Below are 72,089 nucleotides of genomic sequence, written 5' to 3' on the forward strand. Positions count from 1 at the left end.
GAATTCTTTTCATGCTTTCATGATCAAGATTCACGTGCACACCACATACCCCCTTGCTATGCTTCTTTGAGAAGTTAGCATTGTACCATCCACTCATTCGACAAAATAAATGCTCTACTATATGTGTTGGTCTCTCTCTCCAGTTTTTATTAAAAAAAAGAGAGAGGCATGGGCTATCGAGAAAAAAATATATGGACACATGAATGTCCAAGTATTGAAAAAAAAAGAAAAAATGTGTGGACACATGAAGGTCCATGAAAAAAACAAAAAAAAAGATAGCCATGCTCTCTAAAGAATTTATGTAGAGAGAGAGAGATCATACAAAAGGAGTTTCCATTCCATCCACCACAATCCATACACGTGCACATCTTGATCTGATTGTATGACTTGTTTTTCTCTTTGGATCCGGTTTTTGACTTTGCAATACGTGAAATACAAGTATGCCTTATCCTTCATACCCTACCTTGAGCTCCACATATAGCCATCACTATAAGTAGGATGAAGAAAAGGCAAGTCAAATGCCTTGGTAAGGACATATACACATTGAGCGAACTGAGATAATCAAATGAGGAGCTAAGCATGGTTTGTTTTGAAAACTTATTGAAAAACCCCAAGCTACTTGACGTGAGGAGTAGAAGTGATTTGATTCGTGACCATTCCATTCCTCAACTACCCAAGATCGCATGATAGACACTTCAAAGTATGGTTTGGAATATCTCTTATGCTCACTTCATACCTTTGGAAGTCATGTTCCACCTTAGTCAAGTGTCGCCACCTCATAGGTCCCCTAGGCCTGTTCTTGGAGGATTAGCTACTAAAGGATGCCGTGCTGCCCGTGGCTCCCTCCTATATATATGAGGGGAGGGGTTCCAAATGAGGACACCCCACCAAGTTGAGTTACAACATCCACCAAGTGCTCTCTCAAGGCTCCTCTTGCATTAGAGTTGTGTTAGATTAGGGAGAGGGTAGAGGTACTCAGGAGGGGCACCGGTATTCGGTGCTCTTCTCCATTTTGTACCTTTATGAGAGTGAGGGAGTAGTTCGGGAGAAGTGCCGGGGTGTCGGCATTCTGCTCCCAGCTTGTACCTCTACGGATGCTGCTACATTCTTCGGTATCTAGTAAGTATTCGTGGTTCCTATCTCTAGTATTTTACTTGGTATAGTAGATGCTAGTAGTGCTTGTAGTTGAGTGAGATCAGTTCTCTTACTCGCGGGTTCGTCGCTCTGTATTCATACAGAGTGCTGTAGTTTGCTACGGGTCGACATACGTAGTTAGACTGCAGTAGTAATCAATAACGTAGACGTGGTGTCTAGGCTAGGGGTTATCCTTCGTTTGCCTTATATCCCACGGTTTGTTAGAGGTAGGCCGTAGGTGGTGACAGCCCTATTGGTCCTTCGTAATCCTCTATGTTCGGATATAGCGTAGAGCTGTTGGCTGGAGTCGACTGACAGACCAGTTGTAAGCCGGTGCCCGAAGCGAGTATTGTGCCCAAGAGATCGACCTTTAACTCAGCAGTAGCGCTATCTTAGGAATCCTTTCTACCCATCTACCTATGTTGGTGTATCCTTAGACCGATTAGAATAGAAGAGAGTGCACACACGTTCCCTGTGGATTCGATAACCCTTGGAATACTCTGAGGTGAAAGCTACAACGGTATCTGTGCGCTTGCGGATTTATTCGTGATGCTAAAATACCCAACAATCAGATCAACATTGGCAGCAGCAGCAGGACTCTTCGGCTGATCCTCAGCCTGCTTGTCTGAAAAGTACAAAAGTATCAGCAAAAGCATGACAAAAAACCAGTCGATCACCTCTCATAGAAGCCACTCACCAGTGCCAGCAACAGGAGACTCCTTGCCCGCCTACCCAGTGGCCAGAATCTTGGCCATGTCAGCAGCAGAGTCGCCCAACCGGTCATCATCCTTCAACGGGCTGGGAGGCAACTGGGCAATGGTCTTAAGGGAGGAAAAGATACCCTTCTCCGACTCATCAACCCCAAGAGCATCTGGGTTGCTACAAAAGAGAGGAAGCACTCGATACTTCAACAAAAACAAAGAAAGCAAAGACGAGTGATCTATCAACAAAAAATCACACTCACAGGGAAGATTGCTTCAAGACGAATTTCTTCGGCTTGGTAAACTTCAGGACTCCACTGAGCCCCGAAGCACTCTGCCCCTTAGCAGAGCCACTACCGACGGACTCGGCCGGCGCAGCAGGGGTCGCGACGCCTGAGCTCCCCCGCCCGCCTCTTTGAAGGAGAAGGGGGCCTAGGAAGAAGAAAAACTTTCACAAAACAAACTTGAAACTCCAGAAAAAAGTGACAACTCGTACTCACCGATCACTGCTACCAGCGGAGGTAGCCCCCCGCTTCTGAGTCCTTGCTGACTCAACGGACGGCTCGTCCGCCGCCCTGTCCTGGACATACGACGCCGTCCGACTAGCCGATGGACCTGTGCACCAAAATCAACCATCATCAGTCGAAAATCCAACAGCCCAATCAAGCAAAAGAAGAAAACAAAGGCAGTCAAAGATTCACACTTGAGTCAGTATGCGCCAAAGGCACAACTTCTGGCAGTGAAGGCCCACTATGACAATTTTCGGGATTAATCTGCATGAAAGACACCAAATCAACTCGACTACTCGACAAAAGTACTCGATTTAAACTACGATCGACCACTCGAAGCAGTAACTCCCGAGGACGCCTGTCAGCTCTGAATGCCCCAGAAGACTGGGCCTCCAGTCTATGTTCTTCAAGAGCGCGGCCACCCGACCCTCCAACTCGTCCTCGGAGATCTTCTCCCGAGTATACCGGGTGGGATCCTCCTCACCCATATACTGATAGGCAAGATGAACCCTCCGTTGCAGAGGTTGAACCCTCCGAAGAGACCAATGAGCTACCACGGAAACACTAGTAATCTGGTGATTCGCCTTCAGCCTCTCGATCTCCCCAACAAGAAAATTGACCTGATCCACATTGCCGCCCCTGGAATTCCAACTCGGCTTCTTCACAGGGGGCTAGGTGTACGAAGAGAAAGAGAAGAAGAGAGATTCCTAATATAAAACCACACCCCCTTCCAGTCGATGACCTTGTCACTCAACTCGTAAGGGATATACTTGGGTTTCTTCCCCTGACGGAACTGTAACCCAGCACCCCCAACTACGTCATCCTTAGAGTCATTGGGATGAGGCCTCAGATGGAAGAAATATTGGAAAAGATCGAAGTGGGGCTCGATCCCCAAGAAAGCTTCACAAAGATCGAGATGTGAAGAATAGAATTAGGGGTCAAGTGATGCACTTGGACGCCCCAGTGATGAAGAAGGCCTCGGAAGAAATCAGAAACTGGAAAACTGAGGCCATGAAGAACATGAGGAAGAAAAATAACATATTTGTTTCCTTCCTCATGAGGAAAAGACTCCCCATCCGAATGGCTCCAATGGATCACGTTCTGGGGCTGAAGAAGATGACCCTCTACCAGATTCAACAGATGGGAGTCGGTACACTTACTCGACTTCCACCCTTGGACCTCCACATCGTCTCCGGCAGCGTCGCTCGCCTTCCCCTTCCAGCAGATCTCTTGGGAGCCCTGGGTACGATGAGAAGACGACTCTCTCTTGCTTCATGCTCGGGGGCTAGCGGTGGCTAGTTTCTCGTAGCACTCGGAGGCTAGATCAGATGAGTTAAGCGGCGGCGGAACGAACAAAGTCTGGAAGCATGCTAAACCTAGATTTACTTGAACAATTAAATAAGCAGAGAGAATGCTAGTATAGTAAATAACAGGAAGCTTAAAAGTCGTGAACCAAGTTCTCAGAGTTACTTCAACCACCAATCTCGGGATTCGCTCCAAAGGAAACGAAATCAACTCAGAAACGGAAATCTCCATACAAAGATTACATTCCAAACAGAAGAAAATACAAGGATCTGAGCAACTTCACCACTCGAAACTAGTCGATCCAAGCTACAAAGAAGACAGCCCGAGGGCTGATACAGAGATACAAATCATGTTACTCCCCAAAGGGAGTAATCCAGGAACATTCAAGGAGGAAAAGGCTTGTTGGCAAGAGGAGATGCATGATCAGGAACATCGCAGATCCTCTTCTTGCATCTGCTCTTCTCCCTGATATATTTTGCAACAAAAACAATGCCATCTCTCTAGAAGCCATTGAGGGGGAAACCACTAAAACTTCCACCCAGAAAATGGCTCCAATAGACTGCAAAGGTTTCTGATACGGCTTCCACCATCAGCCCACCAGGTGCAAGATGACCAAGATGGCTGTGATGTGAGAAGCAAAGGTGGTGGCCACGAAGGTAGCAAGTGTTTTTGCTGCTCGCAAACACTCTTCTAGCATCTACAAGGATGAATCGAGTACTCTCATCAGGAGGTCGAGTACTCTCTAGCGAAGAACTCCACTTGGAACCCATGGCTACAACTGCAGGATTGAAGAATCAAGTGCCACAGACCCTACTTAAATAAAAGAAGCAGTGGAGCCGCAGCTCGACCCGTGACACCCAAGGACAAAGAAGGTCACGAGCGAAACAAAAAAGATTCTACAACAGTACTCGCCACGTGAACCCACGGGAACAAAGTACGCTGCGGAGTCACCTTTTCAGAAGATTCGCTGCAGTACTGCTGATTTCAGAAAGATCACAGAGGACATGACACGATCTCCTGGACCCTCAACCCCAAATCACATATTTGAATTCAAGGCTCGGGGGCTGCGGGATACATGTCATAAATGGCAACTTTTTTCGAAAAGATTTCAAGCTCCAAACAAAAATTCGAAGGACCTACAAGACTGAGTTAATCCTCAGCCTAATTTATCAAATCAATCTAAGGCTTGAGGGCTACTCCATATGGAGCGCGAGTATGTCGCGCACCATATATCAAGACAGATTCGGGGCTTGAGCACCTCATAGCCTCGACGCAGCCGAAGAAGCACTCGGAAGACCACTCAAAGCACTCGATGGACTTCAAGGATGGACAACCTGCTCCAGAAGCATCCGAAGCTATCGTTGCACAGACAGAAGTCCAGAAGCTCTCAAAGCACCTGACGAACGTCTTCAGAAGCACTCGACACCTGCAGGACTCAACTACGAAGAGCTCGGGGGCTTGTCAGACCCGGGACTGCGGGACTGCTCACAGGCGTAGAATATTCTAGAGTAGGGACTGCAAGACTCAACTACGAAGAAGCACATGGATATGCCCTACCTCTTTTACCTACCCGAATAGGAGTAGAACTAGTCGACATACTCGAGAACCAGCTGTTGACACCGTTTTTTGACACGTGTCAAGGAAGGTGATTTTAGTGAAGGAAACATGGCCGATTTGGAAGAAACCAAAAGATGCACAGTGTTGGAATCGGCCGATGAAATCCGCCCGATGGACCAGAGGAATATGCTTCGGAGATGCTGATTTACTCGCTCTGGTGCTCGGCCGATGGAGAGTTGTCAATGAAATCAAGGGAGGAGAAGAGGATCCGGACTCTACGAGAATCTTGAGGATTCGGTTGTAATATTTAAGGTAGTTTATCTTTAGTAAGTCTTTTCTTTTAGGTCAAGTAATATTTGCCGTAATCAGCTAAGACTTGATAGCGCTAGGCTATAAATATCAGTTGTAAGGGACCGGAAAAACTTGATACACATCCAATACAACAAAACTTTACAATTCCGTTGCACTTTTTTGGCAACTTCGCCTTTTCTTTTCCTTTTCGACGAGTTCTTTCAAGTTGATCAAGGACGTCTCACATTCGAGTGACTTGGTTTGCTGGTGAGTTTTCATTTTACCGAGTATATTTGAGCTTTAGCTACCGGGCGCATTGCTGTGGCTTTGTTCAAATCTATTCAAAAGTTATCGAGTTGATCTAGGCTTTGACTTCCGGGCGTATCGCTATCGTCTCGTCTAGATTTATTCACAATTTATCGATATCGGCTAGATTTGTAGGTTTTCCTAAGCTTTTTGACCATTATCAGATCTATTCGCTAAAAACATATTAGATCGGCTTTAGGTTTTGCAGTAACACTTTTGTTATTTCTAGAGCCGGTTCAGATTTATTTTTAGTTTACATTATCTAAGTTGCACATTCATAGCTTAAATTTTTTTATACAAGCACGATCGGCTATTCCAAAGCCGGTTTTGTCGTTTAGTGCATCGGCTGATCCGGCCGACGCGCTCGTTTATTTATGCGCTTGTATTTAATATCTTTTTATCGTCTACTATATCGGCAAAGCTTGCTGATACGCCTATCTAAGAGACATTCGGAATTCCAGCCGATACGCTCTCGAATTTGACTTTGTTTTCTCCCTTGTCAATTTCAGGTCAAATTGACTGGCATGCTTGGTTGACTTTCCGGAGCTTGGCGAACACTTGCCCTCGGATTCCAGTGTGTTGATTTTTGCGTCAACACATCTTTTCGCACGCCTGGTGGGACCAAAAGCTTCAACATGGTGGACATCACTGATAAATCCACGATCAGTGAAGAGAACCAGATTCCTATTTCTGAAGATAAGCTCAAAGAAGAACAAAAGAAGGAATATGAAGAGCGGGTGGAGAAGTTTAAACGTGAATGCCTCAAGTCGTACAATGTCACTAGATCTGGTGAGGTGATCAAGAAGTTTGATCTTCCATCCTTCCAGCCATTGACAGAGGCTCAACGTGAGAACAAGATGATAGATCCGATTGGCCAAGCTGTGGAGTAGGATTTCATCAAGAGTGCAACCGTTATGGGCAACACGGTGCACAACACAGTGGTCAAGACTTTCACTGAAGGTACGTTTCTAGGGTGCATGGGTCCTTGCTACATACAGCCAGATAAGATGCAATATATTCCCTTGAAAGTGTCTATGGCAGCAGCTCTATCGGCTCAAAATAGACAGGCAGGAACGAACAACAGTCGGGTGCCACCACAAAATACTACAGCATCTGCGGCTACAACAGCTCCTGTCTACACGACCGCTTCGCCTGTCCCTACAGCTATGCAGGGTGGATCTACATCTGGATTTCCCAAAGGATGGGATCCTTCGACTAGATATGGTATGCATCCAGATTTCTTTACCACACCAGTCAAATGATAGATTAATGCATCGGCTTCTCAGCCAATGACCTCTCAGCCTGATCCATCGGCTACCCAGCTGGTGGGTACTCAGCAGGATGCATCGGCATCGCCGCCGATGACCCCACAACAGTGTCTTGCTATCCTGATTCAGCCCCAGTCTCCGACAGAAGTGTTGATTTCGCAATCTCCTCATCAGAAGGGAGTCAATTGGGTTTTTCACAATCAGGCAACTGGACAGATACGGTGTGTAAGTATACCGTACATGGAATCTAATGATCAACAGTCGGCTAGTCCATCAGTTCCACAGCCGACGATGACTCAGCAGACACCCAATCAGATGTCCCAGCAAGTACAACAGATGCAATCGGCTGGTCAGCCGATGCTGCATACGCCGCAACAGCTTGCGATGATGACGAATACAGCAAGCATGGGCTCTCCTCAGCAGGTGCCAGCAGTTGATCAGCAAGTTGATTGGAATGCAAAGATAGCTGAAGTGATGAGGGAGCAATTTGGCTTAAGGCCGAAGCAGCAATCTGTCATGTACAAGACTCCCTACCCTCCGATTTATAATCAGATTCCTCTCCCACACAAGTACAAGATGCCCGACTTCACAAAGTTCTCGGGGTAGGAAGAAGTATCTACAATGGACCATGTTAACAAGTTCCTTCTATAGTTGGGAGAAGTGGGCAATCATGATGCACTCAGAGTCCGTTTGTTCTCATTGTCTTTGTCTGGATCGGCCTTTGCTTGGTTCACCACTTTGCCAGCAAACTTCATATTATATCAGGGCTGATTTAGAAAGACAGTTTCATCAGTTCTTCTTCTCTGAAGTTACTGAATTAAAGTTGACTGATTTGACCGGTTTGAGACAGAGGAACGATGAATCGGTTGCTGATTTCATCCAAAGGTTCAGAGATGTCAAGAACCGATGCTACAATCTGGTTTTGTCCGATCAGCAATTGGCCGATGCAGCATTTAATGGGCTTTTGCTGCACATTAAAGACAAGTATGCGTCGCAAGAATTTGAAAGCATTAGCCAGATCGCAAGTCGGATGATAGGAGAGACTCGATCCTACGAGTCCAAGAAGCCTTTTCAGAAGAAGATAAACTATGTGGAATATTCTACTAATGATGATTCTGAAGAGGAGCAAGAAACGGTCGCATCGGCTGAGTGGATTCAAAATAGCAAAAAGCTGGTGACGTGTCCGTTTGGGAAGAATGAGCCTGAGTCATTTGGGTTTGACATCACCAAGGCAGACAAGATCTTCCACTTTTTATTGTCGGAAGGGTTGATCAAGCTGAAGCCGTATCACAAGATCCCGTCGGAGGATGTGCTCAAGCATATGAAGTATTGCAAGTGGCACAATGCCATGTCGCATAATACAAATGAATGCAAGGTATTTCGACAGCAAATTCAGATGGGTTTCGATCAAGGGAAGCTGAAATTTGAAATTCCCAAAAAGACGATGAAGATCGATGGGCATCCTTTCACTACGAACATGGCTGATGTGGCCAGAGACGAAGGTCCTTCTCAAGCCAAGATTCTAACGTTATCATCGGCCAAGAGATCTAGGGCTGTTGATCCCAAAGCACAGATAGCAGCCGATGAGGTCAAAGGAAAGGGTCCTTTGGGTGAAGCTGAACGTTCATCGGCGCCACATAGACATGTCACGTCTCAGATACTGTTGAACAAATTTCAGCGTGATCGTGAAAGGCGGCAGCGCAAAGAAGAGGAAGAGCATCGTGAGAAGGATCATTGGAGGTGTTCTTTCTTTGTCTACTGCTGGGAAGAAGGGTTGACATTGCCATCGGCATATGATTGTCCCGAGTGCAATGGTCAAGGCAGCCGATCGTATAAGAGGCCACATCATGTTGATGAACCCTATCGACGTGGGCGCACTCCCGTGCATGATCGGCTAGGAAAAAAGGTATTGGTGCATGATCGACCGGGAGACAGGACCATGCTACGTGATCCTGCTGGAAGAAGAGTGCCCGCACACGATCGGCTAGAACAGATGGCCAATGACAGAGTGTAGGACGATCTGCCGATGTGGAGAGATCCAGAGCGTGAGTCTGATCGTACAGGTCAATCTCGGTGGTGTCCAGGGGGTTTGACCAGATCTCAGAAACGACGTATTCAGAGGTTACGCCAACTCGACATCATAGAGGAAGAGCAAGAACAGACTCTAAACAAGAGAGGAGTCAAATCACAAGTCTGGCGTGTTAAAGCTAAGGCCGATGATGAATCGGCCAGTAACAGTTCCATACCGATCCAAGCAGTCGGTTCTTTAGAAGGTTCCTAATGGATGAGATCTTAGAAGAAGAAGGGAAATTGGGGCATGGGTTTACGTCGGCCGATTTATTAGAAGAAATCGATATTGGAGATGGTGATAGGCCAAGGCCGACGTTTATTAGTGCCAACTTGGATCCCAAATACAAGCAAGAGCTGAAGAGTTTATTAAAGAAATACAAAGATTGCTTTGCTTGGAAGTACTATGAGATGCCTGGCTTGGATAGGTCTATTGTGGAACATCGTTTGCCTATAAAACCGGGATAGCGGCCATATCAGCAAGGAGCAAGACGATGCAATCCTAAGATTTTGCTAGATATAAAGGCCGAGATTACGCGGTTAATTGAAGCTAATTTTATTTGGCAATGTCGTTATGCCGAATGGATTTCTAATATGGTTCCTGTTTACAAGAAAAATGGCAAATTGCGAGTGTGCATTGATTTCAGGTATCTTAGCAAGGCTACGCCGATGGATGGTTACACTATGCCGATAGCCGATATGTTGGTAGATGCCGCTGCTGGATACAAGGTGATCAGTTTTATGGATAGCAATGCCAGATATAATCAAATTTTTATGGCAGAGGAAGATATCCACAAGACTGCGTTCAGATGTCCAGGGCATCTTGGTTTATTTGAGTGGGTAGTCATGACCTTCGGACTGAAAAATGCCGGTGCGACGTATCAAAGAGCCATGAATTATATTTTTCATGAACTCATCGGCAAAATTGTGGAAATATATATTGATGATGTGGTTGTGAAGTCAAAGGGGCACCAATAGCATTTGGCCGATTTACGTAGAGCTTTGGAATGCACGAGAAGGCATGGCTTGAAGATGAATCCAAACAAATGTGCTTTTGGTGTATCGGCTGCCAATTCTTGGGTTTCATGGTGCATGAGCGAGGGATTGAAATTAGTCAGAAGACTATATCAGCTATTAACAAAGTCGAAGCCCCTACGACGAAAGTTGAACTTCAGTCATTGATCGGCAAGATTAATTTTATTCGAAGATTTATATCTAATCTGTCTGGAAAAATTCAGCTGTTCAGTTCTTTACTGAAGTTGAAGGCCGATAAAGAGTTTGTATGGGGAGAGGAACATCAGAAGGCACTTGATGAAATCAAACATTATTTGGTAAATCCTCCAATGTTGGTTCCTCCTCAAAAGCACAAGCCGTTTAAATTATATTTATCGGCTGATGAACGCGCTATTGGATCAGCCCTTATTCAAGAATTCGAGGGAAAAGAAAGAGCTATATATTTTGTGAGCAGAAGGTTGCTGGATGCTGAAACCAGGTATTCTCCCGTCGAGAGATTATGTCTTTGCTTATATTTTTCCTGTACTAAGCTTAGACATTATTTATTATCGGCTGAGTGTGTTGTCGTGAGCAAGGATGATGTCGTTAAATACATGCCCTCGCTGCCGATTTTAAATGGGAGAATAGGAAAATGGATCCTGGCGTTGTCAGAATTTGATTTGAGATACTAATCGGCTAAAGCAGTTAAGGGTCAGGCCGTAGCCGATTTTGTTGTGCAACATTGTGGGCCAGAGCTAAGCATGGTAAATCATGTTCCCTGGACTTTATTCTTTGATGGATCTTCATGCGGGAATGGTTCTGAAATTGGTGTGGTGCTGATTTCCCCTCGGGGGGCAAATTTTGAGTTTTCATCTCCGATTGAGGCATCCGCAACAAATAATCAAGCTGAATATCGTGCTATTCTCAAGGGGATTCAGTTACTTCGAGAAATCAAAGACGATGCTGTTGAAATTTTTGGGGATTCTATGCTGGTAATTAATCAGTTAATTGGAGAATATGAATGCGAAGATGATATTTTGCGATTATATCATGAAGAATGTCTCCGATTGCTGAAGGAATTCAAAAAGGTGACCATTGCGCATGTTCCAAATTTTCATAACAGTGATGCAAATCGGCTGGCTCAGCATGCTTCAGGGTATTGGCAAATGGAAGGGGTGACGGCTTTAGAATTAACGGCCGACGACCGGAGGAAGGAGATCGTTAATTACTTGAGAGATCCCTCCAAGAGGGTAGAAATAAAGATCAGATTCCAGGCAGTCAAGTACGTGCTGTTGGAAGAAGATTTGTATTATCGGACGATTGATGGAGTTTTCCTCAAATGCATTGATAAAGAAGAAGCAAAGGTGTTAATGGGTGAAATTCCTGAAGGGGTATGTGGATCTCATCAATCGGCTTATAAGATGAAATGGGTGATTAGGAGAAATGGGTATTTTTGGCCAACAATGTTAGAAGACTGCTTCACATACTACAGAGGTTGCCAAGAATGCCAGAAGTTTGGGAATGTGCAAAGAGCTCCTGCGTCGTCCATGAATCCTATAATTAAGCCATGGTCATTCAGAGGATGGTGAATTGATTTGATCGGTCAGATATATCCACCGTCTAGCAAGAATCATAAGTTCATTTTGGTGGCCACTGATTATTGCACCAAATGGGTTGAAGCAATTCCTCTGAAAAATGTTATATCAAAAGAGATGATTGAATTTGTCAAGGAACATATTATCTATCGGTTTGGTATTCCACAGACCATTACGACCGATCAGGGTACTATATTTATATCGGATGAGTTTGAGGAATTTGCTACTGGGATGGGGATTAAATTGTTGAATTCTTTTCCATATTATGCTCAAGCTAATGGTCAAGCAGAAGCATCTAATAAAGGAGTCATTAAGTTAATCAAGAGAAAGATTGACGAATATCCTAGAAAGTGGCATACTGTGCTTAATGAAGCTTTGTGGGCATACAGAATGTCTTGTCATGGTGCTATATCACTTGGTATATGGACATGAAGCTGTTCTCCCATGGGAGTTGAAACTTGATTCACGACGTGTCACATTTCAGGAACAGTTGACGGCCGATGAGTATTCTGCTCTGATGAAAGATGAGTGGGAAGATTTGGCTGGCCATCGGCTGAAGGCGCTTGTAAATGTTGAAGCGAATAAAGTCAGAGTTGGCCGATGGTATAACAAAAAGGTGAAAGCCAAAACCTTTGATCAAGGAGAATTAGTTTGGAAATTAATTCTGCCGATAGGAACAAAAAGTTCGAAATTCGGCAAATGGTCACCAACATGGGAGGGGCCATTCAAAGTAAGCAGAGGCGTTCCTGGTAATGCTTACATTCTGGAAATGCTCGAAGGGGAAGAGTATTCTAGAGCTCTTAATGGAAAATATTTGAAAAAGTATTACCCTAGCGTTTGGGTAGATGCATAGCCGATTAATTGGGTTATCGGTTGAATTGTTATGGCCGATACGATATGTATCACCCTTAGTGCAAAAAATCTACACAATCCAGTCTGTTCAAATTCAGGTCAGAGTTGATTTTTTGCGCTGTTAATTGAGAGGTTGCGATGGAAGTCAACAGGAAGGAAAAATACTTCATTAATAATATTATTTACAAAAAGGCCGATCAGATGATCTGGCTAATACAGCAAAAGTTATTTCTAGGAAGATGCTACTCCTAGAAATCTAATCATCGGCAAAGACATTGCCGATGACCGCCTCTATGCTAACATCTTCGGAGATGGCGGCGGCTGCCATCTCCATGTCGTCGGCGAGCTCCTCGAAGACCCACCAATCCTCGCTGCCCAGCGGGAGGTGGACTGGTTCGACCTGCAGGAGGTCGTGGCTAGTCTGGAACTGGGCTGTGCCGAGGGCTACGGCGGCGCCGCGGCGGACCCCATGTCCGGCAACCTCCCGGACGCGGTTGGGGATGTCCTACAGGAGGGCGGCGACGGTGTCGCCGTGAGCGTTCACCGACACGGTTGCGGTGGCAGCTGCGGCGTGGAGGGCTTGGACCTGCGACTCCAGGACTGAAGCAAAGTATTAGAAAGGAGATCAAAAAAATAGAAGGGATGCTACTTTGGAAGCAGTAACTTACAGGCGACCCTAGAGTCGGCGGCGGTGAGTTGGGCCCGGACAATGGTCCGGTCGGCTTGTGCCGCCTCCAGCTCGGAGGCAAGGCGCTGAGACCTGATGGTCTCCTGGGAGTAGTTCCAGCGAGCTTCGTCCTTTCTCGGAGAAGCTGGCGGATGTACTCCACGGTGTCTTCATCGGCACCGGGAAAAGGACCTTCCGAATTGGAGGAGTCCGAAGAAGGGGGAGCGTCGTCGCTGTGCAAAGATTGGGAATCAGAACGAGCAAGAATGTAGTGATCGAAGGTGAAAGATGGAACTTACTCTAGGCGGCGGCGGATTGCCGGAGGAGCGTCAGAGGGGCCTTCGTCAGAGCGCTTGATGCCCGCCATTGCTATAGGAAAACCTAGGGTTTTTGGAACTACAGGAAGAAGAAAGGGGAAGGTGCTGTAGCTAATGGAGGCTTGTTGTCGAGACAAGGTCGAAAGGTGATATTTATGGGTAGGTGAAAAGACGGAAGGTGAATCGGCGCGTTGGGTCTACGCGGATTGAAGGCAAAGGGCCAGGGGCAAAGAAGAGTTTTACCCGGTTGTACGGAGTAAGCCGTGTGCATGAGGTACGAGGAATGGCTCTAAATGCTGGTTGGAGCAGAAGGACGATCGTGGATAGGAGTAGTTTCGGAACAAAATAAATTATTCCGAAACTGGGGGCATGTGTTGACACCGTTTTTTGACACGTGTCAAGGAAGGTGATTTTAGTGAAGGAAACATGGCCAATTTGGAAGAAACCAAAAGATGCACAATGTTGGAATCGGCCGATGAAATCTGTCCGATGGACTAGAGGAATATGCTTCGGAGATGCTGATTTACCCGCTCTGGTGCTCGGCCGATGGAGAGTTGCCGATGAAATCAAGGGAGGAGAAGAGGATCCGGACTCTACGAGGATCTTAAGGATTCGGTTGTAATATTTAAGGTAGTTTATCTTTAGTAAGTCTTTTCTTTTAGGTCAAGTAATGTTTGCCATAATCAGCTAAGACTTGATAGCGCTAGGCTATAAATATCAGTTGTAAGGGACCGGAAAAACTTGATACACATCCAATACAATAAAACTTTATAATTCTTTTGCACTTTTTCGGTGACTTCGCCTTTTCTTTTCCTTTTCGATGAGTTCTTTCAAGTTGATCAAGGACATCTCACATTTGAGCGAAATGGTTTGCTGGTGAGTTTTTGTTTAACCGAGTATATTTGAGCTTTAGCTACCGGGCGCATCGCTGTGGCTTCGTTCAAATCTATCAAAAGTTATCGAGTTGATCTAGGCTTTGACTTCCGGGCGTATCACTGTCGTCTCGTCTAGATTTATTCACAATTTATCGATATCGGCTAGATTTGTAGGTTTTCCTATACTTTTTGGCCATTAACAGATCTATTCGCTAAAAACATATTAGATCGGCTTTAGGTTTTGCAGTAACACTTTTGTTATTTCAAGAGCCGGTTCAGATTTGTTTTTAGTTTACATTATCTAAGTTGCACATTCGTAGCTTAGATTTTGTTATACACGCACGATCGACTATTCCAAAGCCAGTTTTGTCGTTTAGTGCATCGGCTGATCCGGCCGACGCGCTCGTTTATTTACGCGCTTGTATTTAATATCTTTTTGTCGTCTACTGTATCGGCAAAGCTTGCTGATACGCCTATCTGAGAGACATTCAGAATTCCAGCCGATACGCTCTCGAATTTGACTTTGTTTTCTTCCTTGTTAATTTCAGGTCAAATTGACTGGCACGCTTGGTTGACTTTCTGGAGCTTGGCGAATACTTGTCCTCGGATTCCAGTGTGTTGATTTTTGCGTCAACACCAGCCAAACTCTCTCGAACTGGGATCCTAACTGAACTCGACTAGGACTTTCCGTGTAATCCTGTTCCCTCAGATTATATAAGGGCGGACATGGACCCCTCCAAATCGTCGAACAACTCCTAAGGGAATACAAACCACCACACAGAATGTAGGGTATTGTGCTCCGGCGGCCTGAACCTATCCAAATCCTTGTGTTCCTTGCACCATCGCGTTCTGATCCCAGTGAGTCCCTACTCATAACCATTCTCCTCGAGATACCCCTCGGAGAATCCGATGGTACAACATCGACAGAGATCAAGCGGGATAATTTTGAGCTCTAACCTTGCACGACCCCCAAATCACCCAAACGCGTCGCCGCCCAAAATCGCCACCTCTGCGCCGCAACGAACGGCGACTGATCAAGGGGAAATACTAGGTTAACATCAACTGTGATGGGCAACGTTTAGAGGTGATGGACGTCGTTGTAGACTGTCACTTATGATAAAGAGCTCACGTCACCTTAAAATGGTTACAGGTGACAGGCAACATTCGTAGGTGACAGACGTCACAGTGGTCCATCACTTATGATAAACAGCTCACGTCACCATAAAATGATTATAGGTGACGGGCTCCACATACCGCCCGTCACCCATCTTTCTCTCTCGGGAATCGCAACCGCCGCCCGTTGCCCTCTCCTTTCGAATTCCGTCGGCCCTTTGTATTCCGGCCTCTCGCTATAAATACTGCCTCCCGGCCTCTTCTTCTTCTCCGCTCGCCACGGTTGCCATCGCCTCAGATCACACAACGCGCAGCCGCCGCCGCACGCCGCGATGTCGGGTTCGGGCTCTCCCTCCCGCCGCTCCCACCGCCGTCGCCACTTTATTCAAGCGGTTGACGCGTCGTCCTCGTCGCCGTCGCCATCTTCCTCCCCCTCCTCCCCTCGTTGCAGTCGCCTGCGTCCTCCATCACCTCCTGCGCCGGCCCCTGCTTTGGCTCCTGCTCTGGCCCCTGCTCCGGCTTTGGCTCCGGCCCCTGCTGCGGTGGAGGATGACTTCAATCCCCACCCCTTCGGCCCAGGCGACACCTGGGCAATCGGCGTCCAGAGGGACTCGTTCAACTCGATGAACGAGACCCTCCGCTGCCTTGGGAGACCTCCGGTGAACGCGCCACTCGTGCCGAGCGTCGCCGGATACGTCTACGCCATCTTCATGGTGGCGGAAGTTATGAGGGGGCTGCCATAACTATGTATATCGTAGTTTGTATGTAGCTCCCTTTATATATATATATATGAACTTCTGTCTGCTTGTTATCTCGCAACAATCTCGCAATTTCCACGCTTTTCTTATCTCGTGCTATTCTCAGCATTGTTATCTCGCAATTTTCATCATTTTATTAGAACTGCGGCGGCGATGTGTCCAACAAAAAATGGCTAAGTTCGTGGCCACTGGTAAAATGACGCATACACATAAGTGATGAACTATACGCGTAATGCATCACCTTTCAAGTAGCATAGGTTAATCGCATCACAAGACGCGGTGACAGGCTAAGTAAACGCCGTCACCTTCGCAGCTTCAGTCATGGCCCGTCACCTTTGAATGTAATCTTGGTGACGGGCGAAGAATGTGGACTGTCACCTCCAGTCTAGGTGATGGGTGTTGTTAAGATCCATCACCTATCCTTTCTCAAAGGTGATGGGCCATGTTTCTATCGAGGCCTCGCGAGGCCCAAACTGGTCCGAGGTGCCGCGCGGAGATAAAGCCCGTCACCTCTACTTGTGGGGTGACGGGCAACAATGGCAGGTCACCTTTGTTCGCGTCACTATAGGCCGTTTCTTACGTAGTGACGGAAGCTTCGCCGAGTGCCGAACAGAAGGCACTCGGCAAATATACTTGCTTTTCCGAGTGCCAGATCTGTGGCACTCAGCAAAGTAGGTGTGTTTGCCGAGTGCCCTCTGTATGGCACTCGGCGAAGGGGGTGACTTTGCCGAGTGCTTTTACCTTGGCACTCGGCAAAGCCGTTTCCTAGCAAACTGGAAATGGCCACTTTGCCGAGTGCCAAGGTAAATGCACATGGTAAAGTGGTTTTTTTTAATTTTCACTGTTATCTCGCATATATGAGCCCCCCTCTTTCAAACATCAAACATAGCATTATATATACATCACAGGCAATTAATATCACATATTCTCATAGCACATCCATCACAAACATTGCACATATATCACAAATATCACATAATGTTCAAATTTAGTCCACAAATCCGAGTTGAACATCTACAAGCAGTAGTCCAACATTGACAAGTCCAACATCGACAAGTCTAACAACCACAAATCTAACATCATATAGTCCATAGTCCAGCACACACAAGCCTAACAACCGAACAATACCTTAATCATCTCTAGTCAGATCCCCTAGCTGGCCACTGTGATGCCAGCGAGTGCTCATCCGGAGGCTCATTCGATGCCACTCCCGACTGATTCTGCAAAAAGGATGAGATACACGATTACATTCCCGAGTCAATATTTAATTTAGGCGGCGGTTGCAAGCAAATACATTCATACTCACGGGAGTTACTGTAGAAGAAATACAATCAATGTAAAGGGCAATTGTGGTGGAGGTGGAGCTGGCGGAGGCCACGATATTGTTGGCGGCAGTTGATAGTTTACAGATGCGCCTAGACCTTGAATGTAGGCGAACATGGTCTACATTTGTTGTTGCGAGGCCTCATCCCTCTGCTGCTCCTCTGCAATCCTCTGCCGCTCTGCATCCATCATCCTCTGCCGCGCCTCTGCAAACCTCTGCTCCTGCAACTTCCTCAGCTTCCGCTCCTGCTCCAACCTCTCCTTGAACTCTTGCCGCTTTCTCTCTTCTCTTCGTCTAGCTGGGCCTACAAGATTTCACCCCAATGTCACAATACAAAACAAAGGTACGTAAACAACAACAACCGATGGATGAAACAGAAATAACCTGGATTGCATGCATGCTGGCCACTAAAGTCTCGGGCGGTGGGTGTATGGGCGGGGTCGAGTCGGTGGTCCTTGCCCGAAGCTGGGAGAGAGTGGGCGTACTGGCCATGTCGACTAAGCTGTCACCGAGCCAGTACCGGTCGTGCTTCTTCCCTCCTCCCGCCCTCAAGATGGCTTCTCCAGAAAGGGGTGCGGTGGCCGGATTCCATGTGTCCCCGTGGAGCGCCCTTCCTATCTCCGTGTACCGAGTGATCCGGGTGTGGATGTTCGGGTTGCTGTAGGCCTCGGGCGGAGCTGCCGGGTTGAAGGAGATGTTGGACGTTGCCTTGCCCATGTGAGCCATAGCGCATGCCGTGAACTCATTGCAAGGCTGCCCTTCATGTGATGCCGACTGCAAAGAAAAAATAAGATGATTAGTAAGCAAGCAGAAATTAGCGTTAGACAGAATGAAAAAGTGAATTCACGCACCCAAACCTCCTCAAACTCGGGAAGGCTACGGCTGCCTTGATGGTTCGCTGCACCTGGCATCATCAAGCGGCGCTCCCAGCATAAGCTGTGCTACCGGACCCACTCCTCACTCATCCACTCCACGTGGCATGGTTTGCCGAGTGTATTCTTGGTGGCACTCGGCAAAGAGGACGTTTGCCGAGTGTCTTCTTGGTGGCACTGGGCAAAGAAGTGGTTTGCCGAATGTCCCCTTGCCTGCACTCGGCAAACGAGTATTTCACCGAGTGTTTCATATTTGTCGAGTGTCTTTCTTTATAAACTCGGCAAATAGGTTTTTTGCCGAGTGCTCGAAATTCTGCACTCGGCAAAGCTCCTGGCACTCGGCATACGTGGGGTTTAGTGTGTTCTAAAGTTTCTTCATAGATGTCAACACTTGAAAAACTAAACTTCTATATTAGTTAATAACTAGCTAAGATACTTCACTAATTTCCAGACATTCCTAGTTTTAATCCATACTCTACATATTAGCATATCATGTCTTGTTAGCTTAGTTCCGGTCCATGTCGCAGAGTCGTCGTGTATAGATTAGGAAATTCCAGTGGATTCTCATCAAAATCAAGTGTAATAAGGGCCCCATATAATAATAAGTCTGATGTCCTACTATAACAAATCGGCAAGAATTGCAGTAATTTTTTTTTGACGGAGCCCGTCAGCTAATTTTTCACTAGGACTAATTAGATGAGTAGAGTGGAGTACGTCGAACAAGTTCTGAAGCTCAGTCTTTGTGGTTGTCCCACGGATAAAAGAAACCTTTTTATTCATTCAGGCCATCCATTGGAAAAGTTAGTTGGCAGTCCACGTAATGAGGAGCGGAAGCGAGCGGATGGACTAATCCATCAAACAAGTCCGTCATTACATTTACATACGCAAGTATGAAAGTTGATCGAAAGTCGTTGATATACTAATTCCTATTACAAGAAGTACTTGATTTATTCAAGTTTACTGACATGAAAAGGCAGACTCATCCAAATGTACCAGCATTAACAGATCAATCAATGGAAACAACCAGATAGTCTTCTCGAGTTTTATGCATATTGTAGAATCAGGATGAGCTCCCGGGCTCTCAGGTGCTAATCACAAGAAGACGAGTGCGGACTGCACGACTGTGGACAGGGGTTGTTTGGATCTGCAATTAAGGTCAAAAATAACATTTGCGAATTTTAAAAAAAGAAAAACAAAATGTCATAGAGAAATCAAGATATATTCCAATGATGATGTAGCAGTTAACTGCAAGAAAAATTATTGATGCGATTGAAGTAAAAGAAACATGGTTCTTGTTTAAATAAATATTTTATTTTACCTGGAGCTAATTTGTGAAATCTCATATAGTGTTAAAGGCGAGGTGGATAATAAGAAGTTAGGGAAATTTTCAGTGTCATAAAAAAAATTCGAACCGAGATAGCTCAATTGGTTAGATCTTTTGCAGGGGAACTTGGTACCCAATGGTTTGGGTACTCGCATTTTTCTTGAATTTAAATTCAAGGAAAATGCGAGTACCCAATTGATAGAGGACGTTTTGAATAATTCATTTTTCGCGTCAAGGTAACACAGGATCAGGAGAGTATTATTCAGTACTTACCAGTGCTCGAGCAAGGCGGCCACCAGCCACCTGCAGTAGGGCTGCTCACAATAACCAATAAACTGACGACGATCAGGAGTCGAATCAGGCCAAAGCATGTCTTTGCTGACATTCTTGCCGTTCCGCGAGATGGAGAGGGCAGAAGTTAGCAAACAAAACGAGCACTTGGCATGCTAAACTAGTGCCCAAATTAAATGACAGCGCTCCACAGCACATCTATAGACGAAGGTCACTAATAGATAGAGAGGAGCTTTATATCGAACTGTGGACGGGGCTTTTAAAAACGGGATATGCGGAGGAAGCTGCCTCCGGCGGTCAGCACGGTCAAGTCTGTGTTATCTTCGATGATATAATGCCCGTTTACAGCAAATTAAAGGACAGTCAAATCAAAATGCCAGGTCCGCGTGGTCGCTGAACGACGGTTTTCCGACGGCCGGCATCAAGGCAACGATCAGCAGTCAAAGTCCACAGTATGTGTAGCTCTTGTCACCCGGTTCTTCCACCGCACAATTCACATGATTCGTTCACACGCTTTGAAAAAGCATTCCATCCACGTCATTATTCTCACAAGCACGACACAGACAACAATGTGAAGGTATATTGTTTTATTAATTACCCAAACTGTTCTTGAATTTCTTCGCAGATGTCAACCGTTGAATTATTAAAACTTGTATATTAGTTAATAACTTGCTAAGACGGTTCACTAACCACCAGATTTTCCTAATATTTTTAATCCATATTAGCATATCATGTCCTGTTATCTTAGTTCCAAGCTCGCAAGACGAGTGAGAAGGGCAATATTCTGTCTTCACCACGTGCGATGTGTGTGGACCAAGCCACATTTTTGTGGTTTGACTAGAACTTGGTAAAATTGGAGGGAAGGCACCGTTAGAAGGTGCCTTTTTCTGTAAGACTAACAAAAAATTATGGCTTCCCCAGCTGAAAGACACTCCAATTCAATGCCAATTTGTTGGCCCCTGTAATAATATTTTCTACAAATTGGTCACCAAACACTCATGGAAGACATTTGTACCATGCTTTGCCTTTTTTGTTATAACCTGGAGTGGCCGTTGTGTGCCGTTATGAATGGAGGCCGCTGTCAATATCGTGTGCCGTGCTTCCTCGAGTGAGCATCGTGCGCAGCTAGGAGCGGGCACTGCAGCCACCTTAGGTCACCCTCGCATGGCGCTAGGCTAGGAGCCGGATAAATGGCTGTCGGGTCGGCCTACGGCTTGTACAGTTCATTTTTTTCAATATACATACATATGTATGATTATATATACTTAATATTTTTAAAAAATAATAGGTATTCAATGGATACCCATGCATACCAAGTGGGCCCACTCCTGCCTAGGAGCATACCAGCAGTCTACTGGGGTTGGAGAAGATGGAGTGAGACTGTGAGACAGCCGCTTGGAGTCGATATGGTACAAGTAAAGCAGAGGCAAAGGTAGTGTAGTAAATTCAGTGGTTTTGTATTAAAAATACATATAATAATATATTTTTTCAAATGTGTTTGAGCATATATTTTATTAAGAGGAAAGCAATACAACCATTACAAATCATAACATGCGGAGACTATTAAGGCAGAAACAGAGCACCACCAAGCAAGTGGTAGACGACCCCAACATCAAAGGAAAACAGCAAGAACAGCAGGGGAGAAGACTCACCCGAACCCACAAACCTAGCTACAACCATATGACAGAATCTGCTAAAGGACACTACAACATTAAGGGTGCAAGGTCTACAACACAACATAGGTGGCAAAGCATGCAGCCAACCAACCAACCGACGGCAGCAAAACATCTTCCCAGAGCGATCCTCAACCAACATGAAGATGGCGTCAAAGCATCCACCAGAGTAGAACGGCGGCAAAGTATCCGCTGGTGAAGAGATGGGCGGCAAAGCATGTGCCGGCAGACGACCAACACAACCTAGTCGATGCAGATAAAACAATGCGAAGGCAGGCACAGAAGCAGAAACTCTTCAAGGATTCAAGGAGAGCAAACAACCACCACAACAGAGCTTCCAAGACGGCGCCTCAAGGGAGGAAGCGACGACATAGGCCCCGTCATCATCCGGCCAACATGGTCAAGGCTTTCATCCGGAAAGCTCACTGGAGAAGAGGGAAGATGGGACAAAGAATGATGCCTCCAAGAAAGTAATGCTCAAGGGCATCACTGTCCAGGGGCAGAACTCAAGCTTGCCATTGGGGTCCGACGACCCCGATGAATTTGGAAATTTTCAATAGAAAAACATTGTCCATTGGTGTTGATAACGTTAATGACCCCATCCTCGTTTACGCTAGACACCGGTGGTTCTAGGATTTGGCTTTGCCCACTGTGATTAGCCTGCAAGTGAACCCTAGGCGGCAGCGGCCATGGACCCTAGCCACCCGAGAGGGGTGGTGGCGGCGGTGTGGCCACGAGCCCACAACCCACAGCCACCCGGGGCACAACACCCTAGGGCGAGCGGTAGCGGCTGAGGAACGGCGAGCTTTGGAGTCCGGGGGAGGGGGGGGGAGAAAGATGGGAGAGGGCCACGGAGGGAGTTGAGCTGACTGCGGCTCTGTAGAGGTGCAGTGGCGGACGGTGGCGCAGAGTCGCTCCCGTGTCCCGAGAAGGGGGGTTGCTATAATAAGGTCATGTTTGGATCTTTACCCGTAAACCCCGTAAACGCAAAAAAACCGTCACATCGAATGTTTCGACACATGCATGGAGTACTAAATGAAATCTATTTACAAAACTTTTTGCATAGATGGGCTGTAAATCGCGAGACGGATCTAATGAGCCTACTTAATCCATGATTTGCAACAGTGATGCTACAGTAACTATCCGCTAATTATTGATTAATCATGGATTAATTAATATCATTAGATTCGTCTCGCGATTTACAACCCATCTGTGCAAAAAGTTTTGTAAATAGATTTCATTTAGTACTTCAAATTAGTAAGATTCCAACGCAAAAAAATTTTGCGCTCGACCTAAACACGGCCTAATAAGTTCTTTGTCCAATATCAATTTTAGCATCTTTTTGACAGTCGATTTTTTTTGATAGGGTACAGCCAAAGACACGATGCCCCCAGCAAATTTTTCCTTAGGACTAATTTGATGAGTAGAGTGTGCCTCACAAGTTCTTATGTTCAGTCTTTATGGGTGTTCCACGGACAAAAGAAAACGCATTTTATTCATCCAATCTATCCATTGGAAAAAGTGGAGGGCGACCTTAAGTACGAAATTTCACCAAAAGGTCTTTTTTTGTTGTTGCGGGTAACCAAAAGGCCTTGATATACTAATTCCTATTACAATAAACATAGCCTACTAGATTTATTCAAGTCTACTGATATAGAAAATGCCATCTCTTTCAAATATGTAGAAAAATTGAGGGACCGAAAGTGCGACCAGAGAGGGGTGAATGGGAGCCGATTAAAATTTCTTGCAATCGAAAGCTTGGCGTAAGATCCCAAGTTCACACCCAAATCTCAAGTCCTAGGTGAAGTGAAGAGTAGGTATAGAGGAGCTACACTAACACAAAACAGCCCTAGGAACAAGAGAAGTAACGCGGAAGCATACACGAAGAAACAGAGCAAGAAACAACACGGTATAACTCACCGGTTGATCCGACGCACAGATTTGAACAGCGTCAGTTCAACCGATGATCAGAGCCGGCAACAGAGAAAATGTGAGCACCGGTTGATCCGACGGATGGGTTTGAACATCGTCGGTTCAACCGGTGTTACACACCGGATGATCCGGCAAAATCAAAACCAATCACCGGTTCAGTTGTCCAAAGGGATCACAAAAATGAAATTCAACGCACCGGTTAAACTGACGTGAGCAAAACTAAAACGCCGGTGCAGTTGTCCAAAGAGGCAACAAAAGGACCAAGCAGAGCACCGGATGAACCGACGTCAACCAAATTCTATACGCCGGTCAAACGATCAAAAACAGCACACTGGAAACATTCACCGGTTGAACCGATGCTCATGGTGAGCTAAAACACCGGTGCAACAAGTGAGGAACAGAAAACCCTAACGTAGGAAAAATCCACTCACCGGTTGAACCGACGCCAATGAGCACAAACGTCGGTTTAACCGGTGCTCGGAAGAACTCTGTCCAGAAACGTTTTTCAGCCCGCGTTCTTCCAAGAACTCGATGATCGAGTGGCCAAATCAAGTCCAAATCTCACCAAATCTTGCAGGCATGATCACAAGGGACCCGTGAACATGTCCACGGAAGGAATCGACGAATTACTATATGGTTTGGGAGAAATCAACAAAATCCTAAGCAAGATTGGGGTTTTCTCAAGAACTAAAAAACGTCGATTCGAAAGAGCTCGTGAATCCAAAGAGATTTGTACTAAGCAATAGAGCGTGGATTCACACAAAAAGCTCAGAGAACCACCACAAATTCGTTCATCATGGACACACAAACAGAAATAAAAAATCCATCACAAAGAGCTCATGAGATGTACCGAATTGAACGAAAACAAATGCCCCAAGGGCACAAGGAGGGAAGGGCCTCCTTTCCCAGTCAATTCACGTACAAAAACTCAACAATCCATGGCTAAAATCCCTAACTCTTGAGAGGAGATGAGAGGAACAGGGAGGAGAAGAGGAGGGCGCCAGGGAGGTGGCGTGCTGTCCAGCCAAAAGAGAGCGACAGAGAGGGAGGGGGTGAGGGGGTTTTTAACCCCAATAACTTCTCATTGCAAAAGACTAAACTACCCCTAGACTCAATTAAACACTAGAAAGCCCGTAGGGGCAAAACCGGGAAAAGATACAATGACCCATCCGATGGTCGAGGTTCTTTCTTCGAGTCGAAGTCTTCTCCGCGATGCCGCCATGTTGATGAAGATCCGGTTCGCGGTTTTGAGGGGTCCGCTAAACCCGGGTAGATGGCCGGTTTTGAAAAAACCGCCAAAACTCCACACGTGGGAAGATTCCCGCCTCCACGCCGTGGCCCTAAACGCCGTTCCCGCCTCGGCCTTCTGACGGCCCTAGACGCCGCCCGACGCCCGTCACCTCCTCGCCTGCAGCGTGGCCCTAGATGCCGTCGACGCCCGTCGCCTCCGTCAGTCCTGAGACCGACGCCCGTGCCTCCACGACTTGGCGTCTTCAACCGCCGTCCGCCTCCTTGGTTTTGTGGCGCAAACCAAGAAACCCGCCTTCCGTCGCCGCTTGCGCCCTCGATCTAGGAGTGGACGCCACAGCTGCCGCCCGGCCTGAGCTCCTCCACGGCAACTCTCCGTCGACACTCGACGCCCGTGTACCTGCAATGCAAAGACCAAGTGCACGATCACACCGACCGTTTGACAATTCACTCATCACAAGCAGGATAGAGTACTCAACATTCCTCAAAAATGCCGTCTCTTTCAAATATGTAGAACTAGGATAAGCATATATACTCATATTCTATACAATAAACCAGATAATATTCTCAAATTCTATGCATTTTGTAGAATGAGGATGAGCTCGGGCTCTCATGTGCTAATGACGAGAAGATGAGAACGGACTGCACGATGGTGCACCCCCGTTGTTCGGATCTGCAATGGTAAAAAATCACGCCATGGATTTAAAAAAAGAGGGGAAATATCATATAGAAATCAAAATATTCCTACCAGCAGATTGAAGTAATAGAAACATGTTTCATGTTTAAATAAATATTTTATTTTGCCTGCAGTAATTTTGTGAAATCTCAGATAGTGTTACAGCCTTACAGGTGAAGTGGACAGCAGATAGCTAGGGAATTTACAGGCTCCATTTTTTTTCTAAAAAATGTGAATCAAGATAGCTTAGTTGGTTAGATCTTTTCTACGGGAACCTACACACTAGGACTCTGGTGCTCATATTTTTCTAAATTTGTTCTATGAATCGTGTTTCAGAAAAAATAAATCATTCCCTTTTTGCCTCAAGGTCACATACAGGATCAGGAGAGTATTCAGAATCGCAAAAAAAAGGAGAGTATTCAGTACTTACCACCATGGTTAGGTGGATTGAAGCCACGTGCAGTAACGCTGCTGCTGCTGACAAGGAATAGTAAACCGAGGACGACAATCAGGAGCCGAATCAGGCAAAACCAGGTGGTTGATGGCATTCTTACGTTGTTCTACGCTGTGCTCCACGAGTTGGGGGAGGGCCGAGGTTTAGCAACCAAAGCGAACACTTGGCATGGCAGACTGGGCGTGCCCAAATGACACAGCACTCCACAGCATCTATAGACAAGTTCAGTTGTAGAGGTGCTTTCGATCGAAGTCTAGAATGGGCTTTTAATCGGATATGCGGAGGAAGCTGTATCCGGGATCAGCTCGGCGTGTCTTGCCCGGGTCAAGTCTGAGTCATGTTGCATGCACCAAACCAATTCAATCCAAAAGCTGATAGAGAAAGCGGGCAATTCACTTATATTCCAACACTCCCCTCACGTACAGACTCCCTCAGGCCTCAGATGTGGAATAGGAGCAAGCATCAATTATTTTATTAATTGTACTAATCAAGATTCGAACTCGAGATCTCTGGTTTTGATACTATATTGAGTTACATGCACCAAACTAATTCAACCCAAAAGCTTAAGTTGATGGAGAGAGACGAACAATTCACTTATATTTCAACAATTTCCAATGACATAATGCTCGTTTACAGCAGAGGACACAGTCAAAGTAAAAAATGCCTGGTCCGCGTGCCTGGATGAGCTTAAAATTTCCAACGGCCGGGATCAAGGCAATCAATGGCCGTCAGTAGTCAAAGTCCACGGTAGTAGCTCGTCACCCGGTTCTTCCACTGCACAATTCACACGATTCGTTTGAAAAATCATTTCATTCGCGTCATTCTTGCGAGCACAAGGACAACAATAATTTTACAGTATATTATTTTACACCAGATTTTCTCGAATTTTTTCATAGATTGATGTCAACAGTTGAACTAGTAAAACTTCAACATTACTTAATAGCTGCTAAGAAGGTTCGCCGATTTCCTGACCCTAATAGTGTTAATCATAGAGAAAATTCCTTCTATGCTACTAAAACTTATACTAATCCTCCTATGCCATTGACGCATGCGAGGAAGGAGCTTACTATACACGAGGCGAGCACTACGGACGCATGGGAGGACCAGAAGTGACATGAACCAGATGGAGTAATCCGTCAAAATGCACACTACTACACATTGGGCCTTTTGTTCCGATTCCAAACTGTCTTTTGTCCAAAGAGCCTGGAGGCTTTAATCCCGAATGGTAGAACCGGGACCAAATGTCCCTAACATTTAAAATTTTTTTTGCGCTCTACGTGATTCGATCCCACAACCTCCGGCCTCGCACACAATTACCTTGCCAACCCACCTATGCATCACATATGACTCAATATAGGATGACTTCCTTTTAAACTATCACATGAGGGGTAGTCCCACTTGGTACCCTTTAGTCCGGGTTGGTGTTACCAATGCAACTTGAACTAAAGAGTTGGGCTCATTAGTCCCGGTTGGAGCCACCAACCCGGACTAACTTTTAGTCCGGGTTGGTGGTTCCAAAGTTAGTCCGGGTTGGTAGCTCCAACCGGGACTAAAGAGCCCTCTCGCCCCCTAGCTTTTGGAACCAGAACTAAAGGGCTCTTTGGTCTCAGGTCCAATATTTGCTGGGACAAATATAAAGGTTCAAAGCCTCTTACTGTAGTAGTGGCAGTTTATGAAATTTGACGGAAGTCCTTGATATACTAATTCCTATTACAAGCAACATAGCCTACTACTTGATTTATTCAAGTTTACGGACATGGAAAATTGAGCGTCTTTCAAATGTACACCACTTGAAAGAAAACAACCAGATAGTCTTCTCAAATCTTATGGATTGTGTAGAATGAATCAGGATGAGCTCCCGGGCTCTCAGGTGCTAATGACAAGAGGGTGAGTCCGGATTGCACGATCGTGGACGGGGATGCCCGGATCTGCAATGAAGGTCAAAAATCATGCTGCGGATTAAAAATATTGAAATAATTCATATGATACAGTTAACTAAGAATTAGTTTTGCAATTGAATTAATAGAAACATGGTTCATCGTCTTAGGTGTCACCTCCAATTCTGCGCACCGTCCCAAACGCCGCTGCCGATGGCTAGCTCCATCACCTCGGATTCGCTTAGGGTTCGTAAGGAGATAATTAATGATCAGAAATCAAGTTTCGCTTTGTTGGTTCGAAACACATTGAGCCAACTCGTTTGGCTCATGAGCCAAGTAGTGTTAACATTAATATTAAGATCAGATGTGATATTTACCAATATATGATAATTTAAGCATGCTGATAATATATATTCAAAAGTATAGCGCATGATAATATTCTGGAAATAAAAATACAGATCAATAAATTGGGATAACATAGTGTTTTTAGACTCAAAATTAATTAGTTCATATTTGACTTACAAGTTAAATGATATATTTGTTTTAGAAAAATGATAATACAAATATATTAATATAAATTTGATCTTGTCATATTTATGGAGCCTAATGAACCAATCAAAGAGTTCAGCTGGCTCATTAAAATCGAGGCTCGATTCAGCTTGTTTGAGCAGTCGAGCTGAGCTGATGAACTAAGCCGAGACTATGAACAAGCTGAGTCTCACGAGCCCGTAGCTTTTTCTACCAGCCTAGCAAAGAGAGGATAATGGAGAGAGTTGGGAGTGAGAGCGAGCTCAGGAAAAGACGAGGGAGAGTTGATAAATAAGGTAGAAGAGACACCAGTTAATTTTTAGTTTTTAGTGCACCTCTCGCATCAAACTATTTACCGTCGATTTAGGCTACTAGTCCTGAATGCAAACTCTTGATGGTGGGGCCCACTCTAAGAGGACCAGTCCTGAAAATATGCACCATTTCTAGATCAGGTTCTAAGGTGTGATTTTTTTTTGAACGAACAAGCACAGACTGTGCTTATTTCTATTAATAAAGAAGGGAGTACAGGCGAGAAACCACAGAAGGTTCCTTTACAAAAAAAGTAACAAGAGACTGTACATAGGGCGGCTCAGGCTGGCCGCTAGTCACCAACGAAGCTCGCCAGGTGTCTAGCTCCCGCGATTCCCCACGTACTTGCCTCCTCCTTGATTTCCCCCAGCAAAGTTATAGTCGAAGCCTCGCGACGGTCAAAAGTTCTTGAGTTCCTTTCCTTCCAAATCTCCCAGTTTACCAGTAGTGGGAGTGATTTAATAGCCCTCTTCGGAACGTTCCGAAGTTTTCCCATAAAATGCCACCACTCATTGACCGAGTACGTGTTGTCCCACCCACTTGGGTGCAGTTGCTGGCAGTTTAGCCAATCAGCGATTAGCCTCCACATTCGTTTTGTATAGCGGCACGTGACAAGTAGGTGATGTGCCGATTCTGGTTCAGTGTAGCAGAGGGGGGCACACATCGCTTCTCGGCCAGCCCCTGATTGCCAGCCGATCGGACGTCCAAACTCTATTCTTGATAATGAGCCATGCAAAAAATTTGCACTTTGGTGGCGCCCATGGTTTCCAAATGAGTAGATGCAGATCCATTTTGACTGACCCCAGAAATTGTGCTCGATATGCTGAGGCTGTAGTGTAGTCCCCGTTGGCCGTCCACTTCCACTTGATTGTGTCCTCCGCGTCCGGATTAATGCTAGTGTCCCTGACGGCGAACCAGAGCTCAACGAGTTGTTGTAGGTGATGCAGGCTGCATTTTGGGCCAACCGTGAGATCCCGGATCCACCGGTTGTCTGTCAAGGCTTCGTGCAACTTGCTATTCTTCCTTTTGCATATGGAGTAGAGATCCGGCGCAATGTCCCTTGGCCGACGGCCGGCCACCCATGCTGATTCCCAGAAACAAACTTTCCGGCCGTCTCCAATCCTAATCTCAGTGGAGGCTTCAAAGAGTAATTTATCAGTCTCACTGCACGGTGTGCCCATGCCCACCCAAGGCTTCTCCGGCATCGTCCACTCCTGCCATAACCAACGTAGATGCAGCGCACGAGCAAATCTCTCTAGGTCTAGTATGACAGCCCCTCCCAAATCAGTCGGTCTTGCCACCGTGGGCCAATTGATCTTGCATTTCCCCCCAGTGAGGTTTTCATCCCCCGCCCAAAGAAACTTCTTGCGAAGCTTGTCGACGGATTCCAGGACCTCCTTCGTGCTGTTTAAGGCCGTCAGAAGGTAGACAGGTTGCGAAGAGAGCACCGATTTCGTCAGAGCCGCACAACCCGCTTGTGAAATGTTACGACCCCGCCACCCAGACAGCCGGCTTGCAGCTTTATCGATCAGCTGTTGGAAGTCAACTTTCCGCAGGCGCCTAACAGACAGCGGTAGCCCCAAGTACTTGATGGGGAAACTCGCTCGAGCTGCTGCGAAGTCCGCAAGGACGTCGTCAAGGTTGATTCCCTCACATCGAATTGCGGCGATCGAGGACTTGTGGATGTTCGTGTGTAGCCCTGTAACTTGCCCAAAAAGGTTCAGCAGATGGCTCAGGGCTCGCACTTCATGCTTGATTGGTCGTAGAAAAATGATGGCGTCGTCCGCATATAAGGACACCCGTAGTCTTGCGCGGTTCCTTGCAACCCTTGTTAGGATCCCAGCCTCAGTTGCTAGACTGAGGAGACGCTGCAAGGGGTCAATTGCCAAAATGAATAGCAGGGGTGATAGTGGATCCCCCTGGCGCAGGCCTCTGCCGTGAGCAACATGCTGTCCAGGAATGCCATTAAGCAGGACCTGCGATGATGCCGTTGAGAAAATGGCTGCGATCCAGTTCCTCCATCTAGCCGGGAAACCCATATGCTGCGTCAGGGAAAGGATGTATTCCCAGCGTACCGAGTCGAAGGCCTTCGAGATGTCGAGCATTAGAAGTAGCATTGGTGTCTTGCTTTTGTGGAATCGTCTCGCCATATTCCTCACATACATGAAATTATCGTGGATGCTTCGTCCTTTTATGAAGGTGCACTGGCTCTTGGAGATGATTTCCTGCATTGCCGGAGCTAACCTTAGTGCCAAGATCTTTGCCAGCAGCTTCGCGATGCTATGAATGAGGCTGATCGGCCTATAATCTCCGATTTGTTCTGCCCCTTCTTTTTTTCGGAAGTAGCACAATATTCGCCGTGTTGAGAAGGTCAAAGTTCAAGCAACGAAGGTCATGGAAGGTATTAAGCGCTGTTATAAGATCGCCGCTAATGATGGCCCAGCAGGATTTGAAGAAGTTCGCGGTGAACCCGTCTGGCCCAGGCGCCTTTCCAGAGGGTGTGAGGGAAACGGCTTTCAAAATCTCGTCCTCGCTGAATGGGGCTGCTAGGATTTCGAGATCAAAGCGCTTAGTGTTTAGGATTTCCCAGTTGAAGTCCATAACATGTGGTGATGGCGGCCCCATTACCGATGCAAAGTAGTCATGTATTATCGCCGCCTTGTCCTCATGTGTGGTGGCCCATCCACCTTGGTGTTGCAGACGTTGAATGTTGTTTTTCCTATGGCGGGCATTCACCTTCTGGTGAAAGAACTTTGTATTGGCATCCCCCTCCTTAAGGTTTGTGATTCTTGATACTTGTTTTTTCCTAGCTCTTTCAATCACCGAGAGTCCCACCACCCGTCGTTTGAGTCCCCGTCTAAGCGTTAGCTCAGCATCAGAAAGGGTCCTGCTTTCTTGAGCAATTTCAAGTCTCTTGATTACTTCTAATGCCATGAACAATTTCTTTTTTGCGTCGGACAGTATGGATTGGCTCCATCTACGCAGGTGCCGTGCTGTACAAGAAAGCTTATAGTGGAGGATTCGGATCGGTTGCGAGTGTGGTGACGGCCTTTGCCAGACCTTTCGCACCTCGTCAAGAAACCCAGGGATTCTTGTCCAGTAATTCTCAAACCGGAAAGGTCGCGGCCTTCTAGGCCCCGCAAGGCTGGAGAGCATTAAAGGGCAGTGGTCGGAGAGGGCCGTGGCCAGTCCCTGTAAGCCGTGCTGCTCGAAAGCGAGGTCCCAACGCTCGTTGCAGAACACCCGGTCAAGTCTTACCAAGGTGGGCCGCCTCCTTTCGTTACTCCACGTGTACTTCCGGTTTTGGAGGTGAAATTCTCTCAGCTCGCAGAAGGAAAGTGCTGCAGAAATTCTCTAAGGTGTGATTGATCCTTAAAAGAGAGGTGTTTCCACAAATAGTCTCTGACGTATTGAATTTTACAAAATACCTTGTGTTCTTGGTACTTACCACCAAAGGGAGGGGGCCGCAGAAAGTTGGGCGAGCTGCAACTGCAACGAAGCTGCTTCTACATAGGAGTGCCAATAAACTGAGGACGAAAATGAGACGAATCCGACAGGGGCAGATGTTTGATGACATTCTTGCCGTTCTACAGTGTGCTCCGCGAATTGGAGATACTGGACTCGGGGTGCTCAAATAACGGCGCTCTCCTGCAGCATGCTCGATCACATATAGCTTAGAGGAGCTTCGGTCAAAGAGTGAACCGGGTTTTAATTTACTGAGATGCGGAAGAAGGTGTGCCTCCGGGCGGTCAGCTCACCGTGACACCGTGTCTTGCACGTAATACGGGTCATCACTTCTGACTTCTGAGTCATCTCCAATAATTAATATAATGCCCATAACACAGAACATGCAGTTCAAAGCTAAAGTAATAACGGCACGTACGCGTGGTTGAATTGACCCCCGGAATTTTTCCGACGACTGCCGGTAGCATGGCAATGGCGGTCACCATTCAAGGTCTCCAAGCTCTTACCATTCAAGGTCACCATTGCACAATCACTTCGCTTGATTATTTTCTTTGTTCTCTTGTTAGAGTGATACAACAGCTGCTAGTTGCAAGGATTTTTTTCAACCTATCTCTTAGCCCACTCTCACCAAGTTTCTCAATTTTTCTGTTAAAGCCGGGTGTTAAGTTTACCACTTGTTTTTCCTCTCTCACCTCTTCTCTCTTCTCAATCATAGTATTCAGTTTACTTACAGCTTGTTATTATACTTGCCGTCAGTTGTTTGGACTTATGCAAGTCATGGCATTTGCTTTAGGGGCTGTTTGTTTCCAGCGACTTATTTTTAGCCCCTGTCACATCAAAAGAAATTTTATTATTTAGGAGTATCAAATAAAATCTGTTTGTAAAACTTTTTTAACAGATGGGTGCTAATTCGCGAGACGAATCTAATGAGCCTAATAAATCTACTACAGTGATGCTACAATAACTATTGGCTAATTATGGATTAGTATACATCATTAGATTCGTCTTGCAATCTAACCCCAGGATTCTGCAATTAGTTTTATAATTAAAATTCATTTAATATTTTTAAATACTAAATTTCTTTTATGTGACATGGTCTAAAGTTTAAGGAATTCCTAATCATTGCTCGAGTAATTTCCTTTTAGCCTCGTCAATCAATTTTTCTGTTCCATCGATGGTAGTGTTCGTGGGGGGTTCCTATCTATCTTGTGGAAGATAGATAAGACATCTATCTTTAAAGACCACTTTGACCCATTTATCTGCTGCAAATATGTTCAATATTTTAATAAAATTAACTCAACATTTTGTTAAACATATTCAACATTTAATTTTAAAAATGTAGAAACTGTAAAGACAAAATATTGAAATTGGAAACACGAAATGTTGTAAATGCTAAAATAAAAATGTTGGAGGTTTCTTCTCCAGCGAGCTTCTTCGGCGGCGGCGTGCGCGGGCACAGCACGCGACACAGCAGTGGCTGCAGCAGCGTGCAGTGCCGCCAGCAGCAGCCCAGCGGGCAGCGCAGCAGCAGCACAGCAGCGCCAGCAGCGCAGCAGCGCGGCGGCGGGCAGCACAGCAGCGCCAGCAGCATAGCAGCAGCACAGAAACGCGGTGGCACAACAGCGCGGCAGCAGCGGCACGCGGCGGGCAGGCGCAGGGCGGAGGACGACGGGCGAGCGCGGCGCTCGCGACCAGATGCGGGGCGGCGGCGCATCCTGAGAAAGGGAGCAGGAGGAAGGAGAAATCTAGGGTTGAGGAGATCTAACGGTTGATGTGATTTGCACGAATCTCAAATATTGGAAGGTATGGAAGAAAAATTCTTCCGGAAGATATATAGGATTTGCGGTGTTCGTGGGCTGTTTTGTCTTTGTTTTTGTCAAGTTGGCCTGCTATTGTATTTGTTCTGTACCGTGTGATCTAGCCCATTAGTAGGGCTAGGAGGTGCATCCACTCGAGACCGCCGTGGTTGGTGAATCCTACACATTTTTCACAATATTTTTTCATATCCATCTTCCAGTGTTTGAGATTTGTGCAAACAACTATAACATTTGGATCCAACCAAACCCTATCTTCCTCTCTCTCCATCCCTCCTCCTCCTTCCTCTCTCCCCAGCTCCTCCCGCGTGCCGCCGGCACCGGCGCCCTGCCGCGCACCGCTCGCCCCCGCACGCTGCCGCGTGCCCCGCCGGCCGCCGTGTGTGCCACGCGCGCTGCCGCGGGCTCCGCGGTCCGCCGCGCGCCCCCACCGGCCGCCGCGTGTGCCACGCGCGCTGCCGCGGGCCACGTGGTCCGCCGCGCGCCCACGCCAGCCGCCGCGCGCCCCGCGCGCCGGCCGCACCCCGCGCCGCCGCCGGCACCGGAGAAGGAGGAAAAAATATTTGTTCAACATTTTTAAAATTGGTTCAACATTTTTGGGATGCTAGTTTAACATTTTTGTGATGTTGGTTCAATATTTTTGAGATGATGGTTCATTATTGGTTCAATATTTTTGAGATGTTAGTTCAATATTTTTTTTCAGTAAAATGTTAAATGGGTCATCAGTTGGGTCTTAATGGGCTTTATAGATAAGTAATTTATTCATCTTCCGGAAGACACATAGTAGCCCCCGCCGTGGTTTGTGTTATGTTTGAAAAAAAGATGATCTCATCCATCTATTCAAACTCCAGAAGGCCAAACCGTTCCCGCTCTGGGCTCGTGGTCAAGTCCCACGATCAACCCAATGCAAAGGAGGCCACGATCTCTCGTTCATGCGAGACGTAGAGAACTTGGACGGGAAGGATATGAAATTCGAACACTCATTGTATTCTATAAATAGTCCCTGAATGATCAATGAAGAAAGGCTACCAATTCACTCTCTATATCTTGTGTCCAATGTTATTCTAAATGCTAAACAGTAAACAGTCGGTCACCCTTTGTTTAGGGTTTAGTCCGTTTAAACGGCTTAAACAGTTTAGCATAATAAAATTAAAATATACATATTTATGTAGGTAAATATCAAATATGATAGAAAGTCTACATATTTGCACATATAAAAAGTAAGTATTCTACCAAATAATCTTTTTGAAAGAAATCTAAATCCCACAACACTTCATATACTTACAATGCTAGTTAGTTTGGTATTGATTGTGGTGGTTGTAATTCTCTTATTGACTAAATTATGAATTAAATGGTCATTTAGCTCATTTAATCACATTTAACTTGACTCTATTTAGACGGATTAGACAGTTTTTAACAGTTTAAATGGGTTTAAACAGGCCAACTGTTTAATTCACCGTTTAGGGCCTAAACAACACATGTGACCTCTGTTTACTGTTTAAATGCTGTTTAAACGGACTAAATGGCCGTTTAGGTGAACATAGCTTGTGTCGTCATTGTTCGTTACATTCACAAGTTGATTCACAACACGTTATCAGCAGCTCTAGCCTACTGAGAAGAAGTAGACGGGAAGAACATCGACGAGCTCGGTAAGATGACGACCTCACTGTCGTTCCTCGAGATCGCCGAATTCATCTTGCATCTTCCACGCTAGCAGCGGACTCACAGTCCTCGCGCAATCCTCCGCCACCAAAAAGCTCGTTGGGCTGCAGCACCGCTATCCTCGCTCGTACAGGACCACAGCTCCTGCCGGCCGCCATCCTCGCCCTTCTCCCCTTGCCATGCACCATGGAGGAAGGCTCGGAGGATGCTGCGACGAGGACGCTGCCGTTGATGACCTTGCACTGAGCCTCGAGGCACCATTGCCGCACACCGAGGGTCCCACTGCTCGTCCTCGCCACGGCGAGCTCAATCACGGCGACAAACGCCCCTCCCACTTCGTCTTCCCTGACCTCACCCCTACTCCCCCACATTCCGCTCTTTCTCCGGCGATTTCCAACGCGAAGGCGCGCCCAACCGCCGCCTTGATCTGCACCAAATAATCTTGGCCGGGGCAGTGCTGCGCGGCACCAAGCCCTGCCCCTCTTACTCCGGCGAGGGGGAAGCCGAGAGGTGCGGTCGGACACGCTTGGAGAAGGGGCAGAAAGGGGGTCCGGCCATGGCATGGCCGGATCCAGGCAGAGTGGCGGCAGACGAGCTTCACCGGCGATGGGATCTGGCGTAGCGGCGACGGGAACAAGCTGCGGCGGCGGTGACTGGAGAGGGGAAGAGGAATGAGCGGTTAGGGTTGGGAACCCTAACCCGCCTCCCTCTTAAGTTTCGGGCTGGGCTCGGCCCGACCCCCCCCCCCCCCTCCCTCGCCATGGGCCGAGGCAGGCTATGCGGCGGCCCAACGGCCTGCCGCACCCGCGCTCCCGCCACCCCCACCCCCCTCGGCCTTTGGGCTGAAATTGGTGGTGGACCGAAACTAGAGTTGTTTCGGTCCGCCGCCAAATTGTCATTTTTCTTTTTATATTATCCATTTTAATTCAACAGCTTGCATATAAGCCCTCAGGCTTTCTATCATTTACATTCCAGCAAGCATATGAGTCTGTAATCTTGTATTCGTACACTACACATTCCAAGTTAATGTATATATGTGTTTGTTCAGCACTCTCTTGTATTTTCATGTTATTTATTTACATTTACTCTTGCAAATTACTATTTTTGCCCTTTAAATTATGCAATTTATATACAAAATGCAATCTCTATTTTGGAATAAATTGTTTGAAGTTGAGACAACATGAGATCTGCACACACAAATATATAGTGACTATCTCCTCAACTCGATGTTGAGACAACATGAGATCTATACATTCAAATGTATAGTGACTATCTCCTCAACTCAGAATATAATTTTCCTAAAGTTTGAGGTAACATGAGATCTACGCATAGAGCAGCAGTGCGACTATCCCCTCAAACCCGTAATAAACTTGATGGCTCACATTTAATTTGAAATAGCTCTATTCTATCTAAATTTTTGAAATTGGTCATATGCAAAGTGATATTCCAAAATCACTAAGGGATCTACACTATAATTAATGACTATCCCAACATATGATTTCCAAATTTTGGAATAAAAGGATGAATATCGAGCTTAATAAAATGCAAAATAAGGCTCATCAGTTTCACACCAAGATAAGGACTCATGAATTTATTTTTGGCTCATATTTTATAATTTTGTCATTTGTTATTGAGGTTTGATAATTGGAACAAATATAATTAGAAAACTGTTGATCATCGGTTGTTATTTGTGCAGCAAAGTGGATTTTGGAATTCATATACCTTTTGTATTTCACCTATATGTTGAGGTGGTAATTCTAAATCTACATCTAGCTTGTGAACCTCACGAGCTAGCTTGAGCTATTAACAAGCCGAGTTGCTATTTTTATTCGTTTTGTTAACTAGCCGAGCGGAGCTCGCTCATTAGATTAACGAGCCAGACCGAGCCAAGCTGATCCGAGTCGAGCTAGCTCGGTTCCAGCCTTAGTCCAAGCACTACTAGGAGGTTTTGGAATCCTCTTATTATCTTTGTGGATAGAACTCCTATACGCGACACATTTACATAAAGTATGAAATTTGACCAAAACTCTGTGATATACCAATCCCTATTACAAGGGAATATAGCCTACTTAAGTTACTCAAGGGTACAGACATGTAAATGCATCATCGTTCAAGTGTTCCAGCATTGGGAGATCAAAGGTAACCAGAGAATCTGCTCAAATTTTGTGTGAATTGTGAAGAATCAGAATGAGCTCTCCTCTCACGTACTAATGATGACAGACAGTCAAATTCGGATCGCAGAATCCTGGACAGGGGCTGTTCGAATCCGCTGAAACGAGGCAGGTAAAATGAAAGTGTCACAGAAATCAAGATATTCCTGGTCGTATAGTTAACGGTTATTTGATTGTTCCTTTAAACAAAATATTTCATTTTCCGCAGCAATTTTGTGAAATTTGTAATATAATTTTCTTAAATAAATGAATAAATCCTTTCGCTTTTTCCTCAAAGTTACACAGAAGCAGGAGAGTATGCAGCACTGTACCTTGCTGGCAATTTGGTGGCCGTAAAGCTCCGGTAAGGCTGCTGCTAATAACCAATAAACTGAGGACGAGAATGAGTAGGATCCGGCAATGGTAGGCGTTTGATGGCATTCTTGCTTGCTGTTCTGCAGTGTGCTCCGCGAGTTTGAGAGGGCACAATGCAAGTTAGCAACCAAAGCGAACACTTGGCATGGCACACTGGGCGGCTCAAATAACACAGCGCTCCAGCATGCTCATCTATAGAGGAGCTTGGTCAAACCGTCAACAACCTATGAACCCGTGTTTTACTGGGAACAGGATGCGGTGGAAGCAGGTGACTGCGGGGCAGAGAAGTCGCCGTGTCTAGCTGTCTTGCACCGGTGACTTCGAAATCATTCCAGAGTCCGTGACAGGCTCCCGGCAAAGAACAGTTCAAACTTCAAAGTAACGCCAGGCCAGGTCCGCGTGTCTAAATAAAAAATTTCCGACTCCTGTCATTAGATAATATTCTCTTTTTTTAAAAAAAAACTGATAATATTCTCTTTTGATATACGCAAGTCTGAAATTTGATCGAAAGTCCTTGATATACTAATTCCTATTACAAGAAACATAGCCTACTTGATTTATTCAAGTTTACTGACATGGAAATGCAGTCTCGTCCAAATGTACCAGCATTAACAGATCGATCAAAGGAAACAAACAGATAGCTAGTTTTCTCACGTTTTATGCATTGTGTAGAATCAGGATGAGCTCCCGGGCTCTCAGTTGCTAATGACAAGAAGGTGAGCGCGGACTGCACGACGGTGGACAAGGGTTGTTTGGATCTGCAATTAAGGTAAAAAATAACGTTGCGGATTTAAAAAATGAACACAAAATGTCATAGAGAATTATCAAGATATATTCCAACGATCGATGATGTAGCAGTTAACTGCAAGAAAATTTATTGACGCGATTGAAGTAAAAGAAACATGTTTCCTCTTTAAATAAATATTTTACTTTACCTGGAGCTAATTTGTGAAATCTCATATAGTGTTAAAGGCCAGGTGAATAATACTCCCTCCGTCTCAAGATATAAGTCACGGTCTAACTTGGCACGGTCTTTAATAATAATATTTGACTCTTAATATCTCCTATAATATATAATATTTGTAGCAACAAATTATAGTTATATGAAACCACTTTTAAATATGAATACAATGATATGATTGTTATAAGACAAAGTTTTTATTATACAAGATTAATCATCACTAAAGTTTTTTAAATTTGAATCTTGAATTACATGCACGTCTTATATCCTAAGACGGAGGGAGTAGGAAGTTAGGGAATTTTTCAGTGTCATAAAAAAAAAATTGAACCGAGATAGCTCAATTGGTTAGATCTTTTGTAGGAGAACCTGGTACCCAATGGTTTCGGTACTCGCATTTCTCTTGAATTTGTTGAATAATTCATGTTTTGTAAAGATCTTTAGAAAATAAATCATTTGTTTTTTCGCCTCAAGGTAACACAGGATCAGGAGAGTATTCAGTACTTACCAGTACTCGAGCAAGGCGGCCGCCAGCTACCTGCAGTAAGGCTGCTCACAAGGACCAATAAACTGACGACAATCAGGAGTCGAATCAGGCCAAAGCATGTGTGTGCTGACATTCTTGCCGTTCCGCGAGATGGAGAGGGCAGAAGTTAGCAACCAAATGACACATCGCTCCACAGCATCTAGACACAAAGGTCACCAATATATATGCGGAGGGAGCTTTAGACCAAACTGTGGACGGGGCATTTAACGGGATATGCGGAGGAAGCTGCCTCCGGGCGGTCAGCACGGTCAAGTCTGTGTTATCTCCGATGATGTAATGCCCGTTTACAGCAAAGGACAGTCAAATTAAAATGCCAGGTCCGCGTGGTGGCTGAATTACCTTGAAATTTCCGACGGCCGGCATCAAGGCAATGTCGATCACCAGTCACAGTCCACAGTATGCAGCTCTTGTCACCCGGTTCTTCCACTGCACAATTACGTCATTCTCGCAAGCACGACACGGACAACAATGTGACAGTATATTGTTTTACACCAACTGTTCTCGAATTTCTTCATAGATGTCAACCGTTGAATTATTAAAACTTGTATATTAGTTAATCCATATTAGCTATCAAGTTTTGTTAGCTTAGTTCTATGTCACCGAGTATCGCGAGACAAGAGATAGAAGGGCAATATTCTGTTTTCACCGCGTGCGATGTGTTGTGGACCAAGCCACATTTTCGTGGTTTGACTAGGACTTGGTAAAATCGGATGGAGGGCACCGTTAGAAGGTGCCTTTTTCTATAGACTATAAAAAATATGACTGTGCCGAAAGACGCTACAATTTTATGCCAATTTGCTGGCTCATGTAATAATATTTCCTACTCAAATTGGTCACTAAACACACGCTCAAAAAAAAAATTGGTCACTAAACACTCATGGAAGACAATTGTACCATGCTTGCCCTTTTCGCCATAACTTGGTGGAGTAGCCATTCACTACTACATAAATTATTTTTACCAACACTATTTTCACCAGCGGCTCTTAAAGGACCCTCAGTGATAAATTTTCACCGCCGGCCTCAAAAGGAACCGGCGGTAAAAATTGGCTCGTGCCACACACCGGCGGTGAAAATGGACATGGTCCGACGGTCATAACCACAGACAAGCAGTGATAATAATTTTCACTGCCAGCCCTAGCCACAATCCGACGGTGAAAATGATACATTATATATCCCTCCTCCCCCTGCTCCATCTACCCGAGGCCACCACTTCTCCTCACCATTTTTCTGCCATTTCTCATCAAATTGCCCATTGGAGAGTATTGCAACGAGAAGAAAGCCACCCCCCCCCCCCTCTCTGTTCAATGTGCAGCCGGGACAAGAATCATAGATGAGAAGTTCTCACAATTTCAGATGTATAGCGGGTGAGATACCTTGACTCAACTAAGGTTAGCTGTCAGATGAACACTATATATGGATTGCAATCACTACTACAAAACCAAAATGATAGACAAGTGGTAAGTCGTTCATACGTGTTTAGCCTCTCAATAGCTGTGATCCCGGACCTATTTATTTTACATGTGCAAAGTGACCACCTAAGAAAAACGATTACCATATATATAGGTAGTACATTTGAACCGCTTTGGTAATTATGGGGATATCTTTTCTAAAAAGTTATATAATTTTATAAAAAAATTTAAAAAGTTTTAAACCTGCGGAGCCACCAATGCACAGGTGCAAATCAAAACTCACGATTGCGTGCCGTTAGGAATGGAGGCCACTGTCAATATCATGTCACTACTATAAAAAGAGGTATTTGTTCACCTCCGGTTAGTACCGGTTGCTTTAAACCCGGTACTAATGTCAATTTAGTACCGGTTCTACGTTACAGTGGCCTCGTAGCCATTTAGTACCGATTTTTAACACCACCTGGTACTAAATGCCACCATTTAGTACTAGTTGATGTTATGACCCAGTACTAAATGGCTTCCGGCCCCCCCAGCCATTTAGTACCGGGCCATAACACCACCCGGTACTAAATGGTGGCATTTAGTACCGGGTAGTGTTATGTCCCGGAACTAAATGGTCATGGTCCGGTACTAAATGGTCCGTCCCGGTTACTTTAAAAGGATAACATCTCCTATGTATTCACATGTGCTGTGTGGGTGGGATGGTAGAAGAGACTATGTGCGAGGCCACAAGTCAACCCTATGGCGCGCGCGCATTTATTCAGACGTATTTTTTTAAGTGATAGTGCATTTAGTACTGGGCGCTACAACTGTACTAAATGGAGGTCTATTTAATACCGGTCGGCCGATACCGGCTGCGGCAGCCGGTACTAAATGGTCTAGTCCAATATCAATTTAGCTACAATTTTTTTGAGGAAACAGAATTTGGCTACAATTGTATTGCCTTTTTTTACATAGTCACATTTTTTTGATAGGGTACAGCAAAAGACACGTTCTAACAGTGTCCTCAGCCAATTTTTTCCTAGGACTAGCTAATTCGACGAGTAAATTGTGCCTCACACAAGTTCTGATGTTCAGTCTTTTATGGGTGTCCCGCGGACAAAAGACAACCCGTTTTATTCATCCAAGCCATCCGTTGGAAAAGTGGCGGGTAACATTACGAGGAGCGGAAATGACATGAACTGGACGGACTAATCCGTCAAACAAATGCACTGTTACGCAATTTCGCTAAAAGGCCTTGATATACTAATTCCTATTACAAGATACATAGCCTACTTGCTTTATTCAAGTTTACTGACATGGAAAATGCAGTCTCTTTCAAATATGCAGAACTAGGATGAGCACATATATAGGAAACCAGGTAATCTTCTCAAATTCTATGCATTTTGTACAATCAGGATGAGCTCCCTGGCTTCTCTCAGGTGCTAATGACAAGAAGGTGAGAACGGACTGCACAATGGTGCACTGGGGTTGTTCGGATCTGCAATGAAGGTCAAAAATCACGACACATATTTAAAAAAAAAGGGAAAAATGTCATAGAGAAATCAAAATATTCCTATGATATAGTTAACTATATGAAAACATGTTTCATCTTTAAATCAATGTTTTATTTTGCCTGCAGTAATTTTGTGAAATCTCAGATAGTGTTTACAGCCTTACAGGTGAAGTGGACAGCACATAGGGAATTCACGGGCTCAATTTTTTCTAAAAAAATGTGAATCAAGATAGCTTAGTTCGTTAGATCTTTTCTAGGGGAACCTACCCAACCCATTGGACTTTGGTGTTCACATTTTTCTAAATTTGTTCCATAAAACGTGTTTCAGAAAAAATAAATCATTCTGTTTTTGCCTCAAGGTGCACATACATGATCAGGAGAGTATTAAGTACTTACCACCACTAGGTGGCTTGGGGCTATCTGCAGTAACGCTGCTGCTGCTGATAAGGAACAGTAAACTGAGGACGACAATCAGGAGCCGAATCAGGCAAAACCATGTGGTTGCTGACATCGTTGTTCTACACTGTGCTCCACGAGTTTTTTTTTTTTTTTTGAGTATTGGGAGAGGGCCGAAGTTAACAACCAGAGCGAACACTTAGAGTGGCAGACTAGCGTGCCCAAATGACAGCACTCCACAGCATCTATGGACAAGTTCACCTATATAGAGAGGAGCTTTCGATCAAAGTCTGGACTGGGCTTTTAATGGGGATATGCGGAGGAAGCTGCATCCGGGATCAGCTCGCCGTGTCTTGCAGGGGTCAAGTCGGAGTCTTGTCCAGTGACATAATGACCGTTTACAGGGACAGTCAAAGTAAAAATGCCTGGTCCGCCGCGTGGCTGGATGAGCTTAAAATTTCCAACGGCCGGCATCAAGGCAATCAATGGCGGTCACTAGTCAAAGTCCACAGTAGCTCTTGTCACCCGGTTCTTCCACTGCACAATTCACACAATTCGCTGACGCTTTGAAAAAGCATTCCATTCACGTCATTCTCGCAAGAACAAGGACAACAATGTGACACTATATTATTTTACACCAGATTTTCTCGAATTTTTTCATAGATGGATGTCAACCGTTGGACTAGTAAAACTTCTACATTACTTAATAACATGCTAAGAAGGTTTACCGATTTCCAGACGTTCCTAATAGTGTTAATTCATAAAGAAAATTCCTACTAAAATTTATACTAATCCTTCCTATGCCATTGAAAATATAGCCTGAACACAGGACAGATTCGAAAAATTCAGGAGAAACACGGCCCCCACGTCGCCGCCCCGCAGGCGACACGGGCGGCTCCTCACAGCGCGTCGGCGGCGGACCGGCTCCCTCTCCATCGCACCCCCTGCCGCTGCCAGAGAGGCTCGCCTGAAGTCCGGCAGCCTCAAGAAGGTGGCGGCAGGGACATCTTTGTCGGGGAGTCGAGCGGCGACCGGCGACCGGCGAGAAGACCGCGTGGGCCGACGAAGTGGAGTGGTGACGGGCATGTGCTTCGCGGACCTGCTGTGCGGCGCGAGGTTGTGGTTGCTTAGAAGGCTCTTGCACGGAGAGCACAGCAAAGGCTAATCGCTGCTGGCAACAGCTTTTTTTTCACACCAAATTAACACTGGTTATCACTCAGCAGACAGTTAGCAGTATTTTTTTCTTACAGCAAATTAGCACCAACCACCAGCTACAGTCAGCCAAACCGAATGAATAAGACGCATCTACATATGTGGTTACATCACATGAGGAGCCCTCGTTAATCAAATATGGTTAGCACCTGCCCGAATTATTTTATTATTGATTATGGAGGCAAGTCACGGCAAAGGAGGCTTCACGTACAAGAAGGCCAGGTGCAGCACATGTATGGCAAGAGAATTAAATAAAGAAAGCATGTTGCCGTACAGCAAGGAGTCCAAGCTAATCACATGCAGATTTTGCCTGTTCGCGGATGGATCAAAAGGAAGCTTAATCGAGAAGAACTCTACAGAAAGGAAATTGGAGCCCATATATCTTAATATTAGTTTATTTAGATATTTCTTTGATAGCAAGTTTGGTGTGCCGTGACCGGCTAGGATGTCACGTCGATCAATACAACACATTTATCCTTGCATTTACCTTTATGCATCTATCTTTTCGACCCTAGGAGTAGGCGTAATGTAGATCTTGGATGAGTTTTTCAGCAAGCTGGACTGCATCGCCTCAATCTCCATTTCCCACGCAAGTTAACATCACTGGGTATCCCAGATTTCAACTCCCGGGCGAATTGCTGTCGTTGAATCTAGTTCTTATCCACCAGTTATTGAGTACTTTGGATGTTCGACCGACGGCACATCGCTTCTGTCTCGATCTACGGTATTCACCAATTATCGATTTTTGCACTGTCTTGTGAGAATGGTTATCTCTCGCTAGATGTGGTAGAATCACAAGTTATCTTAGCTTTGGTTAAGTTTGCATCGGCTAATATTTCTTTAATCTATGGTCTTGCTATCCAACCTGATTTATTTAGCTTTTATCTCGTTAAAATAGGTGATAGATTATTTAATGGCCGTTGCATCTTAATCTTGGTTATCTTCAAGTGCCGTTGGGACTGAGGTCAATTGTGGATAGATCTATCGGCTGACGGATTCTAGATTAACCTCTTGCTAGTAGTATTTCTAGAATGCAACTTCCGGGCGCATCGCTATCGTTTCATCTAAAAATACTAATGGTAATGTTAGTTGAAGCTTCATTAGCTTATGGCCATACTCATAGTAGATCAAGAGATCAACGGCACTCCGTTTCCTATCGGCTCTCTAACCGATAGCCTTCGAGCTTCATTGTTATTAACTGTACAGATCTGGTTCGGATAGCCGATGAGCCGCTTATGCTCATCAGGATGCTGGAATCGGCCTCATGGCCGATTATCCACTTATCATGTTTTATTCTGCTGTGCTGTTCACCTCAGAGTATTTCAAGGGTTATCGAATCCAAGGGAACATGTGTGCACTAACTTCTATTCTAGTCGGTCCAAGGACACACCAAGATAGATAGACGTGTAGAGAGGATTCCTAAGATAGCATTATAGCTGAGTTAAAGGTCGATCTTTTGGACACAATACTCGCTTCAGGCACCAGCTTACACCTGGTCTGCTAGGCGACTCCGGCCAACAGCTCTACGCTATATCCAAACATGGAGGATTACGAAGGACCAATAGGTCTGTCACCACCTACGGCTTACCTCTAACAAACAGTGGGATATAATGCAAACGATGGATAACCCTTATCCTAAACACCACGCCTACGCTACTGATTACTACTGTAGTCTAACTACGTATGTCGACCCGTAGCAAACTACCACACTTCGTATGAATAGGGAGCGACGAACCCGCGAGTAAGAGAACTGATCTCACCAACTACAAGCACTACTAGCTTATACTAAACCAAGTATAATATTAGAGATAGGAACCATGAATACTTACTAAACCCTAAGAATGTAGCAGCATCCGTAGAGGTACAAGCTAGGAAAAGAGAGCCGATACCCCGGCAGTTCTTGCGAACTATCTCTCACTCTCGTAGAGGTACAAATTGGAGAAGAGCGCCAAAGACCGGCACCCCTCCTGAGTACCTCTACCCTCTCCCTATTTTAAAGACAAGCTTGAGAAGTGTTGATCACACTTGGTGGATGTCCTCAAATGGAGCCCCTCCCCCTCTCATATATATAGGAGGGAGCCACGGGCAGCACAGCCTTCTCCTGCAGCCAAGCCTTGCTGAACAGACATTGGGAGCCAATGGGAAACGTCCACGTGTCTGAGTTGAGGCGGCGGGGCCCACTGGCTGGTCGGCGGACCATGGTGGTCTGCCGACGGCCCAGTGGCATCAACCACCCAAAACTTCGGAGAGTGGGTTGTCTGGGCTGCCTCTTGTCCAAGCCACGTGTCGTGCCTTGTCCTAACCTGGTTTGCTTGGGTGCATTGGCCTCTTTTCATCCATTTGGGCCTGAGCGGCGCGCTCTGATTGGTCGAAGCCTTTTGCCTTGGATTGAGTAGTGTGTTACCTTGCTCTTGTGGTGTGTTTTCTCCCTTAATTTACCTGCATACAAATATTAACCAACACTTGTAGAAATGGTTATTAATAAACCCCTACAACTAGGTTGATGTTCATCTTTTATGTATTTATGCAGGAATTGACGGTCTAAATTTGGTCTTTAGAAGCCATCAATAAAACCCCCACACTTACCCTTTGTTCGTCCTCGAGTGAAGAAGAAAGTACTAAGGTAGAACATGACTTCCAATGGTATGAAGCGAGCATAAAAGATATTCCAAGCCATACCTTGCACTTGTGAAATGTAAAGTGTCTATCGTACCATCTTGGGTAGTTGAGGCATGGAATGGTCTGGAATCAAATCACTTCTACTCCTCATATCAAGTAGCTTGGGATTTTTCAATAAGTTTTCAAAACAATCCTTGCTTAGCTCCTCGTTTGATTTCCTTAAATCACTCAACGTGTATATGTCCTTACCAAGGCGTTTATCTTGCCTTCTCTTCATCCTACTTCTAGCGATGGCTATATGTGGAGCTCATGGACTTGTATCACATATATTGCAAAGTCAAAACTCAGATCTAAAGAGAAAAATAAATCACACAATTAGATCAAGATGTGCACGTGTATGGATTATGGTGGATGAGATGGAAACTCCTTTTGTGTGATCTCTCTATAAATTCTTCCTTTTGTGTGATCTCTCTCTATAAATTCTTCTAAGAGCATGTCTATCTCTTATTTTTTTCTCTTTTTTTTCAAGGACTTTCATGGGCCCTTTTTTTTAGTTTTTTTCTTCCATACTTGGACCTTCATGTGTCTATATTTTTTATATCTCATGCCACATTTTTTTTAACAATAACTGGAGAGAGACCAACATATACTATGGAGCATTTATTTTGTGGGATGGATGGATGAATGGTACAATGCTAACTTCTCATAAAAGCATAGCAAGGAGGTATATGGTGTGCAAGTGAATCTTGATCATGGAAGCATGACAGAAATTCTCTCGAGGGTCACAACAATTTGACAAAGCTCAATGCAAGACAAACAACATATGTGTATAAGGTTTTCAAGATAAATCCTCATATGACTTTGGTAGAACTTTGGCATATCAAAGAGGAGCTTTGCAAAGGGTTTTCCAAATTTTCAAATAAAGTTCCCAAACACTTGAACAGTAAGAGCGAAGATTATATCATTAAATCATATCTCAAACATCAACTACTTAGATGAGCATGCTTTTCTAAATATTTTTATTCACAAGCAACAAGATGATAAGCATGGAATAAAACATATGCAAGCCAACCATAGAAAATATGTAGAGCAAGTGGAACAAACTAATTCATTTTGAGTTTGATTTCAGTAAGTCAGATTTAAAATTCATTCAAACTCATGAATTAAAGACACTTGCGAGGTAGAGGATGCACAAACCATCGCTTTTGAAGAAGATGGGGATTAAGACAGTGGTGATTCAGCCAAACCACCAGGTGGCCGGCTGACTCTGGTGTCCTTGCCTTTTTCTCTTGTCAAATTTGTGTAGACATTGTTGTGCGATACATCTGCAGGAGATCTCGATTGTGTATGGCAATGATAATCTTGAGAGATCTCCCCCACACTTGTACTTATACGTGGTGATGTATTCAAAACAAAATGTGGAAATAAAATAGTGGCTCTGCTGGTTTTAAGAATCAGGGTGCCCTAAAATTTATTGAAGCTAAATTTTAATCTCACCATGAAACTTACACAAGCAAAACCGAATTAAGATTGCATCAACATAAGTATGTTGTGCAACATTTATCCAAAACCTTGGCTTACCTTCCCGTTGAATTTAGCTCATTGATTCACCCAATTGGATTTGAATTTCCTGCATGGGTTAGCCTGCACGTACAACCGATATCTATACAAGTATTAACTCTAGGTTCATCACTCAAACTTAACTCCATGTCTCATTTAATTGAAGAAGGCATTTTAACCTAAGCACCGTGCTTAATTTAAAATGCCTATGAATGTGTTGAGCACTACACATTCAAACCAGAGCATACACGAATAAATAAAGGAAGTATGAAGCATGATTGAGCTTTATTCAAAGAGAGATAAGCATGAGTACGAACCTGGTGATCCTCGAGCAACATCCCGGCAGGGCTTTGTTTAATGTCAAAAGTAGGACACTGAGAGTACTTACCATGGCGTTTTGTTGATGAGAACTCAATATTGTCACCATGGCAACTTCTCTCATTTTTTTTAATTATATATATATTTTTTATGGAGCAAGATGCAAGAACTAACACCATTTCCAAATCAAGATAAGACTAGTAAGAGAGAACTTACTTGGGGTCTGCACATACCTATCCCACACTTGGAGTTTGCATTGCTGGGCAACAAAACTCAAGTGTGTGTAGTTCAAATTCCTTTTCGTAGTCGTCCCCTCAGCAAGACTTACCAAAGTGTTGTCGTTGGTGTAGGCCCCATGCTCGTAGACGTCACCTGTCCATCGTTCTTTTTTTATCTCCACCTGAAATGGTTAGCGACCGAAAATATCCGAAGGAAAGCTTTATCCTAAAGCATGATCTTGCTTTTTATTAAAAAAAGGAAAAATAAATGATCATCCGGGCTATCTCCCGGTAGTGCTTTGTTTATGTTCATAAGCTCGACCATGGGAACATCCTCTTGTAGCTACGTTGGTGATGTGTTCCTCTTTCATCACCAATTATTGAATTGTCTTGAAGCTTTTAGCTGCAAGGTTAGCGCCACGGAGTATCCACAAAATTTACAATGTTTGTGATAAACATATGCATCCACAACCAGCCTTCGAAGGGTTTTGTAAAAGAGGACCTTAAGGCGGTTGTAGTCCTCGTGTATGCTCAGGGCACAAAGCGTGCCTAACTCTGGAGAGGCATTGAATGAGCCTGAGTCATGGGGTATTTCAAAGATGAAGCTCCCATGCTCATCAATGGAATCCTTTTCTATGGACTCCAGAGTTGGTGCCTCATAAAATTCCTTGGCCCATGAATTCTCTAGTTCAAGAGATTTGTTGTGAGAGATCATGACTGGATCTCGATTGTGGTCGAGAATGATGCACTCTAGGCCAGCAGGAAGAGGCTCAAACTCAATTGGAGGTCTAGGGGGAGTCTCGAACTCGGATATATATATAGGTTCAGCGGGATCGTCCTCCTCCTTGATGAATTCTTCAACACCTCTCTCAAGGAGAGATTCCAGTGAGTCAACAAGGCAAATTCCCTTTACCTCTTCGATTAGTTCAGAAACAAGGGATGGTTGTAACATGGAGTTTGTGGCTCTAGCAATTTGAATAGAAATGGTTTCCTTCCCTAGATGGACATCGAGCTCACATTGAGTCGGAGCATCCGTGAGAAATTTCTTGATGGGGTGCCCGATCAAGACCGAAGTCTTGGACGTCGAACATATGAAAGTCAAGGATTATTTCGACATCTTAGTGTCTAACGGACATGTTCTGCAAAATTCCATATGCTTCCAGGACTTCTCTAGAGGGAGTCTGGAAGGTTTTGTCGGTTTGAACCAATGACTCATCTAGCAAATGGTCAAATGTGGATTCACTAGAGATGATGTTGGCTCCGATAGTGGGATTGTAGAGGGTATCTACCTGGGTTCCTTTTATGGTGCAAGGAAGGGTTGAAGGAGGAGAACTGATCCGAAGAACTTCTGATGATAGCTCTATCTCTCTGAACCACTCGCTGCTCATAATGGTCATCGACTTCTTAATATTTTCCCTACAGAAGTCAGCTTCTATAGGATCTGTGAAAGCAACGGGAACCGGTGGTTTCCTCTTGCAGGTATAATTTGAGGTGTTTCCAAAATCTTCAAAATGATCATCCTCGAATTTGAAAGGGAGCTCTGGAGTTCGAATTTCTTCTTTCTCGAAAACTCGTGGTTCAGGAGAGTGTTCTAGGGCTGAATCTAAGGGTATGGATAGTGAACGATCAGATTCAACTGCTAGAATGTCCTCATGACTTGACTTACGCTGTTATCGGGAGGGTGCAGACTCGGCTACGAAGGAAGTATTTTCGGTGATAATTTCTAAGATTTCCATGCCTTCGGCTAGAGTCTTGTGGGCAAAAGAGCCTCCAGCAGTCATGTCAAGGTAAGAAGCGGAGACCATATTGAGCCCCGTGTAAAAATGTTCAAGCAACACATAATCGGGTATCGATAGGACAGGGCCAGATTTTACTAAAAGTAAAAATCTAGCCCAAGCCGCACCTATAGATTCCTTCTCATTCTGCTGAAAGCAGAGGATATCCTTTCATAGAGCAACGAGCCGGGACTCGGAGAAAATCTTGAGACAAAACTTGTCTCTAAGTTCACCCAAATTTCCGTTTACACTCCCTACGGTATGCGTGTACCATTGTCTAGCCTCCTCTACGAGAGAGAAGGGAAACAACTTCCACCTAAGGGTATCATGTGACATGCCTGCGATGGCATAGCATGAACACACTAGCTCAAACTCTCACAGATGGTGGTATGGGTTTTCGCTATCTAACCCAAAGAAGGAAGACTCCTAAACCACAGTGATAAGGTCGGGATGGAGTTCATAGCCAGATGAAAGAATTGGGTGTTCAGATGGTGGTGGCTCAAGAAACTCGCCTGTAGGAGCAGCAAAATCTTGGATACAAGGCTGCTCCGTGGTAGCGGGGGTAGAGGTAGTAGAAAGAAAATTAAAAATGATATCGAATAAATTCTATAGGATAGAGAAGCTTTTAAAGGACAGCTTCTCCATGGATAACAGGGGTAAAGGTAGAAGCAAAGAAAAGGAAAAGATATGAGGATGACTAGGTAAGAATAAAGGTACAACAACCGTTCCCTAGCAATGGCGTCAGAAAGTTTGTTGGGTATTTTAGCGTCACGAATAAATTTGCAAGCGCATGGATACCGTTGTAGCTTTGATCTCAGAGTATTCTAAGGGTTATCGAATCCAAGGAAACGTGTGTACACTAACTTCTATTCTAGTCGGTCCAAGGATACACCAAGATAGGTAGACGGGCAGAGAGGATTCCTTAGATAGCACTATAGCTGAGTTAAAGGTTGATCCCTCGGGCACAATATTCGCTTTGGGCACCGGCTTACACCTGGTCTACCAGGCGACTCCGGCCAACAGCTCTACGCTATATTCGAACGTGGAGGATTATGAAGGACCAATAGGGTTGTCACCACCTACGACCTACCTCTAACAAACCGTGGGATATAATGCAAATGAAGGATAACCCTTAGCCTAGACACCACGCCTACGCTACTGATTACTACTGTAGTCTAACTATGTATGTCAACCCGTAGCAAACTACCGCACTCCTATGAATACGGAGCGACGAACATGCGAGTAAGATAACTGATCTCACCAACTACAAGCACTACTAGCTGATACTAAACCAAGTATAATATTAGAGATAGGAACCACAAATACTTACTAAACCCTAAAAATGTAGCAGCATCCGTAGAGGTACAAGCTGGGAGAAGAGAGCCAATACCCCTAGCAGTTCTCCCGAACTATCTGTCACTCTCGTAGAGGTACAAATTGGAGAAGTGCGCCGAAGACCGGCACCCCTCCTGAGTACCTCTACCCTCTCCCTATTCTAAAGACAAGCTTGAGAAGTGTTGATCACACTTGGTGGATGTCCTCAAATGGAGCCCCTCCCTCTCATATATATATATATATATATATATAGGAGGGAGCCACGGGCAGCACAACCTTCTCCTGCAGCCAAGCCTTGCTGAACCGACATTAGGAGCCAATGGGAAGCATCCACATGTCTGAGTTGAGGCGGTGGGGCCCACTGGCTGGTCGTCCGACGGCCCAGTGGCGCCAACCACCCCCAACTTCGGGGAGTGGGCTGTCTTGGGCTGCCTCTTGTCCAAACCACGTGTCGTGCTTTGACCTAACCTAGTTTGCTTGGGTGCATGGGCCTCTTTTCAGCCATTTGAGCCTGAACAACACGCTCTGATTGGTCGACGCCGTTTGCCTTGGATTGAGGAGTGTGTTACCTTTCTCTTGTGGTGTGTTTTCTCCCTTAATTTACCTGCATATAAATATTTACCAACACTTGCAGAAATGGTTAGTAATGAACCCCTACAACTAGGATGATGTTCATCTTTTATGTATTTATGCAGGAATTGACGGTCTAAATTTGGTCTTCAGGAGCTGTCAACAATGGTAGCGCCCGTGGGCGTCATTTCCCCATTGGGGGCATCATCTTGGAGCTACCATCTTGTTGCACGGGGCTCTCTGGGTGAAAATCCTATCTATATTTTGGATGAGTGACCGTGGCACCTTGGCATCGTGTCCTCCTTGGAGGCATCGTCTCTAGTGACCCATCTAGGCTTGATGCATTTCTGGTCCATTGGTCATGGACAGCAGCAAATGGAGTTGGCAACTCCGCTACGTGGCAAGCTGAACGGGTGTTGCCGAGCCCTCGTGGCATTTGGAGCTTTGATGGCGGCTGGAGGTTGGCGCATGTTTGTCCGTTGTGGCTGCTTGCAGTAGACTATGGCAGCTGGCATTGCTTGGCAACTATCAGTGCGGTGTGGGGCAGTGTCGAAGGACGGGGCTTGCGGCATCAACATCATGGGATGACTTGGCTTGCAGCGGACCGCGGTGGATTGCTCAGCTTGGCTGGGCTATCCGGTGCGGTACATTATCGGAAGGCAGTGCAACGGCAACAGAGGTTATGTTCGCAGGTGAAGCAAGGAGGTGAGGTCGCCCTATGGTGGCGGCTTGGCATTGATAGGTTCATAGGACTTGGGGCAACATTGCTCACCACCCTGATATTGACAAAAGAAATGGAACCATGGCGTGGAGTCTTGTGGCGGGCGTGGTGAGGCCCCTGGGCGTGGTGTTTCTTCGAGGCGACAAGAGCGAGGTCCAACGGCGGATGTGGCGAGGCCTCCGCGCGTTGTGTTATCATGGTGGCGATTGCAAAGCAGCCTACAAGAGGTCCGGTTTCAGTGGTATCACTCCGTCAGGTGGATGGTGGTGTTGTAGTGGCACGGCGGCGGAGGGTCCCGCATGGCGGTGATCTTCCCGGTGCAATACCGTCTGCATCTTTCTATTCCGTATCGACGCAGGGTCGCGCCTAGAGGTTTCTTGGCAACTTGGATGTTTGATGGGTGTTGTGAAAAGGCTTCGGTTTTGCTGCGTTTATCGTGCGAAGTTAATTTCGATCGGCTAGGGTTGTCTCGTGGAGAACCGGAGATGAGTTGTGTGGCTCGCATCGATATCCCAATCTGACTGGCATGAGCTGTTAAGTAGTGTTGAGTTCGGCGCGTGTTGATGCCCATATCTAACATGCCTGTGTTATTTTTGTGTTTTTGTTTTTTCTTTTGTTGCCTGGTCATGGCCTCCCGAATACATAATCTTATATTTCTCTGCGTTATCAATAGAAATGTACTCGTCAAGTCGAGTGTTGTTCGTTCAAGAAAAAATAGAGGCTGAGTCCAGGATGGCGAAGAAGGGGCTTATCCACGAGGGGAGCACGGATGCATGGAGGAGTTGGAAGGTGGCTCGTCTAGCGCGTGGGGACGGGACCTGCTCGGACACAGACGAAAGGAAGAGGCCCGGCAGCACGCCTACAGTCCGCCGGGGTTGTTGATGACGGAGTGAGAGACAGCCGATTACGTAACAGAGGCAAAGGTAGATTACTAAATCCAGTGGCTTGCTATTAAAGTTAACTATAATAATAATATTAATATGTCCAGATGTCCAATAACAAATTGGCTAGAATTGTAGTGTCTTCTTGACAGTCACATTTTTTCAATAGAGTACAACAAAAGACATCTTCTAATGGAGTCCCAAGCCATTTTTTCTCTTGGACTAATTCAATGTGTAGAGTGTGCCTCACACAAGTTCTGAAGTTCAGTCTTTGTGAGTGTCCCACGGACTAAAGAAAATCCATTTGTTTATCCAAGCCATCCATTGGAAAAGTGCCCGATGACATTATGAGGAGCGGAAGCGATTGGAACTGGATGGAGGGCATTAACACTTCAAAGGAAACAATCAGATAGTCTTCTCAAATTTTATGCATTGTGTAGAATCAGGATGATCTCCCGGGCTCTCGGGGGCTAATGACAAGATGCTGAGTCCGGACGGCATGATGGTGGACAGAGGTTGTTCGGATCTGCAATGAAGGTCAAAAATCACGCTGCCGATTTAAAAAATCAAAATAATGCCATAGATCAATCAAGATATATTCCTATATATGATACAGTTAACTGTAAAAAATTATTGATGTGATTGAATTATAGAAACATGTTTCCATGTTTCATCTTTAAGTTCCACCACTTCTGCGACGCCATCCCGCACGCAGGTGCTGATCCCTCTGTCACCCAACTAAATCGGGTTGGCTCGTAAGGATAATGAGCTGAAAATCAAGTTTGGCTTGGTTCATTTGGAACACCTTGAGCCGACTCGTTTGGCTGATGAGCCATGTAGTGTTAACATTATTAATAAGATCAAATGTGATTTTTGTCAATATATGATAATTTAAGCATGCTGATTGTTGAATAATTAGGCAACTGCACGATTAAATTCTAAAATAAATAAATCATGAATATGACCAGATCTAGCATGAACAACTCTATCATACTAGTAACAAAACACAGCAGGATCACGACCTCCCAAATTCCAACACTGATAATATTCAAAAGTATAGCGCATGATGATATTATGAAAATAATAATACAGATCAGTAAATTGAGATATATAACTTAGATGTTTTTAGAAAAAAATAATTAGCTCATATTTGGCTTACAAGTTAAAAGATATATTTATTTTAGCCAAATGATAATACAAATATTAATATAATTTAATCTTATCATATTTATGGAGCCTAATAATGAACCAATCAAACAGCTCACGAGCTGGCTCGTTAAAATTGTGGCTCGGTTCAGCTTGTTTGAGTGGTCGAGCTGAGCTGAACTAGGCCGAGACTATGAACAAGCTGAGCCGACTCAAGAGCCCCTAGATTTTTCTACCAGCCTAGCTAAGAGAGGATAATGGAGAGAGATGGGAGTGAGACCTCATGAAAAGATGAGGAGGATTTTTTTTATGTTACAGATCGATGAGGAGGAGTTGATAAGGTTGAAGATCAGAGAGAGACTGGTTAGTTTTTAGTTTTTAGTGCACTTCTCGCATTCAAACTATTTACCGTCGATTTTGGCTACTGGTCCTGAAACTGGTTACAGGTCCGATCCTCTTCGGTGGCTGGCTTGCATATAGGTATTTTTAGGGTCGATCATCTAAGATGACCAGTTCTAAAAATATGCACCATTTCTAGATCTGATTTCTAAGGTGTGACTGATCTTAAAAGAGAGGTGTTTCCACAAATAGTTTCTGACGTATTGGAATTTACAAAATACCTTTTGTTCCCAATACTTAACCATGCCAGGGTTGCAAAAAAATGGGCGAGCTGCAACAAAGCTGATTCTACATAGGAGTGCCAATAAACTGAGGGCGAAAATGAGGAGACGAATCCGGCTGGGGCAGATGTTTGATGACATTCTTGCGGTTCTAAGTGGGCTCCGCGAGTTGGAGATGCTGTACACGGCGTGCTCAAACATATAACAGCGCTCTCCTGCAGCATGCTCACATACAGAGGAGCTTCTGTCAAAGAGTGAACTGGACTTTTACTGATGCGGAGGGAGGAAGGTGCCTCCGGGTGGTCAGCTTTCCGTGTCCTGAATTTCTCCAAGGGAGGTTCAGTTCAAAGCCAAGTAACGCCAAGTCCGCGTGGTTTGATGATGACCTTGAAATTTCCGAAGGTCGGCATCAAGGCAATGGCGGTCACCGCCAGTCAGGTCTCGAAGCTCCTATCACCATTTCGCTTGATTATTTTCTTTGTTCTTTTGTTAGCTGTTCGGACTCACGAAAGTCAATGCATGCTCTGGAAAAGCATTCCATTCACGCCATTCCATCAAGCTCGACATGGACCGCAGCCTTTGGTCATTGCCGTAGGCGTGCCCGTCGGGCAACAAAGCGGCAGTATATTTTTTTTACACAAGCTGTTCCTGAATTTCTCTGAAACGTCAGTGTAAAATGTAAAGTACTAATTTCAAGTTTCATATTCATAACTTGCTAAGATGGTTCATCCAATCCAAAACTTCATAATTGGGCAAAAATAGATCTGTGACACCGAAAGACGTTCATTCCGAAATTTACCATCGAACCATCCTGGTACACATTAATACCATCGAAAGATCCCTCCGTTTAGAAATTTACCATCCCATCCACTTCCGTTACCTCTTTTATATTTTTTTATTTTTATTTATTCCACTGGGCCATGTGAAATAACTCCTTTGCCCTTTGTTGGTTTGACGTGGAAAGGTCTTCATCTACTTGGTTGAGCTTTAGTGGTGAGACCAAGCTCTTGACTGGGAGCATATCTTGGTGGAGCTCCAATGCGCACTAGGGGTGGCTTTAGCCCATCGATACCATGGGAAAAAATTAACTTGCCGAGTTTGCATTTGCCTAACTCTTTCCTTTATGTTTCCGCATTCATACATGCAACTTATGTACTTTTACCTTCTTAGAATAGTATCTTGCTAGGATTGACTATATGTTGCAAAACTCTTGTTTGGGTCGGATTAAAACACTAGTTGAACCTTGGTAGCACATCTAGATAGCATGTTCTACTTTATATTTTGTGCAAACTAGATGGAGACCATAGATTAAGATTTTAAGTTGTCTAATTCACCCACCCCTTAGCTTACAAGCATCAATTTCTTTCAAGTGGTATCAGAGCCGGGGCCTCACATCTTTCATAATGAATTGCCAATTCCATTGGAAAATTGTGAAAGCCGGCTTATTGGAATGGTTAGGCTTCACCGCCTAGTGAGTTAGCTAGTCGGGGAAGTGATTGATCCCTAGAAAGGCTCTACGGTTCGATGGGATGTTTCTAATGATGGAAAGTGCTCATGAAAGCATATCTCCAAGCTAGGGGCCTAATTGTTTGGAGAGTAGTGAGTGAAGGTGTGAAAAGTGATAATCACCAAGAGATAATATAATATTATTCTAAAAAAAGTATAATCTTGTCTTCTCTTCAATATGGAGCTTCCCACGAAGTAGGGTTCTCCTTGTCCTCTGCACAAAACCGTCGTTGCTGCTTCACACCAAGCCAGAGGGTCGACAACTTGCCAGCAAGCCACCAAGATTTTAAGGGGCTGGCATACCAAGATTACAACTGTGGTTCACTCTAGAACTAAATATAAGGAAGAAACACCTTGCTTCTCACTCCCTCTAGGTCTAATCTAGCACTAACACTCTCAAAGTATATGCTAAAGTCTTTGGATATGATCAATTAGCACTATGGTGGTTTGGAGGTCTTCTTTAGTGTGTACGTGCCTCCTCTAGACTCCACCAAACTTAAATGATCTAGTGGAAGATAAGCTAGAGAGCCGGTGATAGCCGCTACATGCTATTTCTCTGAAAAGCTTAAAGCATCGGGTGATGTGGTCGCCTGTGTCGATTCATCCGATCACACTAGGGTTGCATAGTGGATGTCGAACTCTGTCAGCTCACTTTTGCTGGCGTCATTGCAGCAATGCATTTATCTGTCACCATTGGATCATCCTGTGCTGAAGGATTTGTCCTCCAAAATCTTTTGCTACTTGACATGCTCTCTGAGTAATCAAACTAAGCTTGAACCGATGTCTTCTTCAGTAGTGTCGGATCATCCGGTGCGGATAGCACTTTTGCCCCAAACCTTCTGGAGCTTCTAAGCAAATAGTCAGAGCAATTTGCATTGCACCGACACTGGTCTTTAGAGTGTCGGATAATCTGGCGCTACTGGGTTTCTCTGCACTTGATCGTCGTTGCAATTCTGCAAGTTGAACTCGTCAAATTTGACACTTCTTTAAGTTCTTTCTTTATTTCTTGCTTTGCTAGGGTTTTATACTTTATTTATGAGATCTAAAATCATTCACTTGACAAACTTAATTTGTCTCATTAATTATATTATTAGACTTGCAAGGGGTTCGGGTCGATCCTTTTGTGAAATCGAACCGCTCCTTAAACCAGCCCACAAATCGGGGCGGGGCGATCCTGAAATAAAAAGGATCAAAGGGGTCACAACCCTATCTACCCCTGTGATCCTGGGGGTCGAACCTTGCAGGCTTCAGTTGCAGCAGAGTGCCTCCCCACCGCCTTACTTCTCTCTAGACAGCAAGTGGGCAACGTACCGGCTACTGAGGCAGCAGTGCAGCACTGCGACAGCTAGCGTGGCGTCATGGCATGGGAGGTTCGACCCCTGGCTACCCGCGGGTCACGCGGAGCAGGTGTGCTAACGGGGTGGTCCGACCACTGATATGGGTTTGGCACTAATGGGGCAGCGGGTACGCACTAGGAGCGCACCGCTCCGCACTATTTGCAGACTGATATATTATCACTCAATTACTAAAATCACAAGAATAGTCTAATGGGTCATTTTCCTTACAACTGGGCTTTTACTGGGATGGGGAGGAAGATGCCTCCGGGCAGTCAGCTCGTCGTGTCTTGCACGGGTCATCACTCCTGACTTCTAAGTCATCTCCAATAATGTAACGCATGCCCTCATAGCGAAAGGATAGTTCAAAGCTAAGTAACGCTGGGTCAGCATGGCTTAATGACCTTGAAATTTCTGAAGGCCGACGATGACAGGCAGAAGCAAGAGGAAGCAGTGGAGTCCAGACTGGCAGAACTAAATCTCAATCGCGCCGTTATTGCCACCGTCGATGTCGTTCGTCAACAGGCCCTCGACGCCCTCCTGTTGTTCCTCCAGTAGGCAACTGTTGTAACAAACTCGTGCCCCCCGAGCTTAATAGCTCGGTACTATTAAACATCGTGTTCACCTGCATGAATCATGTCTCTTTTTTTATATATATATATCCCTTAAGGCGATGACAACGCATCAGCTTTTTTTATATATCCCTTGAGGCGATGACAATGCATCGGCTTTTAAACCTGTTGCCAATGGTAGTGCATCGGCTCTCTGCGTGTTCCAACAAGAACAGTCTCATGAGCCTACCCAAAGGCTGGGGTAATACTTTTTCAAGTATTTTCCATTCACGTTACGACTGAATCTTACCCCTTCGAGGGTTTCCATGCGGTAGGAATTGCCTGGCGCAGTCTCCACTATGCGATAAGGACCGTGCCAATTGGGTGACCACTTGCTGTACACTGGGTCTTTGCTCCCAATCGGCAAAACCAACTCCCAGACAAAATCCCCGACTTGGAAACTTTTCGGCCTCACTTTCTTGTTGTAGGCTCTGGCGACTTTCGCCTTATTTTCTTTGATCTTTTCCAGAGCCCAAAGCTGAAGTTCCGTGAGATCTTCTGTGTTGATGTTCATGAGAGAGGAGTACTCATCGGCTGATATCTTGTCTTGCAGCGCAACGCGCCTAGAGCCGATGTTGACCTCCCAAGGCATCACGGCTTCCTGTCCGTAGACCAACTGATACGACGCGCATTTGATGGACCCGTGGCAGGACATCCCATAAGCCCACAGTGCTTCTGCCAGACGTTCGTGCCATTGCTTCGAGTACTCATCGATCTTGCGCTTGATTAATTTGATCAGGCTCTTGTTAGATGCTTCAGCCTGCCTATTGGCCTGTGCGTAGTATGGTGATGACTGAATCAGAGATATGCCCATCTCCTTAGCGAACTTCTTGAATTCCTCTGCTGTAAAGACTGTCCCTTGATCGGTCGTGATAGTCTGAGGAATACCGAATCTGTACACGATGTGTTCTTTGACAAAGTTCACCACATCCCTAGCCGTGACATTTTTCATCGGAACGGCCTCAACCCACTTAGCAAAGTAATCCGTAGCTGATAGGATCCACTTGTGTCCTTTACTGGTCAGAGGGTTGATTTGGCCGATCATGTCCATACCCCATCCTCTGAACGGCCATGGCTTGATGATCGGGTGTAGCAAGTCTGCTGCTCTGAACGGCCATGGCTTGACGATCGGGTGTAGCAAGTCTGCTAGAGCCATCTGTACTGCCCCGAACCTTTGATAGTCCTGGCATCATCTGTAATACTTGAAACAATCTTCCAGCATTGTAGGCCAATAAAAACCCGATCTTCTGATCAGCCATTTCATCTTGTGAGCCGATTGGTGAGTACCGCACGTACCTTCATGCACATCGTGCATGATGTTCAAAATTTCGGTGGGGCCTAGGCATTTCAATAGTACCCCGGCGATGATGTGAAAATACATCTCATCCCCGATGAGAACATGCTTCATGGCTCTGTATCATGTCTTCCTATCTGCCCCCTGAGCCGGATCCATCAAGTATTGGAGGAGATCGGCTCTCCAATCAGCTGTTTCCAACTGCGATATCTCGACCGAAATGTCATCGGTCTGTGGTATGTACCCGGAAGTGACCTGTGCCAGTCTGTTCGCATCAACATTCTGTTCCCGAGGCAGCCAAGTCAGTGTGACCTGTCGGAACATTGCCATCAGATCGTGGCACTTGACAAAGTACGAGTGTAAATTATCGCTGACGCAGTCATAATCTTCCGTGAGCTGACGAATGACAACCTTTGAATCGCCGAAGATTTGAATTACTTCGGCCCCAGCGTCCAAAAGCAACTCCAGACCCTTGTAGATAGCTTCATATTCTATCTGGTTATTGGTGAGCTTAGACGCCAAATGGAACGCGAACTCATAGACAACCCCTCGTGGAGATACGATGTGGATTCCAATACCACAAGCGGGGTCGCAAGTTGATCCGTCGAAGAACATAACCCAAGGCCTGACATCGGCAAAACAAGCCGATGGTGACGCCCTTTCGGTGATGAGATCCGCCAAAGCTTGTCTGTCACACCCGGTTTACAAAGGACAATAACCGTGAAATTATATATGCGCCAGGATCAAGTCACGCATATATACAACAGAATCATCAAGATATCACAACACATGTCACGTAAAAAGAGATAATAAACAAGTACGAATTTATTATTACAATAACGACATTAAGTCTGATACAAATGCGGAAGCGTAAAAACATATACGTAGAAGGGTGTTGACGCTTCTTAAAGCGCCAATTTACGTACCGCAAGCGCACGGATCGTGTAGCTTTTCCCTTAGAGTATTCCCCCAAGGTTTATCAATCCACGGAACAAGTGTATTACTATGCTTAACTAAGCACTAATGATGTTGGTAAAAGATCTATATTGAGTGTATGAGTGTGAAATAGATCTAATCTAACCAATCTAATCTAATCTAAACTAGTGAGCAAAGATAGATGTGTGCACAAGATATGAAGAGCATTTGTCCATAGGGTCTAGGATCACTAGAGATGTAATCGCCAAGCAATGAAGAACGGATCTAATCTACCAAAGGTGTGTTCCAAGATCAAAACCTTTCCCTCCCGCATACTGTCACTACACGAGGATAATCGGTAACGAATCAACAAGAACACGATAGTTGATGTAATCTAAGTAAACCATGCAAGAGCAAAGCAAACCCAAAGCCAAGTCGCGAACTATTAGGCATCAAAGCATCATCAACAAGAATCGTGATAGATCAATCTCATAAAGGATTCGGGAATTACAACTCAAGATCTCCTTACAACCCCATGAACAAACGAGGACTTTACCCCATGAAGCTAAGCGAAGCGTAGTCGATCATGGTGACGAAATCTCCGGCAAGAGATGGATCCCTTGCTGTCCTCCAACTTGCAGCGGCGCCGAGGGACAATGAGGCCTCCGGTGTCGCCTTTCTCTTGTGTCAAACTCGAATGTATCTCTGGATGCTCTTCTCTAGATCATCTCGATGCCCCCTCCTTGACGGCGGCTTTGGGGGTATTTATAGGCAGATATGGTCGGTGGTTTTGGTAAAACATAGGTTAGGGTTGACGCATACTTCGTGCTGAAGAAAACTGAGACCGATTGGGCTCCGAAATGGGCTAGGCCGGCCGGCCCAAGGGCTCCAGGCCGGCCGGCCTGGGCCCTTTCTGGCCCCTTTCGGTCCCATCTTTCGCGTGTGGCCTCTTCCTCTTATTCCTTATCTTAGCTCAGTTGTAACCATGCGTCAAAATATCTCCGAAAATGTCCAATTTCCTGTCAAAATGCAACATGCTCCAAAATCCAGGACAAAATCGAAAACGGTCAAGTTCGGGTGCCAAGTGGCGGGTTAGTACATGAATCATCCCAAAGAATTTACCAAAACAACTCCTAATTATATAATAAAATGGGTACTTAAGGAGCGCCAACATTCCTCCCATGCTTAGCTTTTGCTCGTCCTCGAGCAAATCAAATCATCAAGTCCTTCCATGGGTTGCTCGAGAGTTCTCAAACTGCAAAATTTACTTATGCAAACAAGTCTAACAATATTTCTTCAAACAATGGTCAGAGGAGCAGTGAGGATAATCATATCATGGTCATTTAAAAACTCATCCAATATTACTCCACAACTCTTACCTTTAGCCGGCAACTCGAATATCGACAACACTTGCTTTTCTTGCCATCCTTGGAGGTTTTTCTCTCTTTTTTTTAGATTTTAGAAGCAAAATACCCTGCAACAAAGGTTAGACCAAAAATTCTTGCACAAGTCCTTTCATGTCTCTCAATATAAGTGGCTATCCTATTTTTATTTGCAAGCTCTCATCTCCCGAAATTCTCTCGAGTATAAAGTGGGGCTATAGGTGAGGCTTAGCAAAGTATATACATATATTGTCAAATTAAGAAAACCTTCTAATGGTTGCTTACCTTCCGAGCCAATGATCATGAGAGTTTCTCCATAATGTAAAGGGTTCAAGGGTAAGAAGATTTAGAATGGTGGGCATGTGCAAAGGCATACAAAAAGATTGACTTCAAGGCACAAGCATCGTCCTCGTTGTCGGATTGCACATGGGTGGAATTGAGGATATTGTTCAAACAACAAGGTGATATCTCTTTGCACTTCTCTAGCCATAGAATCCCTTCATTTATTCCTTTTTTTTCTTTCCTTCTCATTATCATTATTTTTTTTCTTTTCCTTCTTTCTCCCGAATTTTTCTTCTCTTTTCCGAACCTTTTCATAGGACACTTTCTATAAAATATAGATAGGAAAATCTCCAAAGTGTCTCCCTAAATTTTTAGAGCCCGAACCGAGACCAGAGAGGCCTAGGCCGGCCAGCTCAGGAGGTGTAGGCCGGCCGGCCTGGGGCTTTCCCAGGTCGGATTCGGTCCATCTTCCGAATACTCCTTCCTTTCTTCATCCCAAAATTATGTTTTATACAAGTCATGCGCAGAAACAGAACGTATCCTCATAATTGGGTTGTGGTCAAGGAAGATGATAATAAACAAGAAAATCTCGGGTTCGGGTTTTGGAATCTGGTAGATATCTTGAGTTGTTCCAATGAGGAATTCTCATTACCGAATATTGACGGGGCTAGCAATTCAGAGATAAAAAATACGGACATGATTATTGCTCGAAATTAAAACTCCCAAGAGAAAGAAATCCTAACTCAACTCAATGCACACCCAATGCTTATGGTGGAACGAATATAGCTTTTGGATGATAGGATTTTTACTCTCGACTTGTCAAGATCTTGATCAACCTTATGTTTGTAGGGGTTTTATTATTTTTATGAAATTAAAGTCCTCCAAATCATGCCTTACTCGCAAGCATAATCAAAACCAAGTGCTAGAACAAAGCTCAAGTGTGGGTATTAACATGGACGAATAATTTACTAAGCTCCACAAATACGAATTAATTTTCATGACAACGCTCGTGAACAATTGCTTTTAAAGATAATAAAGTAAAACTGAATGCATAAATAAAATTGCACGATCCAAAAAAACAAAGACTCTTTTTATTTTGTTTTCATGACTCAACACTAATTTAAGACTCACTCTCACACATGCGAAAAATAAAGCACACAACGTTAGACGATGACTCTCACACATGCGGAATTAAAGACACGCACACAACGAACTTTCGAGTAAACAAAGACCAAAATTCAATCTATGAGTCGTCACACCCCCCCCCCATGGTTAGATTATGCGGCGTCCTCGTCGCAATGATATAAAAGACGGGTGTGACGCTCGTCGGCGTTCTCAACGGCACCTCGGGCAATTGCATCTTGGACGCCCTCCTCCTCCTTGCTTTTGTAGATTTCCGACCATCCCAAATAACTTCCTTATGTTGTGGAGAAGGAAGTTGTAATCTCTTTCGGCCAAGCTCTCGATGTCGTCCATCCTTCGATTCGTTGCCACGATTCGATCATGGCACCTATCAATGGTGGCGCGGAGATTCGCGATTTCATTGCGGCACTTGAAACAGCACCCAGAGTGATGCCCGCTGCGGTTGGGGCTGTCATCCTCGGGCTCGTCATCATCCTTCTTCTTCTTGCCGCTATCACCTCCGGAGGGGTCGTCTTCTTCCCTTCTCTCCTCTTCAGGCCACCCCGGCCAATCATCATCGTAGTCACAACCGGTGGCACCCCATGAACTGGGACTCATGATGCTCTCCCAATCGCTGTCTCCAGCATAGTCCTTCGGCTCTGGGGTGTGCTCGATGTAGTTCTTTCTTTTAACTCCGAGGAGGCGCAAGGAACGCCTAGGTGCGGGTGGCTTTTTGTCTTGTCGCTTCTCGCCTTCGTCTTCGTCGCTGCTGATGACGACAACCACCCTTTGGGCCTGAGCTAGCTTCTCGTTGCACCATTGAAGGCCCTTCCCTCCGACGCTCATCCGTGCTTGGGTGTTGAATTTCTTTGGAGGGGCCTTCGCTTCACATCACTTTGCTTCAACAAGGAGGGGTGTCGCACCGGTTGCCAAGATGGGGCTAGGTGTCTTTGGCATGGGGGTGTCGGGCGTCAAGCCCCTCTCCTCAATCTCCATTGCTGCAATCATGGCTCTTGCGCTCGCTGGACCGGCCATTATCGAAGTCTCTCACGAGGTGGTGGTGTAGATTGAAAAGTATGAGAGAATAGATCTAACCCGCGCCTCTATTTATATCCCGAAAAGGCTTGGACGAGAAGTCCAAAATATCTTCAGTTTTGGCATACGAAATCTATAAGGCACAGGTTTGAAATTTCCTTATCTCGCACCTACCAAAAATCGAGACCGATTCGCATACAAGAAGGCTCAGGCCGGCCGGCCTTGGGGTATTGGGCCGGCTGGCCCAGGGGGTTTTTCAGCCCCCTGGACTCCAACTTTTTCCGTGGTGCTCACCAATAAATTAGAAGCCTATGTTTTACTCAAAGTTCATCCAGAATAAAAATAAAACTACGAAAATAAAATCTAAAAGATAATATTTACAAACTTACCTTGCTTAACATCGTTAGGCTTGACGTTCCGGTTCCTCTTCCATGGTATATATGTCGATGTAATGAAGGGGCACGACGTCGGGCTCCAAGAATACCTTTAGTCGCTGTCTGTTCACCACATATTGGTCACCTTTCACATCCATGATTGTCACTGCTCCCGTGGGTGAAACTGAGTGTACGACGTACGGTCCATCCTATTTGCTTTGCAATTTTCCTTTGCCAAAAAGTTTGAATCTTGAATTGTAGAGTAGGACATTGTCTCCTTTGAATTCCTTGTTTTGTAATCGCTTGTCGTACCACCTCTTCATCCTTTCTTTGTAAATTGATGCACTATTGTACGCTTTCAATCTTAACTCCTCCAATTCGCTTATTTGGATTCTCCTTTTAATTCCAGCGGCTTATGCATCAAAGTTCATCTCCTTCATCGCCCAATACGCCTTATGTTCTAGCTCAACCGGCAAGTGGCATGTTTTTCCATAAACAAATTGATAAGGAGTCATACCAATCGGGGTTTTGTGTGCCGTACGATATGTCCATAGTGCATCATCTAGTCTCTTCGACCAATCTTTTCCTCCTTTTATCACGGTCTTCTTAAAAATGTCCTTCAATTGCTTGTTCGAAGTTTCCGCTTGTCCGTTTGTTTGGAGGTGATAAGCCGTGGACACTCTATGTTCAATTCCCAATTTCTTCAAGCATTTACCAAAGTATTTGCCAGTGAAGTGTGTTCCTCCGTCGCTTAGCAATATTCTCGGGACACCATATCGAGGGAAGATTACCAATTTAATCATGTTTATGGACTCCTCCGTTGATGCCTTCCGACATGGCATGGCTTCAACCCACTTTGAAACATAGTCCACCATCACCAAAATATGCTCAAATCTTTGTGAGTTCACGAATGGTCCCATGAAATCGATTCCCCAGACATCAAATAGATCTATTTGCAAGTTGTAGTTCAATGGCATGGCATTCCTTTGCGAGATATTCCCCGCCCTTTGGCATTCCGGACAAGTCGAAACAAATCTTTTCGCGTCTTCATGCATCTCGGGCCAATAGAATCCACTAGCCCATACCTTAGCTTGAGTTCTAAAGTGCCCATAATGTCCTCCATATCCAGACGAGTGACACTTCCTTAGAACTTCTTCACGTTCCTCCCTCGGTATGCATCTTCTTAGGACTCCATCTTCTCCGTATCTATATAAGTATGGTGGATCCCAATAGTACTTTCTTCTTTCCGCGATCACTCTTTTCCTTGCATTCTTGTCCAAGTGATCCAAGGGCATCCCTTTTATTGCCCTTATTATTTCGGTCATCCAACTATCTTTGTCGAGAATTCTATATAGGTGATCATCTCTCATTTGATCCTCGATCGGTTCTTTTCCATCATCTCCATGGTTCATCCTTGATAGGTGGTCGGCCACAACATTTTCTGCTCCTTTCTTGTCCCTTATCTCCACATCGAATTCTTGTAGCAATAGGATCCATCGAATCAAGCGTGGTTTAGCATCTTTCTTGGACAAGAGATACTTGATTGCCGCATGTTCGGTATAAACTATCACCTTTGAATTTACTATGTATGATCTAAATTTTTAGAAGGCGAATACCACGGCGAGCAATTCTTTCTCCGTTGTTGCATAATTAAATTGGGCTTCATTGAGAGTCTTGCTTGCGTAGTAGATAGCATTTACCTTCCCCTCTTTCCTTTGTCCAAGAACGGCTCCTACAGCGTAGTCGCTTGCATCACACATGATTTCAAAAGGTAGATTCCAATCCGGAGGTTGCAGGATAGGAGCACTTATGAGGGATTGCTTGAGTGTTCGAAATACGTGAAGACAATCACTATCGAAGATGTATTCCACATCTTTTTGGAGAAGTTGTGTCAATGGCTTGGTGATTTTTGAAAAATCCTTTATGAACCTCCTATAGAATCCGGCATGACCGAGGAAGCTCCTCAAAGATTTGATGTCCGTAGGTGGTGGCAATTTCTCCACGGTTTCTATTTTTGCTCTGTCCACCTCTATCCCTCTCTCGGAGATAACATGACCGATGACAATTCCTTCTTTCACCATGAAATGACACTTCTCCCAATTAAGCACAAGATCAACCTCTCCACATCTTTTAAGAACTTTCTCCAAATTTACCAAGCAATTTTCAAAGCTAGTACCATGCACCGAGAAATCATCCATGAATACCTCCATAATCTCTTCTATGAAATCTGAAAATATAGCCATCATGCACCTTTGAAAAGAAGCGGGTGCATTGCACAATCCAAAAGGCATCCTCCGATATGCAAAAGTTCCATACGGGCACGTAAACGTGGTCTTATGTTGATCATCCGGATGAATAGGTAATTGGAAGAATCCCGAGTATCCATCAAGGTAACAAAAGTGTGAATGCTTTGCCAACCTTTCTAGCATCTCGTCAATGAATGGTAGTGAAAAATGATCCTTCCTCGTTGCCTTATTCAATTTTCTATAATCGATGCACATCCTCCATCCCGTGATGGTTCTTTGTGGTATCAATTGCTCCTTCTCATTTTTCACAACCGTGAGTCCTCCTTTCTTCGGAACGCAATGCACGGGGCTTACCCATTCACTATGTGGCACGGGGTATATTATTCCGGCATTCAACAATTTGATAACCTCCTTCTTCACAACATCACGCATAGCATGGCTCAACCTTCTTTGATGCTCTACCACCGGCTTGTATTGCTCCTCGAGTTGTATACGATGTGTGCAAAAAGCGGGACTAATACCTTTCAAGTCGTTAATCGAGTAGCCGATCACCTTTTTGTGCTTCTTCAATAAATTCAGCAACTTCTCTGTCTCTTCCGGGCTCAATTCGTCGCTAATAATCACCGGAAAAGTCTTGCCATCTCCCAAAAATTCATATTTCAATCCCTTGGGGAGTGGTTTCATCTCAACATCGGGCGCACCATCCTCTTCTTGATCTAACTCTCTGTAACACCCTAATCCAAATTTCAATATTTAATAATAAATTTAATTGACTTTATTTAAAATTCTAAGGATTATTGTGTTAGTCTTGCATTTAATCTAATTTTTGTTCCTTAATTAATTAAAATTTTCCTTAGATTAAAACTTTGTTGCTGCATTCATGCTGGAGCATTTATTTTATTTGCTTGTGTGCATTGGGTGATTGAATTCAAATTTTGTTTGAATTCAAATAGATTTGTTTGAGTTAGAATTAGAATTAGAAAGGAAAGGGGACCCAAAACCCCAAACTTGAAACCAGCCCAAAGCAACCCAAACCCAGCTCAGAACCCGCGGCCCAACCCTTTCTGCGGCCCACTCCTCCCTCTCCCTCCCCGGGCCCAGTCGGCTCCTCCCCGCGACCCCCTCTCCCCTCCCCGCACGGGCCTGCTCCCCCATCGCACGCCCCCGCGCCCAGCGCCGTGCGTGGCCCGCTCGCCCGCTCGCGTGACGCACCTCTCCAACCCGGCCCACCCGTCAGCCCCTTGCTGCGCACTGAGCCGCGCTCCCGCCGCGCGCCCGCTCCGTCCCCGACCGCCCGGTCCCACCCGCCAGCGTCGCTCCGCAGCCGCGCCCCGCAGCTCAGCGACCCAGCACTTCTCCCGGGCCTCAGCTCCGCGGCCCACGCGCCAGGACGCCTCCCCGCCCCGTGCACGTCACCTCTCTCGCTGACGGGCTGACCCCACCTGGTCAGTCCCGTCTCCCCCGCCTCTCCCGGCCGCGTAACGACCAACCGCGATCCCCGGCCCGGTGATCTCGCCGGCCTTCCTATTCGGGCGCGCACGCCGAGATCCCGGCGCCCTTCTTAAACCACCCCGCAGCCCCTGGAAACCCATCCCAGTCCATTGCCGCCCAAACCCCACCTCCGCCGCACTCGCTCAGCTCCGCCGCACAGGTAAACTTGGAGCTCGCCGCAATTTCTTGCCGCTGGTGCCACTCCGGTCCTGTTAACCCCTCTGCCGGCCTCGCAGACTCCCCAGGAGTCGATCCGCGGAGCCCAGCCGCCGGAGCTCCACTGCAACCACCTCCCCCTCGAGCGCCGTCCGCGACCCGCCGCAGGATCTCGCCGCCGGCGCCGCTGCGTCACGCCCCCGCCCGGACCAAACCACGGTGAGCAACCACAACTCTCCCTGGTTCTTTTGGCGCTAGATCTCGTTGTCCGAAGCCCTGGCGCCCTTAGAACACCGCTCGCCGTCGTTCCTACCGCCGCAGACCCGCCGCCGCAGCGTCTAGCGCCGCCACAAACCTCCCCGAGCCCAGCTTAGGTCTCAGGTGGATCAATCATGACGCACTGACCATCCCTGACCCAAAACCCGGTCGAATTGGCCCCGGAACGCCACAATTGGTGAAGTCCGGCGAGCTTCAGCCGGGCGCCGCCGCGGGAGAAGAATCCCGGCGAGTTCCGCCGCCGCTCCCGCGCCCCTTTTGACCTCAGCCGCCCGATTTGTCGCGGATGGGTGAGATTAGATCGTGAACCGTTCCGATCTGCACCGTAGAATCGTGATCCGGTGGACCAGAACAGCCAATACCCCTTCGGCCTGGCAAATATGTTAAAGAGCCCCTGCTCTTTTGGGTTATCAACCCGCAGTCCAGCCCTTTTGAAAAATAATTGCAGTGAGGCCCTGATTTTAGCGCTTAGCCCCCTGACCTTTCTAGATTTAGTACCCGCAGTCCATGGCTGCTGTTTTTACGCGTTAGACCCTAGGTCTATCCTTTAATTGTGTTTTAGCCCGCGGTTATAGCAGAAAAGCCCCTGAAACTTCAGTTTTCTTACAAATAAGCCCCTAGAACTTGTTTTTAGCCTAGAAAACGCGTTTTAGCTCCGTTTTTAGCGTTCTTTATATCCACGCGATCGTTGTAACGCGTAGAATAGTTTTAGCTTAGTTTTTCTTGCTGTTTTTATGTATTGTTGTACTGCTTCTTAGTTTTTGTTAGTGTTTGCTTGTATGCTTATTTTTGTGCATTGTTTTGGCCATGTGTTCGTGAGTAGACGTTGATCCATCTGAGGAGCCCCAGTACCAGTACCCGGAGCAGCCGTCTTCCGAGCACTTTGAGCAGCAGCCAGAGCAGTACGAGGAAGGCAAGTATAACATGAACAACCTATCATTTTAATTACAATTTCATACTGCATTTTAATACTGTATGCCTATAAGGACATTCCTAGCCACTTTATATCCTTTATATATACCTTTGGGTTGCATTTTGGTTAGTTGTGCTAGGTTGCTGCGCTATAACACACTTTGGTCCTTTTTAATTAATTTGATTAATGGTTTACTTGAACTTAATTCTGAGAGTGGCACTCTGTGTGGCTTGAGTGGCTCACTTCTCGTTAAAAGATGTTTTTTTTAGAAACATGGTTTAGGGGGCCAGCACGGTGCTTACTGCCTGGTTGGCCACTCTCCATAAGGACCGGTTCATAGAGCGACAACCTGGGACAACAGCGCTACCACAAGGCTAGAATGGGATAGACTTGGCGTAATAACTAGATCTTTTTGGTTTGGAGTAACTTACCTGCGGGGCAAGAGTAGCAAGCTTCAATGGTCCCTGCTCCTCCGGCTTGGTCTGTGCTACGTGCTTGTACCCCTGGAGGTGGGCCCCATCGTCGCCGACCTAACTCTCGCGGTTACGCCTTACCAACGAGATTCTTTTTAAAGGCCTCGTAGTGAGTCGCTGGCCATCTCACCTAAGGAAGTGTGATGAACAACTGGCGTAGCTCACGACTTGTGGGTAAAGATGTGCAACCTCTGCAGAGTGTAAAACTGGTATACTAGCCGTGCTCACGGTTATGAGCGGCCCAGATCCTCCTTTTGATTAGTGAAGTTATCTCCTTCCGACGAGGGAGGTGCTTCTCGGGGTTACCTTGGTGGCTTGGTTTCGGTTTGGTTCTCAGTAGTTTCTTAATTAATCCTGATTAATTACTATGTAACCGGGTTAATGGTAATTCATCAACTCGTAGTAAATATCTTTAATAAAATCTTGCCAACACTTAAAAGCTAATGCAGTTGAGTCAGCCAACCTTAGAGCCTCATAGTTTGTGTTATACTTGTTGAGTACAAGTTGTGTACTCACTCTTGCCTCTTCTCTACTTTTTCCTCCTGGCTACGCTACTGCTGCTCAGTTCCTGCCGACGCGAGGGAGTTCGTCCAGCGCTACCAGGACTACGAGGACTT

General features: G+C 45.4%; 3 long non-coding RNA genes across 4 annotated transcripts; all 3 read right to left on the reverse strand.

Moving 5' to 3' along the window:
• Window positions 1-19,243: 19,243 nt before the first annotated feature.
• Window positions 19,244-20,393, reverse strand: LOC120705194. Its single transcript, XR_005687833.1, has 2 exons — window positions 20,102-20,393; window positions 19,244-19,648 (listed from the first exon to the last, which is right to left on the reverse strand). It is a non-coding gene; the product is annotated as an uncharacterized LOC120705194 (long non-coding RNA).
• A 17,310-nt stretch (window positions 20,394-37,703) lies between these two features.
• LOC120703758 lies at window positions 37,704-39,932 on the reverse strand. Of its 2 annotated transcripts, XR_005687223.1 has the most exons (4): window positions 39,749-39,932; window positions 38,937-39,040; window positions 38,240-38,685; window positions 37,704-38,026 (listed from the first exon to the last, which is right to left on the reverse strand). It is a non-coding gene; the product is annotated as an uncharacterized LOC120703758 (long non-coding RNA). The 2 variants fall into 2 exon arrangements; XR_005687222.1 differs by having other exon boundaries at window positions 38,240-39,040.
• Window positions 39,933-42,418: 2,486 nt separating this feature from the next.
• LOC120705195 lies at window positions 42,419-43,302 on the reverse strand. The gene is made up of 2 exons (XR_005687834.1): window positions 43,088-43,302; window positions 42,419-42,676 (listed from the first exon to the last, which is right to left on the reverse strand). It is a non-coding gene; the product is annotated as an uncharacterized LOC120705195 (long non-coding RNA).
• Between the last annotated feature and the right edge of the window lie 28,787 nt (window positions 43,303-72,089).

The sequence above is a fragment of the Panicum virgatum genome, chromosome 4K, assembly GCF_016808335.1.
Source record: "Panicum virgatum strain AP13 chromosome 4K, P.virgatum_v5, whole genome shotgun sequence".
NCBI lineage: Eukaryota > Viridiplantae > Streptophyta > Magnoliopsida > Poales > Poaceae > Panicum > Panicum virgatum.